General features: G+C 41.7%; 4 protein-coding genes, 1 non-coding gene and 1 pseudogene across 5 annotated transcripts; 3 read left to right on the forward strand and 3 right to left on the reverse strand.

Annotated features, from left to right (window-relative positions):
• Positions 1 to 23,771: 23,771 nt before the first annotated feature.
• On the forward strand, positions 23,772 to 23,843 carry TRNAG-GCC (transfer RNA glycine (anticodon GCC)). Its single transcript has one exon. It is a non-coding gene; the product is annotated as a tRNA-Gly (tRNA).
• Positions 23,844 to 27,220: 3,377 nt separating this feature from the next.
• Positions 27,221 to 29,263, forward strand: LOC140988361 (DNA polymerase-like). Its single transcript, XM_073457385.1, has one exon. The coding sequence runs from the start codon at positions 27,221 to 27,223 to the stop codon at positions 29,261 to 29,263; it is 2,043 nt and encodes a 680-aa protein (XP_073313486.1).
• A 2,684-nt stretch (positions 29,264 to 31,947) lies between these two features.
• On the reverse strand, positions 31,948 to 33,036 carry LOC140988362 (probable DNA-directed RNA polymerase). The gene has a single exon (XM_073457386.1). It carries the CDS (start codon positions 33,034 to 33,036, stop codon positions 31,948 to 31,950), a length of 1,089 nt encoding a protein of 362 aa, XP_073313487.1.
• Positions 33,037 to 33,119: 83 nt separating this feature from the next.
• Positions 33,120 to 34,718, reverse strand: LOC140988363 (probable DNA-directed RNA polymerase). The gene has a single exon (XM_073457387.1). It carries the CDS (start codon positions 34,716 to 34,718, stop codon positions 33,120 to 33,122), a length of 1,599 nt encoding a protein of 532 aa, XP_073313488.1.
• Positions 34,719 to 36,876: 2,158 nt separating this feature from the next.
• On the forward strand, positions 36,877 to 37,759 carry LOC140988932 (NADH-ubiquinone oxidoreductase chain 1). The gene has a single exon (XM_073458032.1). The coding sequence runs from the start codon at positions 36,942 to 36,944 to the stop codon at positions 37,239 to 37,241; it is 300 nt and encodes a 99-aa protein (XP_073314133.1). The 5' UTR covers positions 36,877 to 36,941; the 3' UTR covers positions 37,242 to 37,759.
• A 53-nt stretch (positions 37,760 to 37,812) lies between these two features.
• On the reverse strand, positions 37,813 to 40,008 carry LOC140988364 (uncharacterized; annotated as a pseudogene).
• Positions 40,009 to 72,089: the final 32,081 nt, after the last annotated feature.

The following is a 72,089-nucleotide window of genomic DNA, read 5'->3' on the forward strand; positions in this document are numbered from 1 at the left end:
CTGTAGTCTTGTCACACAGCTACCCGCCTAGAAGAGCCACTCGCTCTGTAGTGTCGTCACACAAGATAAGCACGCCGCCCGCATGCTGGCCGGGCGAATCGAAGTTCTCTTCCGGTCAACTTTCCACCCAGTCAAGTGCAAAAAACACAGTAGAATCACGCAACGCATGCTGCTGGTGTGCTTCCTGCTCGCAAGGAAAGAAGAGCGACAAGGTTCAGATTTTACTGTTTGCAGCATGGGAGCAGATTACCCAAAAAATCCCTGGGAACAATGAAAAAAAAAAAGATATCTCGGTAACAAAAACTATAGGGGGCTGTATTGGCGAGATCCAACGGTGAACAGCTGCCAAAAAGAAAAACCGCCTGGAAGTCCGAGGACCTTTAAGTACTATACTCTACCTCCGAACCAGCAGCCTTCGCGCCAAGCAGGACCGCCCTGTCCTTTTCCTTTCTCCATTTCGCCTCCTTCTTTGCTTTGTTCCAATAGAGTTTAAGGAAAAGTGGTTCGTATGCCTACTTTACCTACTTGAGGGAACGAACTTTGTTTCGTTTCCGTGTTTATGGATTGGAACGTTTCTGCCAACGAAATGAACGCGGAGCCCGTTCCGAATGCTTCTCCGATCTGGAAGTTCTCGCGAAGAGAATAAGATGCTGCTCCCCCTCCCTCTGTCTTTTATTTTCCGCCTTGCTAATCTTCCCCTATAACACGGGCCGGGAGGAAGAAACCTAAGAGAAGATGCTCTTCTCTAAGGTCCTTTTTGTCATCCCTTGGCCTATTGGGATAGCAGCCTTCGGGCTTTGCCTGTCCTTTACAAGATTCCGGCTCGGCCCGGGAAAGCGCTGGCAACAACAGAAAGGAAGGGGTCCATGTAGCTGCTGCGCCCGCCCCTTTCTTAGTCAATGGGACACAGCAGGTTCGGCATCTACTACAAAAGAAAGAGAGAATCCACTTCAGATAACCACGCCTCTGCTAGGCAGCGTGTGGAATGGCCTCGTCGTACCTTTTTTTTTGGATATATAATCCAAGTCGAGAGTAGAGTTACGGGAACAGCCGTCTGATGGAGAACTACTTTCACGTTCGGTTCAGAGAGCACTTTTTTTCGTGTGAATTCCCCAGCGAGGAATTAAAAACTTGTGGGGCCCTATCTATTCCATTTCTCGAGCCCCGAAGAAAACCCCCCTCCCCTTCGGACTCAATATCTCTTTTGATTCTATATATGTGGGCTCCTCATATCTATGAGGGTTCACCCACCCCGGTTACAGCATTCCTTTCTATTGCGCCTAAAATCTCGATTTCTGCTAATATTTCACGTGTTTCTATTTATAGTTCTTATGGAGCTACATTGCAACAAATCTTCTTTTTCTGCAGCATTGCTTCTATGATCTTAGGAGCACTGGCCGCCATGGCCCAAACGAAAGTAAAAAGACTTCTAGCTCATAGTTCAATTGGACATGTAGGTTATATTCGTACTGGTTTCTCATGTGGAACCATAGAAGGAATTCAATCACTACTAATTGGTATCTTTATTTATGCATCAATGACGATAGATGCATTCGCCATAGTTTCAGCATTACGGCAAACCCGTGTCAAATATATAGCTGATTTGGGCGCTCTAGCCAAAACGAATCCTATTTTGGCTATTACCTTCTCCATTACTATGTTCTCATACGCAGGAATACCCCCGTTAGCAGGCTTTTGTAGCAAATTCTATTTATTTTTGGCCGCTTTGGGTTGTGGGGCTTACTTCCTAGCCCTAGTGGGAGTAGTGACTAGCGTTATAGGTCGTTGGGCGGCCGGAAGGTTGCCACGAGTAAGTCAGTTTGGGGGACCGAAGGCAGTTCTCTGTGCACCGGACACGTAGCTTACCGAATCAGTTGCGACACGGATGGGAATGCATGCTACGAAAGATAGGTCCGAGTATGATACATCAACCGTCTACTCAATATCCTTGTACGAGTCCACAATCACTACACGAGATGAACCTTGGTTTTGTGAATTGAAGTTGGCCTTAAGTGTAATAGGACTCCCAGTTACTGCGCGCGATTGTATACTGAGGTGCTCCCCGCCGGTTGTTGGAACGACGCGAGCCGGGCCGGGTCGCGATTCAGAAAGATGAAGGGCCCGAAAGTCTAAATAGGGGGTTAGAAAATCCCCATCTCATTGGGGGCGGAAAACGAATCGACATCTCGAGGTTTATAACCTACCTTTTCTATTTTAGTTGGGAAAGAACGGCGAAGTCCATCTGAACCGTCCAATGAAGAATAAGAGGAGAGCAAAGCGCCAATTGCGCGCGAAGCGCATGCGGAACGGGCACGGAAAAAAAGAAGTGTGGAGGAGAAGCAGCCGAGCTCATTCCCTTCGCTTTCTGGGCCCAAAGCAGTCTTTCCTCGCCAAATCAAGGATTTGGGCCTTCTTGCTACTTAATAAAATAAATCCATTTTTTTTTAGTAATATAAATGAATAGAAAGATAGATCCATCTATCCTATCCGATTTCTATTTTGATATCTAAAAAAGAATCGATTTCATTCAACGTTTGATTCAAAGAAATGTGCTTAGCCCCCCTGCTCATGAAACGGCTCCGCTGCAATGGATGGCAGAGGGTCCGTAGTACCCGAAGCACTGGAGTAATCCAGTAGCCGGGAAGGGGCCTAGAAGTGCCTACTACTACACCACACTGCACTTGGCTCTACACATTTACAAAGCTAACCCCTGTCCAGTGCCTGGCAGAGCTAAGGGGGCTTCAATCCTTACTCTTTATCCCCATCTTCGCTCAGGCTAGCGGGGCCTTACTTATTCATGGAGGAGATTGGAGCCTCGAAAAGCACTGTTGAGAGGAAGATCCTTGGCCTCTCTTCATTCTCTATAGGGTTCCAAACCCAACATAGGTGACAACGAGCGAGGCAGAGATGGAAGAGATCAAACACGGGAATAAGAAGAAGAAATTCCTTTTTTATCATTTTGATAGAGGGGGATGGAGAAAGTGGACAAAACAGATTCGCATTTCTCATCGAACAAATACAGGAAAAAAATCATATTGAAAACTTTCCTAACCCACCTTCGTAGAGCCATGTATTGTAAGTGATCCGAACATGCCCGGAGCGCGCCTCCCATAAAGGCAAGTGAAGTTGGTGAGCCGTATGATGGGCAACTATCTCCTGCGGTTCGGAGAGGACTCAGCTGTTAGTTAGTATCCCCTTGCTTTCGGGGTGGACCCTTTCACTCTATTTTATTATATACGCTTCGCGAAAAGAATGTTTTTTGATACACCTAGGACATGGATTCTATATGAACCAATGGATCGTGACAAGTCGTTACTACTAGCAATGACTTCCTCTTTCATTACTTCATTCTTTCCATATCCCTCTCCTTTGTTCTCAGTTACTCATCAAATGGCACTCAGTTCATATCTTTAAGTTCGATCATTGACAAGGTTCAAAGAAAGGGTGGGCTATTGATAAAGAATCGATTCCAAACCACAATGCTAGCAGATGAAAAAAACCTGCTTTTCTTTTCTCCAGCACTCCCGTACAGTAACGGGATATTAGGGTAGCCACAGGTAATAGGAACTAGTCTCTAGTAGTGGAATAAAAACCTGTTTGTTTCGTTGCCTACCCAACTAGTTTAGGTAATGTGATATCTATCATCACATCACAAAACAATAGTGAAAAAGACACACTTTTTGAGTGCTTGAGCCTTAGTATCAAATAGGGTTCGTTCTCCTTCCCTCTTCTGACGGTAAGCAATCTTCATGTTCTGAGTGGAGAAGGTCGTAAGGCTTCAAGGAAGCCAGTGCTTTACCCGACCGGTCGCTTTGCTCACTCCTTTTGGATCGCCTTCGCTCTGTCAATCAACTTCCTGCTCTCAGTCAGTCCAGGCCAAGGGTAAGACAAACAGTGCAAAGGGAAATCTCGTTCAGCTTTCCAGTATAGTTCTTCGCTCGGTATGGTTCCACTCAGGGCATTCCTCGGATTCTACTGAGACTTGAATCGGGCTGCTCAAGCAGTTAAGTCAACTAAGGCGGTCTTAGGCATTCCAGAATAGATTTCACCTATCACTGACAAATATACACCAAACCTTTGAAAGATGAGGCTCAAGTTTGCCATTCCTATTATTTATAGGCTTTCAGTCTCCTCAGAAGTCCGCTCTTCTATCTTCGCAGAATTCACCTGGGTCTCTTACTCACCTTCGCGTCTAGGGCATGATGTCTTTATTTATGATGATTCAATCAATTGGTCAATCGTCTTGTTATTCTCAATCAATTCTTCCAGGCCTCTCTACGGGATTGGAAGAAGGGGCTTTCACCCAAATGAGTTAGAGTTTGTTCCTCCGAACCGTGTCATTCTCGAAGTATGGCACAATACTCTGTCGAAAACACGAGGCGGGAATGTGTCGAAGCATGAATTGACATAGCGACGTGAACCTTGGGGAAGGAAGAGGAGGAACTCTCGGGGCCAATTGTTGTTGGATCTGGCAAGATCAAGTGCACTTCGCCTTCACTCTTCTTTACTTCTCCTGTCCACTATGGCTGAAGTCAAACTAGACTTTGAGTTCCTCTTTTAATAAAATAAAAAAAAAAGCATTCCACAGTCGTAGGTACCGACACCGGTTTAGTTACCCTAGCCCTAGTCTTTTAGCGGACTCAAGGTGACTTCTAACCAGGAGTTCCTCAGAGCACACAATAAAGAGTGGCTCAAGCGGCCCGATTATGGTACTTCTAGTAGAAGTAGTAGTAGCAACAAACCTAGTTCTTCGACCCCGACTCTTCGTCCGAATGGTTGGCGGTGCTTTCCGAAGGCGCTGAAGGAGGATATTGCAAGTGATACGCTCTCTCATCTACAACAGTGGATCAACCCGTTGTCCAAACTTCAAAGTCTTTTACAAAATAAAGTGTGCTTGAAGGGCTTCGCCTCGCGGAAGAAAATTCAACTTCAAGCGCTTTCGCTCTGGAAACCTCTTTTTGCCGGGCTCGGCCAGTTTCCTTTAACGATTTCTTCGGCAATGGCTCCCAATCGGGGGTACACCGCCAAGCTGCTAAGATCACCGGAGCGGGTAATGGGACTGGGGGACGCGATGCGAGAAAGCTATGAATTGTCTCTTTTTACATTACAGCTTGGGTTCCCGTGCGTTCACCTGAATCAGACGCACGAAATGATTTCCGAAGCCTTCAGGCAACCTGACGTCTTTCATCCTCTCAAGCTCCAGCCCGCGAATCGAACAGTAGCTTTGGCAGTAATGGTTGGCGTTGTACTGTACAATCTCCTCTCTACCTACCAGCGACCTCAAAAATCCAATCTACAGCGGCCCAACCCAGAATCGAATTTATAACAACTGTTCAACATCACCTTAGCAACCATCATGCTATTGGCGGAAATCTTGGGTCTTGCTAGGACTGATCCTTCTGCGACATAATTTGCTTGAACAAGCTCGAATGCGTTCCACGCATTAGGGACTATGTCGTTCTCCACGTCTATGTAAGGAATTGCTGGGGATCGGAGGACTGTAAGGTCTTCTTATGCTTGAACTGTTACCAGATGATCCCGAACGATGTATTTGATTTTCTGATGAAGGCTTGAGGGGACCGCCCCTGCAGAATGAACCCACGGACGTCCTAGGAGAAAGTTGTATCTTTCGGGTCAGCACTTGAAATTACACCTCGAAAGTGTAAGGCCCTATTTCCACTGGTAAATCGTTGTCACCGAGAATCTGCCTCTTCAGCCCATCAAAGGCACGAATTGTAATGTCTCTGGAGCGGATGGTTGACTGATCAATTCCTAACTTCATAATAGTGACCCATGGACATACGTTGATGGCTGAGCCATTATTGATCAGCACTCTTTCTACCACCATTTCATTGCACATTACTTGGATATGTAAGGCCTTATTGTGTCCCGTACCCTCAGGTGGGAGCTCATCATCAGTAAATGCAATAGTGTTTGAAGCAAGGACCTGGCCTACCAGATGCTGAAATTTCTCAAAAGAGATCATTAGGAGATAGGAAGGGTTCTCGATCATCATCTTGGCGACCAGATAGCCGGAAATGCTCCATGTCTGGTACTTCCTCGCTTGCTTCCCAATGTAACGCCCTGATCTTTACATTAGTGGACGGACACCGCCCAATCCGTCAATCCCGTCGCTTTTCTGGATTTTGAATTGCTTCCTTATATTACGAACAAACCGATTATTAGGTGCGCTCTCTCTTACTAGCTCACTGCTTTAGCGCATTTCCCTTTCTTCGCGCTATTGCTTACTTCGCCATAGGGCGGTAGTAAGAAGCTTGATAACCATGTGTTACAGGCCGCGGAAAGGAGATAATGGTGATTGCTGAAACTCGGACTTCGGAAGCTCCGTTTGCACGATCATTGCATTTGTATTCATCCAGAAAGGAAAGAAGAGCTGGTGGTATTTGGCTTTGCTGGACTAAACAGGTAAAGATTTCTGAACCCCTTTTAATATTTAAGCAAGCCATTCATGTTCTTCTTTCTGAACCAAATCAAGATCAATGGTAACCCTTTGGGGTTTATGCAAGTCCCCAATATCTCCGACATCAATTTTTTTTGGGAAGAGTCAAAAAAGATTTCAGGTGAATGGAGGTAGATGGCTGTCGGCGTCAATTACTACTTAATCTAAAAAGTGCGGAGGTTCGCTCCCTCGCTTGCTTCAAATGAGAAAAAGGAGACTATGGCCCAATGCAACTTCTTTTACCTCGGCTTCTCTGGTTCAAACTTAACTTAAACCATTTTTTTTATTGTAGGACTATTCCAAACAATGGGAGGCAACATTCTACTATGCCTACGCTTCACTTCAGCCAGAAATTCCTCATCGTCCTCATTCTCACATTTAATAGAAAGCTTTGTATTCTTAGCCGCTTTGATACGCCAGAGTAAGCGCCACATTTCGTACTGGTGTATCCAGCCGGTCCAACAAAGTGGACACACGAACTACCGGTAAGGAATTATCCACAGAGTTGAACAAGATAGCAAGGGTATGGACCATGATAGCCTCTAGAGTATAGCTATCTAACTCATTAATCAACATCTTCTCATACTCAATTAGAAAACATTTATTCATTAAATGTTCCTTAGTTGTTATTTTATCTGGAGCACATAATAGTTTCTTTCATAATATCAGAACAACATTTAAAAAGATTATTTGTGTCCATTGTAAATGCAACAATATATCATCCGTTTTAGCCATACCCGCATACTAGTCCAATAATAGTTGAACCTTGGTATGCAATGGTATTACAGCTGTTATCCTTTATCATATGCTTAGATTTCAAACTCACGCATAGGTAGAAGTCTTATGGAAAACCTATTCAAAAGACCCCTATAAGTGAATAAGTATAGTGCCTATCATTTAGTTCATAAGTATGTATCCTATAATTTCAGTATGATTTTGATAGGGGACCTTTCGAAATTACATGAAATAATAGGCACTATAATACCACTTATTAACTTATAGGGTTCTTTCTAGGTTTTATATTCGAAGATATGTCTTTTCACGTTCAGGAAAAGGTTTAGCTCTTCTTTCTTTAGGAGAGGGAGCGGCTTTCATGTCCTTCAATGCCTTAAGTCCTTACTCGAGCTCGAGTTAAAGGCCATTCGGGTTTAAAAAGCGCAAACGCTGGGAATCAATATCCTCGTTGATGCATCCCCGGCTATGAAGTCAATTTACCAGATGCCAAAGATGACCTAGCAGCGCCCACAGGTGCCTGGGCCGGTACACGGCAGATTAAGAGCTTATCGCGAAGAAAAGACTGATGAGCTTTCGTTCAGTTATGCGATTTAGCAACAACAATCTTTTGTTCGAATTGGGGGACGTATGGTCCGGTCCCTCTTAGCTATTACTAAATGAGGAGACCAAAGAGGTGAAAACGCATTACTTGAAGTAGATTCTGGCCGAAAACGGGAAGATTTAGTCTTGCTCAGATTCACATCTTTTTTTTATAATAATGCCCGGAATAGACATCTAGTTTTGGGACGGAGACACGCATCCTTAACACGTCCATTTCGGTGAGACTATTTCACTCCTACTTCCTTCCGATCCACTAGTGGAATGGTACCCGGAAACACTAGCAATCAAGTACGGAATTGAGAAAGGATAGTCCTCGGTTACACCTTTTTGAAAGAAAAAGAAGGGATTTACATGAAGAACCATGTTCTCTCATTGAATCATCAGGTTTGAGACTTCTCTTTAATCAAAGACCCCTTGGCTTTCGGGTTGACGTGTGCCCTCTCATCCTAAGTATGATGCCACTACATCCACTATAAAAAGGCTAATCGTCGGATTTGCTCTTGCTTTTTTGATTCTTTCAATACATTGTGTTTTGCTAAACACACGCGATTTGGACAATCGAATTCCATTCGTGGTTCTGAATAGAACGACCGCACTCCATGAATAAACAGTTCGGATGAAATAGCTTAAAAAAGCTAAAGAGTAACTACTTCTTTTACTTACCACACATTCTTTCTAGAAGAAAGTCCCACTCATGGTTATGAGCGTAATCTTAGGGGGATACATCCCAATAACTAAAAAAAATAGGATAAGCGGATACCGTTAAAGGACGACTGGAAAAGGGGCTTCACCCAAAAACCTTCTTCAAAGCCCTTGGCAGTTCTTGCAAATGAGTTAGGGACCAAGGTCTATAGACTGGCGCCTTCTATTTGCAATAGCCGTTCATACTATATGGGCTTTACGAAATAAGGCGGAACATGAGCCCAGTTGGACCAGGCCATCCAAGCCCACTTTGGAAATCATGAGAAGGGCGAACGAAGCCCATAGCGCCAATCAGAAGCAAATATCTAACCACAGCAAAGAAAAAGTCCTGGTCCATTGGACTCCCCAACATGATGATTGGGTAACAATCCATCTTGATGGATCTGTTAGTGGCAACCCTAGTCCAGCTGGAGCCGGTTTTTAATGAATTGAATTAACATAAGGAAATCCAATATCAATAATACACTCAGCTTCACCTTCTAAAAAAAAGAAATGACTTTTTCAAGCAATAGCTAAGTGGAAATATATCCTTTTTATAATCCATTTACATTGCTCCAGCACGGGTTCCCTAGCAGGGGGTAAGCAAGTCTATCTGGGTGTTCGTTCCGGGGAAGAGCTTGAAGAAGGGTCATTTCCTAGTCTTATCTATTTGTTCAAGTTGAGAAAGAACTGGTTCTGAAATGACTACGGTGATAAGAGAAACTGAATACCGGTATGCTCTGGAGCCCGTTACCACTACCCCAAAGGTACACTAGAGAAATGTTGCACTAACGGCTCAGAGAGGGGTTCAGATAAGGTCTTAGTTGAGCACAATGATCGATTTTAGGCACTTGCAGTCTATTTCGCTTCTATAGTTCTCAGTCTAGCACTGGCGGAATCCGTTTCGCAAAACGGTTTAGTTTAAAACTCATTTCATTGTAAAACGAATGAACGGAAGATGGTCAAGGTGGATGAAGGCATATTAGCTGAGCTGGGGGGGAAGCTCCTAATGGAAAGAGTATTCCCATTTGCTAGCAGGAAGTACACTCATGGGGATTTTGCAGTTAATGAGATAGATCAAGCAGCAGCTAGGAAGTCACTTGTTGGCTTACATTCCGTTGGTATTCGGTCGCTGTCACAGTCAAAGACTTCTTCTTTTCTCAGTTGCTAGGCAACAAGAAGTAGCGATCCGGTGCAACTAATGAGATAGATAAATCATGCGGACTCAGGCTAGCAAAGAAGTAGTTCTGGACTCAAGCCAGCAAACAAAATATTATAGGTCGATCACGTAGTCAAGCTATAGCAAAGAAGACAACTAGTCGATCCGGGACTGAAGTGCAAAGCAAAGACAAAGGAATATGGAAGAAGGAGTACTACAAGCAATCAAAGGGTGCACAGCTAGACACCCCAAGCTCCCTTATAAAGCTAACCGAGAACAAGGTTGAGCGCCTATTAAATTGCTAAACCAAGAGCCCTTCTCTCACGGGCAATTTTTCTTCCGGAAATGACGAATGGAAGACGGAGCGCGTTCAACCCTTGCTCCAGAGATGAAGTAAAGTCCGCTATGCCAGTTTCATGATGCATGATATGACTACAGCTCATAGATTTTNTTCTTTAGTCAATGTCGCATTTCGAGTGCTTGGTTAGATCTCCTAAAGTAATGAACGAGAAGATGCGGTGAATCAATCAGTATTAGCTAAGGAATTAGAATTCTGGGGAAGGTTTAGAATCCTCTAGAGAAGATAAAATGGCTAGTGCTATCGAATTCGAAGCTGTTAGCATGTTAGCGCACTTTCCTGTGTGACTGGGACTTCATGCTTAGCAAGTCAGATGCTTCCTAATTATAGGATAGGACAAGTTTTCTACTTAAGCCAATGCTAGTAAGACTTTCATTAGAATCCGATTTTCGGCATCAAAGAGCACGTGGGACAGTTGAAGGAAGGAAAAAAGCTAGAGTCGAAACTAGGGCTTGTGCAATTGAATCAGAAAAGGCTGCACATGTAAGAATGGAAGGAGACAGCCAAAGCAGGGATTGATTGCCCAATTCCAAAACCACTAGGCAGGGACCTTTCCCTAAGCCATTTTCAGTATACAGACAGGGAAAAGGACTAAAAGCATTCTTCACAAGATGAGAGCAAGTATTATAGGTTATTGCATCAACAGGAAATCTAGTAAGAATGGTACTAATAATAGAACTTACGTCGTTCTATCAAAGAGCGGATACGCATTTAGTTAGCTTTCTTACAGCTGATAGGCTCACAGCAGATACGACAAGACCGATTATTCACTCAGCAACAAGAGCGCATTCAATAGAAGCATTTGATGCTTCTTCCCTATTCTATTTGTAAACAACCGAGTCGAGGGCTGACAGTCTTCTTTTATTAAGAAAACAAAGCCTTTTCAAAAGCAGAGGATTCTTGTCCATCTAAAGCAGCAAAGCATAAAGGTACGTCATCGATTTCCTTTTCAAATATTATGGGTATATAATATCTAAGTCAAAGTCAATTGTAGCATAAATAGCATTTAGCTATCTAGAACCAACGGTTCACTTCGCTATATTCACCTTTCTTACTGTTGGTGGTATAGTTGATCACGGTTGATTATAATACCCGGGAATCTCTCTCTCCGCGAAGAGATTTTCTATCTTTCATATGGACTGACTAAGTGCTTGAATTCTAATCAGTTTCTGCTTCTTTTTTTCCTGTACGGCTGAGGGGGAAAGTGGGAACTCCCTGAGACTCCTCTCCCTCTCTATTATTCACTTTCTTTTTGAATTTAAGTCAGGGTTCTGAGACCAGATTTTTTTTAGAGCCCGCTGGCTTTGCTTTCCTTATTCAAGAAATTAAAGTCGTAATGTTCCGGTTCCTTTATCGGACTCAGAAGTCTTCTCTGAAGGCTAAATTTGGTTAGCTAGATAAGAGTAATATGTGCTTACTCGGCCTGCTTAGTGACAGAGCCACCTTCTTTGACCGAGGCCTATCTATTAGTGTAGGGAGTGGGCTTGGAAGTCCAATTTCCAGGTTTCTTTCTTTGATTCTCGATCAACGTCTTCTTCTGCAGCATACAATCTTTCTTCATCCATCCTTGCTAATGTGAGCTAGCGGCGGTTATCCCACAAAAGAGCTCCATCTCTTATGTAGCATCAACAGGGGTAAGTCTGATAAGAGCAGATAAGGCGAAAAGAGCTACTTCTCTTGCCTTGATGAAGTAAGGCATTCTCGAAGAGTCACTTTCACATCTTGTATAATTCTTCCCTTCCTGAATTAAATGCTTGACATATTCATGCGTTCAAGGCTTGACACGTCCATTAAAACGAATCGGTGAATTGACTAAGTCTAACTTCATACTCTTATTATACTTCTATCAGCTCTAGGACGAGGGACTTTCTAAGCCAACAGGTGAATAGAGTGAGTAAGGCTAACTCAACTGCGACACCTTCTCTGAGGACACTGAAAGCTCTCTTCTAGGCGCTTAAGCTATTAGACAGTAGAGGCGTCGGAGATTTCTGGTGAAATAATGAGAGGCCTTTGCCCATGAGACCTCGCTCCTTCCTTTTTGCTTCAGAAATGATGATTCCTAGTGCGAATTGATGGATTTTTTTCACAGGAAAAAGGTTCGAAATCGAGTTCCAAAGAAAGCGGAATTTCTTATTAATAGCTGAAATCAGACTTTGATGATAGCTTCAAGTGAAGGGCATTCACTTTCCATTGAAGAGGCAAGCTTGGCTTGCAGTTCGAAGTTGCGATCCTGATTTAGCTGGACTCGTACCTGTCTCTTCCTTATCTGTCTGATGGGAGGTGGGTTCCTCAAGGAAGTCAACGGTTTCTGCTTAACCGGTCAGCTCGCCCTGGTTTTTCCCATCAACTAAAAAGACAGCTACTGGTACTGGAACATTTGCTTGCTAGCGACTGGCTGACTTCTATCTAACAACCATAAACTGAAATTCCTACTTGAACTAACGGAGTCAAATCATTTAATGGAAAGGAATGAAATTAGCACTAGACTGAATTTCAGCATACTCTGCTTTAGCTGCATTCTTCTTCTTTCCGTCCCATACCTCTTTCTTCGGCGCATCAGCATCTGTTGGAAACTCAGATGTAGAATATTCATATGGAATAGAATGAATTACCTGTTGTCCGGTGCCAGTTAAATTCCTTATTTATTGCTACCTCTAATCCAACAAGATAGACTGAGATCTGGACATAACCTACGCGCTGCTCGTGTGAGGGCAAAAGCAATTTCTTTCTTTTTTTATTCTGTTTTCACATTCAAGAAATTGAGTATGAACTTAAGTTCCATATGCTCATCGGTCTTTCACAACAAGCCAAAAAGGCAGGTTCATCACCCCTGCGAGGGTAAGTTGTTCGCTTCTAGAGCGCTCAGCCCTGTGTTAGAAAGAGAGTGAGGAATTTAGTTTGATCCCCCATAGTCNGCTTCAATTATTTCCGAAGGGGACACGAAGGTCCCAGACTACTGGGTAAAGTCTTCAATGGATCAAAAGTCTCTTTCAGTATAGTCCTTACTACTTCTTCCCGAAATACTTCTTGCAAAATGGCATCTGTCGAGCCCAGCTCTGTCATTTTTAAATTGTGCAAAACACGGGTCCCTATTATTTCTTATTTAGACGGATTTAACCATACTACTATTAAGACAATTCACATTGAAATGATCCATACCCGGTAAATAATTCCACCAAACAGTAAATCCTACCAATAAACAAAGAAGCAAGAGGAACCGAAAACAAATAGGAATAAGTAAGACTCTCTTTTAAGGTAAACGTTTTTATTCTTTGCGTAGTTTTCATTGCATCGGTCAACCCTACTTCGTTTTCAGGTGAATTCCGAATCCTTTTTTTACCCATTCTGAAATGCTCCCGATTTTCTATTAAATGTTTCAGTTTATCGGGGAGCTGAGAAAGAGGCATTAAGATAGGCAACCGCATTTTAGCTTTAGCAACTAGCTTATTCCAAAAACCTCCTCCAAGAATATTGTGGTCCCCTTCTGCTTGTAAAAGTGGGTTTCGCCACACCATTGAGCGGATTCTAGCTACTTCAGCATTCGACCTTAGCCTTTCTAAAGCTTCAAACAGATGGTCTTTGTTTTCATCCGTAATAGGAGGACGGAAGGCTGGGGGAACAGCACTGGTGGGCCGAACACTCTCTTCATCAGAGCAACGAGATACAAATCTGTCTATACCTATATAAGGTCTCGGATCCTCATAAGGTGCAGGAACTCTACTCTCAGGATTACGAAACACAGCTTTCTTAGAAGAAGCACAAACAAGATCTAAAGAAAATCGGATGCATGTTTTAACATTATTAATAAGCACTAGATTAAAAAATTTTATCTTAGAAAAAATAGGGCTAATAAAAGATCAAAGTTTTGGATGGCTCTCACAATCCGCCGATAGGGAACGCTTTGTCGGGTGCCCCGTTCCCTTATCTGGGTCACGTATGACTCATAGGTTCTATTGCTTAAAAGCTCCCCTTGCGGAGAATGGAGAATGCCGCGAATCTCCGTATACCTGGCCATAATGGACTCCCTTCTAAAACCGTCTTCTACTAATGCTGCTTCGACAGATCGTTCCACTACGACTTGGTTGTCAATAATGGAAACCATGCGCCCTAAGTCATCATTACCCCCTAAATTAAGGAGGGAGTATCGGGTATAAAGAATGTTCCTTCGGGCGTCATCCGAAAGAAGAGGGTGGTCTAATTGGGGGATAACGACTGGTTGCGGTACCGGCGGAGCCTCGGGGGGAGTAACCGGTTCCCCCGGCAATGGCACCGGACTAGGTGGGGGCAATAAGGCGTTTTTCTCATCGCAATAGGCGATTTCAGGATATGGAACGCTTAAGGGAATAACCAAGACCACTCCTAAAAACCCCAATAACACAAAAGATTTGTCAGTTTCTAAAGAGTCCGCAGGGGAGAAGTCGCAAACAAGGCTTCCAGAACTCTTCTTCATGGAGACGGAGAAGTTGAGAAGAGGACGGAGTCCCCTCTTCGGGATAGATTCCTCTCCGTGCCTCATCGTTAATGAGGAACTCTTCCGAACATATTTTATCCATAACTTCTGTTCGGGAATATGGGTTTTGCAGGATTGGATATGCTATTTTTCTCTTTGGAATTCCTCCTCCGAAAAGGAACTTCTTTTTTTGTTTTTGAATAGAGTTGTTTTCTTTAAAGAGTCGGTCCTTCAGCTGCTGCTGAATAGCGTCCGCTGAGCAGAATGTGGATGATCCTGCTTCCTCTCTCGAGTGTTCCCCGCAAGGGTCTTTCGTTTCGCTCGGAGAGGTTTCCCCCAAGGCTGATTGGGGATTCACATAGAGAATGGGCCAGGCCAAAAAAAGAACGCAAATAAATAAGGAACTACAAAACCCTTGTATAACACCTGGATATAAAGATAGGTTATTAAATACACTAAGTAGAATAATAAGATTACTACAAAATTTTCTTTTATTATTCTTCTACTCGGCCTTTTTTCGCTGTGTGAACAAGGTTTTAGTATGTATTGGCATTCTGGGCAGGTCGCAATAAGTCGCTAGTCGAAGGTTTAGACCAATCGCAATTCATCACCATCTTGCCCGCTTCCAATTGATGACTGGCTATTATATAAGTGACAGGTGCACGATCGACTTTGCACGTTCCATTCTTCGGTCCTTCGTCTATCGCCTTGGTATAAAAGCCTTGATCCGTCTTCGGCTTCGATTCGTTATGCTCAGAAGCTCCAACAAGCCCTAAAATCTCTTGCCGCCTAAAACTCTGCCAAGAGAGCGCTGCTTTACGTTTGATCCTATGTGTCCAGAGAATGCTATGCGTTCTCCACTTTCGGATCTCGCAAAGAGAGAACGTGTTTTTTCCTCTTACTTTATCTCTCATTCGAAAAACGAAGAAAGCGGGCTTTGCCCCAGCTACCGCTATCCTTGGGAAACCAAAAGAGCTACCGAAGGAAAGGGATGCAGTCTCTCCCTTGGCCTTTGGAGAGGAGAAGGCAGAGACGAAAACGTCCTTCGCGCAAGTTTTTTTGCTTCCTGCGCCCTTACTAGTAAAGTGGCTCTTCGACCAAGAAGGCATTCTGGTAGGAAGGCCGACCACTACATAAACCGCCATCAGTCCAGGAGAGAGAAAGAGATGGTTGAAAGGCCCTGGCATAGGAATCAAGAATTGGTGGACTCGCTTCCCCATTGGTGAAGAGCAATGAGAAGGAGATGGCGCCTGCTCATTCGCTTCCATCCGGTTCAGGGAGAACTCATTGTCAACGGAATGGATGGGTAGTTCGGGTCTGGGGAGGCGTAATCGAGAGATCGATATGAAAAGCTTTCACAAATTAATACATATGTAACAGCGATTGGAATCCGGTCATCGGCTGCTCATCCCTTTGATTACTTCCTTACTCATAAGAAAATTTGAAATACAACAGGACTCTCAAGTCAGGAATAGCGATCTGGCTTAGCTCATTCACTCTTAAACTCATGAAAGAAGGAAGACCCGAACTCGGAAAGACCTTAACTCACTTCAACAACTGGCTTAGAGCGATTAGACAGCTTTCCTTGCTTAACTTCTGAAGTCATGAACTCAGGAACTGGCTTTCAGAAAGACCTGAACTTACTAAAGGAATTCTAATTCAAAAAGCTAGTCTCCTAAACGAACCCGCGGGAACAATTATCATTGCCTTACTTGACTCTTTTAGCTTATAGGATTCCTAGCTCTAGTCAATAGGTAAAATGGGGATTAGAGCCTTGCTCCTTCTATCTCCTTAGGGTGATCGTAGATCATAAGGACTCACTCCAGGAAAGGATTCATACCCACCCTACCCCTGCTTCTAATGCTCGAACTCTTGTTGGAGTCCGAGCGATAAGGACTAGGCTTGCAGACACTTCCTACTCCCCAAGAAGAGTCCTTAGGAAAGGTATTATTATAGCTTATCGCTTGTGCTGAGGATCATCTTTGGTTTTCATTTGGTAAAAGAAATATTCGTTCACAGAGAAAAGTATGCTTTGCTTAGAGAAGAAAGACGCAGGGTCTTTCCTTTCCTACCGATTGGCAATGATATCTCTTTCTTCTGCCATTGCGAGACATTACAGCGCTTACATATGTTGATGGGCTTCCTCTCCTATTACTGGAAAATCAACTTCCGCTAGGACTAGGGATCAAAAGACGTTTTCAGACTAACGGAAAGAAGCGCAGCGGAAGGTAGGATCGAGGAACTAACGATCAGACTGTCCTAGTGGTACAAGCCGTCAGACACCTAGTAATTGACTTTCGTCAGATACTAGTTCTCTCTGTCATTGTGTGGAGTAGAGGCTAGTTCGGGCATGTTGCTCTCTTATGTCATTCAACCAAGCAAAAAGACTATTAATTCGGCAATAAAACCACTCATACCTGGTAATGCAAGGGAGGCCATCGAAAAGCTACTGAACATCGTGAATATTTTTGGCATTGGGATAGCTATTCCACCCATTTCGTCAAGATACACAAGACGTATTCTATCATAAGTAGTTCCGGCCAAGAAAAAGAGTGCAGCACCAATAAATCCATGAGAGATTATTTGTAAAAGGGCTCCGTTGAGCCCCATATAAGTAATAGAATGAATTCCTATAATTATGAAACCCATATGTGATACAGAGGAATAAGCTATTCTTTTTTTTTTAATTCCGTAACCCAGAGATGTTGAAGCTGCATAGATTATTTGCATTGCACCTACTATCATCAACCAAGGAGAAAATATAGAATGAGCATGAGGAAATAATTCCATATTGATTCGAACTAATCCATACGCTCCCATTTTTAATAAGATTCCGGCTAGAAGCATACAAGTACTATAATGTGCTTCTCCATGGGTATCTGGTAACCATGTATGTAGGGGTATGATTGGCAATTTGACAGCAAAAGCAATAAAAAATCCAATATATAATAGTATTTCCAAGCCCACAGGATAGGGCTGATTAGCTAATATTTCAAAATTAAGTGTTGGTTCATTAGAACCATATAAACCGATACCCAGAACTCCCATTAAAAGAAAAACGGAACCACCCGCTGTATACAAAATAAATTTTGTAGCTGAGTACAGACGTTTTTTTCCTCCCCACATGGATACAAGTAGATAAACGGGAATTAATTCTAACTCCCACATCAGGAAAAAAAGTAAAAGGTCCCGAGAAGAAAATAATCCTATTTGCCCACTGTACATTGCTAACATCAGAAAATGAAATAATCGACAATCTCGAGTAACAGGCCGAGCCGCTAAAGTAGCTAAAGTCGTGATGAATCCCGTCAGTAAAATAGGTCCTCTAGAAAGTCCATCTATTCCTAATCTCCAATGAAAATCAAAAAAAGCGATCCATTGGAAATCCTCCACTAGTTGGATTAATGGATCATCCAATTGAAAATGATAACAGAATGCATAAGTCGTTAGAAGAAGTTCTAAAATACATATGCATATAGTATACCAACGGATTAGTCGATTTCCTATAAGTGAAAGAAAGAAAATTAATGAACCTGCAGATATTGGCAAAACTACACAATGAGTGATCAGAATCAATCTACTTCCGAATTGATTTAGGAGCTAGGGCCAAAATACTTTTATTTCTTCTTTTTTTGCAACCATGATCATACTTGACCTATCAAACCTGCTAATTTGAATTAATTTATGACTATTCGAATTTTGATTTATATGATTAATACTATTTTTTCAACAAATTTGATTGGTTAATACGAGTTGATTTTCTGTTACGATAAATTGATGAAATAATAGCAGGTCCAATAGCTGCTTCAGCGGCTGCAATAGCTATAACAAAAATTGAGAAAATGTCTCCTCTTAATTGACGATTATCAAAAATATCAGAAAATATTACAAAATTTATATTAACTGAATTTAATATAAGTTCAAGACACATAAGGGCTGTAACCATATTCCGACTTGTGATCAATCCATAAATACCAATAGAAAATAAATAGGCACTCAAAACAAGTACATGTTCCAGCATCATTAACCAACTCCTTATCAATCTTGATTCCTTTCAATCTGAACAATAATTCAATCGATTCGATTCTAACAAGTAGGAAACAAGGGAATATATTAGTAATAGATCGATAGAAAAAAGGATTTCTATTTTAGATAGGAACTAAAGGTATTATAACATTCCTTTTTCGTTGATTCTATTTGAATTCTTCGTTTTAAAGATTTATTATTGACGAGGTATAACAATTGCACCTATTAAAGCAACTAAAAGAATTATTGAAATGAGTTCAAATGGAAGAAAAAAGTCTGTTGATAAACGAATTCCAATTTGTTGACTATTACTTATCAAATCTTGCTCTAGAATCTTTTTGTAGTCCAAATGATCCTATACCACGACGTATCTGGAATAGTAGTAATTAGTGAAATAAAAAGATTTGTACAAACCATTGAAGTAACTCCATCCCCATCGGTCCAAAGAGAAAAATCTTTGTAATATTCTGACCCATTCATGAACATCACAGCAAAAATGATTAAAACATTTATAGCTCCTACATAAATAAGAAGCTGCGCAGCAGCTACAAAATACGAATTCTATAGAATATAGAATAAGGATATACAAAAAAGAACCAATCCCAATGAAAAGGCCGAATAAATTGGATTCGGAAGTAATTCTACTCCCAGACTTCCTAATATAAGACCCGATCCCAAAACGACTAAAATAAAATCATGTATTGGTGCAGGTAAATCCATTTTATTTTATATAAAAAAAAGAAAGAGAAATATTTCATGACTTTATTGACCTGACCAGGAAAGAGGAGGTTATCAGGATACTTCTTAATCTTAATTGACTTAAATTTTAATGGGGGTGGTGTGGGTTGATGTAGATACAGTTATGGGGCTACTATATTATCGAAACCAGAATTTCAAACTATTGAAATCATATTCGAATATAAATTGACTTTCAATTCAAATTAAACCAAAATTATCGCCAAGTAATCGCTCATTTGTATTGACCAAGCAAAAACCTCATTCCCTAATTCAAGAAAAAATCACTTTTGAATCTAAAGGAATGTTTTTTGAATAACGATTTTATACATTTTTGATTTGAGGTGAATTCGAAGAAATTGTTCGAATTGTATATCAGTCAATTATTGACACCGGTAACCGACCTAAAGCAATTTGATTATAATTCAATTCATGACGATCGTAAGTGGAAAGCTCATATTCTTCAGTCATTGATAAACAATTTGTTGGACAATACTCAACGCAATTACCACAAAATATACAGATTCCAAAATCAATACTGTAATTAAGTAATCGTTTCTTTCGAATATCAGATTCCAATTTCCAATCAACAACAGGTAAATCTATAGGACATACGCGAACACATACTTCACAAGCAATGCATTTATCAAATTCAAAGTGGATTCGGCCTCGGAAACGTTCTGATGTGATCAATTTTTCGTAGGGGTATTGAATAGTTACAGGTAAACGATTCGCGTGGGACAAGGTAATCATGAAACCTTGACCAATGTACCTGGCAGCTCGTAGTGTTTGTTGACTAGAATTTAAGAACTCAATTAACATAGGGAACATATCGAATATCTATAACTAAATTTATAGTTGTTTCTTTCTCTTGTTTCAGATAATTTGTGAATAGGGAATTCTTTTACAGTGAAAGAAGTTGGGACGAAGTTGTTAATAATAAATTACCTAGCAAAATAGGTAAAAGCAATTTCCATCCAAGATTTAAAAGTTGGTCTATTCTCAGTCTCGGTAAAGTCCATCTTGTTGCAATAGAAATGAACAAGAACAAATAAGTTTTAGCTAATGTAATAAAGATATAGATTATTGTTACAAAAACCTTACTTTTTTTTTTAATGTCAAAAAGCTCAGGAACGAATATGTATTGAATAGAAAGATTCCAACCCCCAAATTAAAGAACTGTTACAAATAATGAAGAAACAAGTAGATTTAGATATGAAGTAACGTAAAATAAACCAAAATTTATACCTGAATATTCGGTTTGATAACCTGCTACTAATTCTTCTTCTTCTTCTGGTAAATCAAAGGGTAATCTCTCACACTCGGCTAGAGAAGAAATTATATAAACTATAAACCCTATAGGTTGTCGCCACAAATTCCTCCCCCAAAAACCATATTTTGACTGCGCTTCAACTATATCAACTGTACTTGAACTATTAGATCATCATAGTCGACGCTAACATCACTGCTCCTGTCGCTATTACAGAATCGTACATGAGATTTTCACCTCATACGGCTCCTCGTTCAATTCTTTCGAATTCATTGGATCCTTTTCTGTGTTCGAGAATCCCCTCCCTTCTTCCACTCTAACTAGGACCAATTTAGTCACGTTTTCATGTTCCAATTGAACACTTTCCATTTTTGATTATTCTCAAAGGAGAAGATTATTCTCTTTACCAAACATATGCGGATCCAACCACGATCCTATAATAAGAACAAGAGATCTTTCTCGATCAATCCCCTTGCCCCTCATTCTTCGCGAATCAGAAAGGTACTTTTCAAGTTTGAATTTGTTCATTTGGAATCTGGGTTCTTCTACTTCATTTTTGTTTAATATGAATTTATTTTTCTCTCTCTCTTTTTATATCATTCCTTAAGTCCCATAGGTTTGATCCTGTAGAATTTGACCATTGAACGAAGGGTACGAAATCAATCAGATTTCTTTTTCGATCAAAAGTACTATGTGAAATCTTCGGTTTTTTCCTCTTCCTCTATCCCTATCCCCTAGGTACAGTGTTTGAATCAATAGAGAACCTTTTCTTCTGTATGAATCGATCTTATTCCATTCCAATTCCTTCCCGATACCTCCCAAGGAAAATATCGAATTGGATCCCAAATTGACGGGTTAGTGTGAGCTTATCCATGTGGTTATGCACTCTTTCGAATAGGAATCCGTTTTCTGAAAGATCCTGGCTTTCGTACTTTGGTGGGTCTCCGAGATCCTTTCGATGACCTATGTTGTGTTGAAGGGATATCTATCTAATCCGATCGATTGCGTAAAGCCCGCGATAGCAACGGAACCGGGGAAAGTATACAGAAAAGGCAGTTGTTTTCTATNCGTAGGAAAATCTTTGCCTGCTAAGCAAGAGGATAGCAAGTTACAAATTCTGTCTCGGTAGGACATGTATTTCTATTACTATGAAATTCATAAATGAAGTAGTTAATGGTGGGGTTACCATTATCCTTTTTGTAGTGACGAATCTTGTATGTGTTCTTAAGAAAAGGAATTTTTCCATTTTTCGGGCAGTTTGCTCTCTTATGTCATTCAACCAAGCAAGAGAAAGGGCGGGTCGAGAAAAAATAGATAGGAATATGGTCCACTGTCCTGTAACTGAGGGGAAAGAGTTGTCCTCAGATCCCCTTTAGCTACTCTGTCAAATAGCTCAACTGATGCCCACCCCACGCTGCGCACCCCGGGGCTGTTCGCAATGGCGCTGTCGGGATTCACGCTTCGAGAGATCAATAGTGCACTCTAAGAAATCCTTTCAAAATCTTCGCCGGGAAGCGAAGCGGACCTAACCTCGGTCTTCGACATAACTGAAACCTCCTGCTTTTGCTTGTCGGAGACCATAACGTAAATCGCTTTCTTGAGCTTGCATACCAAGTTAGGATTCCTAGGAGAAGAGAAGCCTGGATTTGGAGGAGGCTGAATAGAAATTATTGTGGATCCCTCCTTCCCTTATGTTGTTGAAAGGCATTCTTCACGTCAAATTGAAATAAGGCCACCTTTTGATTGCAGCCAAGGCAAGAATGCCACGAATTGTGTTTAGCAATCTGGAGCAAATGTTTTCCCTATCTCTTAAAGGGTTCGACTCAATATTCTTGAAGGAATCCTTTAGCTACTAATCTAGCTTTTCTCTACCAAGCCATCTGCTTTATGCTTAATCTTGTAAATCCACTTGCAGACAATGGCTTCTTTCCCTGCAGGCAATGAGACTAAGTCTTATTCTTTTTTTTTCCTGGGCATTTCTTTCTTCCTGTATAGGATCTCTCCAGCAAGAATGATTGGAGGCTTCAGCAAATGATTCAGGTTCATGAGAAGATTGAACTGAAATGAGGTAAGCTTGATCTTTTTGGGAAAACGATATATAAGATAAAAATCCTTCAACAGGATAAGAAACTTGAGAGGATCGACGAACCTGAGAGAGGGATCCAGAATCTGAGGAGACGACTGGAAGGGAAGCAACTGGGCTAGGTTGCTGATCTTCTGGAGTAGCCTGACCTGGGAAAGAGACTGTAATCGCCGCCCAGAAGAAAGATGCTGTGCCGGGTGACTGGAATCCTCTGAGGTCAGCTGAACAGGCTGACAATCGACAGAAAATGCTGAGCAAAGCTGCTGGCCTGAAGAGTGAGGTACGAAGTCAACTGCAGAAGAATGAGGAAAAAGTTTATGAACAGGAGAAGGCCGCAATACATCTCCATCATCATTCTCCCCCGGGGCTGATTAATTAGGTTAAGGAAAATATGAGGCGACTTCATTTCCATTAAAGAGAGCATTAAGGATACATCGAGTCTCTTGGATTTCATCACGTCATAGCATCTATACCCGGACTTAGCATATCCAATAAATACAAAAGTGGTTGCCTTGGGGACAATTTTTCTATTAACTGCACAGGAATATGAACAAAACACGTGCATCCAAACAATCGAAAATGCCTATAGTACTGCCCTTGTAATAAGTTCGTCAGGCTGGATGGAATGAAGCTTCTTCCCCTAGAGAGAGATGTCCCGTCCCTTCTTTATGCACATCTACATAGCCAGAGACAAAGGTGTACAATCCGGTCAAAATCTGTGGTTCTTGTTGTTCATTCACTTTAGGTTCTCTTACTTGTAGTGGCTGGCAAAGGCCAACCGAGAGGGGAGAACGAATGGCTTATGAATCGACCGGTTTTGAGCAGACTCGTGGAGCTGCAGCTTGGATTATCGTAGAATAAGAGGGGCCGTCTTAGGAAATGACTTAGTTGACCTTAAAAGACAGATGCCACCGCTGCGAAGCGAGGGAGCAACTTGTCTGATTTTTCGGTGCACTCATTCCCCTGTAGAGAATGAAATGAGGCCCCAGCTTGACTCGAGACCAAGAATCCTTACAACTCGCACCAATAGCGGCACTGAGCGGCCGGAGATTGATGGAAAAGGCAGCCCTTAGCCCCTCTCCCCCCTAGCCGCCTACCTACTCGTGTTCGTAGCTCGATCGGAGGTCAAGATTGTGGTCCGGCGGAAAAACAGAAGTCATCCTTATGTTGTGATACGTGAATTGCTCAGTAGTGCTTCGCCACTACCGTAGCTGGCGGAAATAGCTTAATGGTAGAGCATAGCCTTGCCAAGGCTGAGGTTGAGGGTTCAAGTCCCTCCTTCCGCTCCTGGCTTCGTCGTTTAGTGGTAACGAGTGGAGTACATAAGCCCCTTTAGAGATAGGGGGGGCAGCAAGGCAGCCACTTGTATAGGGTTCAAAATCTATCAACCTAATAAGAAGAAAGGGTCAAGCTAAAACCTACTCCTAACAAGTTAGTTGCTGGCTTTTCATCAGCCGTTGCGCGCTAGCATTTTCCCTTACTAGTAAAGGGGCTGCTTGCTAGTTGTAGTGCGCAGTGTACTTGTGAATAATAAAAGCGAATTGATATTACTAATGACGGATGGAGGTTGAGGATAGACTGATCTATTCCCACTCTTCACCTCTTGGCTCACCTGGGATACGTACACCCTCGCCCTTGTCTCATTCGCCGGAGACTAAAAATGATGGGAATCCTATCAATAAAGAAGAGGCATAAGCATCACCTCTCGATCCAATCCGTCTTCCCTGGCCTCCCCAACACACACACTCTTGATATGAAAAGAAACCTCCCGCCATAGAGAAGAGATCTAAAGTCTGGGTCCCCTCGATCACCCTCCCTTGAACCTGAACTGGTCGAGAGAGATGAACCCGCACCACAAAATAGTTCCTTCGAATCGAAACCCCCAAGTAGAGATGAAATTCCAGAACCTAAACAACTCAGTTGAGAGCTCCGTGACTGGAAAAAGGGAAGGTCCACCAATGATTGATATAAAATTCCCCCCTATCCGTCTCTTGATCCCTCATTCCACTAATCCGTTGTTACTGATTCATTCAAGGCATAGACTCCCCATTTCTTTGTCTTATCTTATTAGCGCAGGTGTTCGTCAACGATGAAAGTCGCTGAACTTAAGACTCGAGTTGAGAAAGAGGGCTAGGCCCCGGGAGGGCTTTCAGGGACTGTGGAAGACGGGTGGATTACAGAGCTAGAGGCAAATCGAGGGTTTGTCCATCAGGAACGAAGTCACTCGACTGGGCATGAAAAAATGACAAAAAAAACTTATCCCATCGCATCATTAACGGGTGTAGGATTAAAGATCAGGTCCAGGATTCGAGTCAAATCGACCTTCCCTCTCATCTCAGGTGAGGCAAGGAATTGTTTCAAATGTTCCTTGTTGAATATCTCGGCTGCTTAAGAAGTTGGACTAGTTGCTCCCGACCCGGAGTGGATTCTAGGGGAGAAGAGCAGAGCCTCACCTAGAAGTAGGAAAGTGTTCGTTCTTGGGATGGGTTCAAACTGGACTGAAGGGAGGATGAATTGTTTACTCCTATCTTCTTGGGGATTCATCATTGGCTAGGGCTTTCGAATCAAAGCATGGGCATCTGCTATTAAGAGGGAGTAGTAGATCGTCGATTGAAGAGCCAGGTCAGTAAACTTCTATTGATGATTGATTCTCCTTTCCTAGCAGCAAACTTGTATTGTATAAAGGGGCCCCATAGATAAGCAGGAGATGCCAGCCGGATCGACCAACAAATGATAGGCCAGAGAGATGGGTTCATTCGACTAATTAGTGATCCCTGGGCCTACCTAACACAGATGTCCTTGAAATAGGGGAGTGGTTGATCGGAAAGCTCAGGCAGGAGTAGGACATTCCATACCCATACAAATATTTCTGATCTGCTAGCAGGTGGTCCTGTCAAATCCAATTTTTTCATCGACAGGTAGGGTGAATTCTAAGGTTCCTTATTCCGGTTGTAAAGCGGAAGAAGAGGGAGAATAGGCACAGCCCTTCCGACCTGAAAAGAATTTCAAATGAAAGAAGAATCTGTGTGCACTATCTATGGAGTGGAGTGACTATCCTTAATCTCCTCTTCCCTATCTCTCCCTTTTTAGCCTTCGGCTATTACCGGCTGGCAACGCTTGGCCCAAGATTGGATTTGTTTGAAAACAACCAACGTTCATTCAATCAAATCTTTTATCCCTAATTACTCTTTTTGGAAAGGAAGGAGGAACAACTCTTTCCACTGGTTCTTGAAAGCTATCAATCCCCGCTTCCCCCATATTTATTCTCCCTCTCGCATCGGTTCTGCATCAGATGATGAGCCCATGCGAAAACTTTCTATTTTATTGGCTTGGCGCCCGATAGGTAGGCTAAACGATTGGGTCGAAAGCTCCACTGTTCTGAATAGTGATAAATACTCTTCAAAATTCGATCAACGAGAATCTCATTATTGATCGAATCGGGGCGGATCCAATTCATTGGCAAATGAAAAATCTATCGTATTAACACTCAGAAAAGAACCTAGAAAAGAGGAAGAGTCACTAAGACAAGAGCTAGGTAAGCAAGAAGGAGAGGCTAGAAATGGAGAGCCCCGTGCCTCGCCATTTCTAGGAAGATTGTGTCCAGGATCTGGTAATCTAAGCCTTGCTTCTTCTGGTCGGCTCGTATTAGCTTGTGCTTTATTATAGGTAGTCATTCCCCCGTTCCTTTAGTCTTTTCAAGGGTACTTGAATCTTCATTCTTATTATAGATTATATTATGTCTTTCTTTCTGAAGGGCTTGCGGTTCATTACACCAAATTCAGTGAACTATTGAAGCTATCGAAAGAGTACCAAATGCTGACGAAGGTTACCGACTTTCGGTGGACTCGGAGCCAACGAGTTCAGTCGAACAGCATAACGATTCTAAGGTTACAAAAGCCTTCGCTTCGCCAACTTTGATAGGCATAGCATTGCAAGCAAATAGAGCAGAGAGCTTACCGTTTCTTTCTATTAGAGTCGCGAGCTTGTTTTAGTCGGTCCTAAAGGGAGAACCTTGCTGCTTACTTGCTATATCCCCGCGTCCTTGCACGGCTCAGCTCGTTCTTCGAGCCCTGCTTATCCCTTCCCCCTATCCCGTTCCTACCATCCAAAACAGGCCTATGGAGTATAGCCAAGTGGTAAGGCATTGGTTTTTGGTACCGGCATGCAAAGGTTCAAATCCTTTTACTCCAGATTATGAACACCCGATCGGATCTATCAAGAACGAGCTGACGACTACAGGGGAACCGGCTGACTGCAGTCCCTGAGCCCAGCTTGTAGCAAGCCAAAAGTTTGACTTGAACCTACTTCTCATGCAAAGAAAAGTGTCCATGCATTAAATGAGATGGAATACACCTATACATCCCAGCACCCTTTAGAGAAATAATAAAACCCTAGTTATGAGCGAGGCCTCGAACCTAGATTAGATTTTTAAGACTATAGAAATGATAGGTACTATATTAGGAACAACGATGATTCATTATAATATATTTATAGAACCTTCTGTCTTTAGAGTATACTCCTGAGATTAGATGATAGGTACTATAGTTTATGTCTTTCTTGTACATAGTGGATGAAATTTACAATCATGATGTGTCTATTCGATTATAGGAATCGGTACCTCCTTCAACGGACCGCTAGAGTGAATTACTGGTCCTCCTATGTTATGGTTCTTAATGGGATATGTTTGAGGAATTCTAATGCCACTGATAAAGAACGAAGAGTCTTATATTATAGTCAACAGAGGTGTTCTACCTCCTCAGCTGAAACGTATAATGGTTCTTGGTATAGTTTACAAAGTAATATATCTTCTGTTGGATCGAAAACTGTGTATCCAGGATCTATCTATGCTTCTACTAGTTTTAAAGAACCATACTATCGAGCTATTGATTTTGAAGTTCTAACATTAGCCTTCATACAATTGATCGAGATGTATGCTTACAATTTAGAATGTGACTATTTGAAAATAACTATTGGTTATACTATGATATTACCATCATCTAGCGATTTGTCATTTACTTTAGGTAAGGCTATTCCATTGTGTGATCCTTTAGGTTCTAGTATCCCCAAAAAGAGGATCTATGATATGATTGAACAACTAGTGATGTTATACGGTGAACAATATCAAGAAGCTATGGTTAAAGCTGTCTTTATTCGTATCTATTATGAATCTAAGGAAAAGTTGATCCCTAAATCAATAGAATTACCTAATATAAATATAGAAGATATTCTAAATGTTATAGATTCTGAAATAGATAGTGGTAAACTACCAGATGTCAAATCACTTATTTCTGTAAAGAATCGTACTCCCATTAAAGTAACCACAATCAAAGGTGTGAGACCAGAATGTTATCCTTTCATAGTAGCCGATTTAGAGACTATACTAGTCAATAATGTTCATGTTCCTTACGCTGCAGGTTACTTAGTGGTGAAATCAGGTGACGATCTTACTTCCAAACCTTCGATACACACCTTTTTCAGTGAAGATCACATACCTTTCTATCATACCTTCGAAGAAAGGAGTGAAAGAATATTACATGATTTTTTCTATAATTTGGAAGTCTCAGTTCTAAACATATATAGTACTCGTCTTCGAACAATTTATTTCCATAATTTCTCCCGATTTGATATTATTATAAATCTTAGGTATTTTGCTGATCGTCATAAGTATAAAATCAGAACCTTGTTTAGAAATCATAAGCTTTACGAGTTGAAAATCTATCTTGGCGATAAGTTACTCTTCCGTTTCAGAGATTCATTCACATTACTCCCTAGCTCTCTTGCAACATTGGGAAAGACATTATGTCCTGAATTAGGTTCTAAAGGCTCCATCCCACATGAGGATTTGAAAGTATCTAATCTTCAGGTTTCTAGAGAGGAATTGATAAACTATCTTCGACAAGACATCATTCTATTAGGTGGTGTGATGTTGAAGGCTCAAGAGGTTAATTGGTCTAAGTATCATAGTGATATCGAGGAGGTGATGACATTGTCATCGCTTTCACTTAAAATATTTCGTATGCATTATTTGGATGATAAGACCATTCCTATCCATATACCTTCTCAAAACCAAGATACTTTCATAAGGCGTGCCTATTATGGGGGTCATGTTGATGTCTATAAGCCCTATGGTGAGAATCTTTACTATTATGATGTGAACTCATTATATCCATATATTATGAAATCTTACCCTATGCCTTGTGGTGTACCAGTATGGCGGCATAATTTGGAAAGCGTTGAATTAGATAGCTTGTTTGGCTTTATTGAGGCTTATGTAGTATGTCCTACTAATATATCACGTCCGTTCTTGCCTTATAAGGATCAATATGGTACTTTAATATTTCCTACAGGTAAATTCATTGGAGTCTTTTATAGCGAAGAGTTGAAGTTTGCATGTGATTTAGGTTACGAGATTATCCCTCTTAGGGGATATTTGTTTGAGAAGAAGTCAAGTCCTTTCGAAAGCTTTATATCACACTTCTTTGAAAGTAGACTAGATGCTAAGAAAGGAGGTGATGAAACTATAACATTTATATATAAGATTCTCATGAACTCTCTCTATGGTAGATTTGGTATGAATCCTGAGAGTACAGTACCAGAGATCTGCGATCAAAAGAGATATGAAGAATTGAGGAAGAAGGATACTTTTCAATCAGCAGAGAAGCTTACCGATCATTACTATATTGTGAATTACATTACCAAATTTTAGTGGCTCTGATGACGACTGGAAACCTCCTAGGATGTCAGCTGTTCAATTGTCAGCAGCTATAACTGCTTGTGCTCGCATTCATATGTACCCACACATTTCCAGACCTGACTGTTACTACACGGATACTGACTCTATAGTTCTAGGAAGTCCTCTACCTGAGTTTTGGAAGAGTTTACACAGAGCTATGGGTACACGGTTAGCATTTAGTACAGCATATCACCCCAGAGCGATGGTCAATCAGAGAGAGTTATTCAAACTTTAGAGGATATGCTCAGAGCTTGTACTATAGATTATCCTGGTAGCTGGGATTCCAAATTGCCTCTTGTTGAGTTCACGTATAATAATAGCTACCAAGCGACAATTGGCATGGCACCGTATGAAGCACTTTATGGTAGGAAGTGTAGATCTCCCTTGTATTGGGATGAGATTGGTGAGAGGAAGATGCTGGGTCCAGAGTTAGTCCAACAGACTGCTGATGTTGTTGCTGTTATCCGAGAGAGAATGAAGACAGCGCAGTCGAGACAGAAGAGTTATGCCGATGTGCGTCGTAGGCCATTGCAGTTTGAGGTTGGCGATCATGTGTTCTTGAAGATAGCACCTCTTAAGGGTGTGATGCGGTTTGGCAAGAAGGGAAAGTTGAGTCCGAGATTTATTGGCCCATTTGAGATCTTGGATAGAGTTGGTGATCGAGCTTACAGGTTAGCCCTACCGCCAGATCTTGACAGAGTTCATAATGTTTTTCACGTCTCTATGCTCAGGAAATATATTGCGAATCCTTCCCATGTTCTTCGCCACGAGCCATTGGATTTGACGCCGAATTTGACGTACCAAGAGATTCCGGTCCAGATTCTGGATCGCAAAGTTAAAGTGTTGAGGAACAAAGAGATCGGCATTGTTAAAGTCCTTTGGAGGAATCATCTGATTGAAGAAGCCACGTGGGAACCAGAGGATGAGATGAAAGAGAAGTATCCTGAGTTGTTTGTGCAGTGACGTCAATTTCGAGGACGAAATTTCCTCTAAGGAGGGGAGATTGTAATATCCAAGCCTGGTGAACGGTACAGTTTAAGATTTCGTATGTTTATGGATTATTTGGTTAAGATTAAGTTTGATTTAGATGTTAAGAGTTGTGATTATGGGTCATAGTATTGTTGGTTATTATTGTTTTGTGGTATTGTTGATATTAGTTGATGGGTAGTTGTGTTGTATCAGCGTTGCGATTCGATTTTTGTTGCATAGAGTTGTTTTGGCCGAGAGCAGACCGCACCCGCGGTGATTTGTGCAGCGCACCCGCGGTCTTTATTGCAGAATTTGTGGAATTGCCGAAGAGACACCGCACCCGCGGTGGGATAGGTACCGCACCCGCGGTCGTCGATTTCAGAAATTTGGTTGAGGTGCCGAAGGCACACCGCACCCGCGGTGAGGTATGTAGCGCACCCGCGGTGCATGAACAGTAGAAGCGTGTTTTCGAGATTTAAGTGATATAATGCAAGAGTTGGTTCATTTTTCTCATTTCTTCTCCCATTTTCTCGGTTCTTTCTCTCAAGGGGAGGTTAGGGTTTCATTTCCTTTCTTTGATTCAAGCTACTTGTTGGATTATTGAAGTGTGATCAAGGTTCTTGTGGGTTCAAGGAGCTAAGGTAAGCTTGTGGTATAGTTTATTCTTGGTTTTGGTGTTGGGAGAAATCATGGGTTTGTTGATGGTGTTGGTTTTATGAATTTAATGGTATGAGTTTGTGATTATTGGGTTATTGATGGTGCAAATTATGGTTTATTGTTGTAGGTTGTGTACCAAGGGTATAGATTCAAGGTTCCAAGTGTTGTAAGTGGAATTCATTTCCTTGTGCTCACATGATAATATATGTATTGTGTTTCAATGGTTTTAAAGTGTTATTCCCTTCCATTTGATTCATGCTATGTATTAATACACCTTGTTGTATATTAGAGGCATTTTATGTCTCAACCATGTCAAAGGGAATACAAGAGAAAAGATAGTCTTCAAAGTGTTTGTTTTAATGCCAAAGAGAGAATTCAAATGTTTTATTGGATTGATAGATACATAGTCAGAGATTGCATGCAATAAGTTGATCAACGACCATAGGCTTATATCCCTCAGAGTTATCGATTCATATCGATGGGATAGAGGCACAGAGACAGAGATACTATATAGATATCAATCCAACAGAGAAAAGAGAAATACCATCGTTATTGTTATTCATTCTATGATATTCGTGTTTCAGAGTTGATGGTATTTTAATGTTTTCAAAGCCACGTTTTACAGAGTATGGTATATGTACATTGCTATGTAAGAGTTCCACTTGCTGAGTTTCATACTCATTTCAGTTATTCATGTGATGCAGATAAGAGTGACGGGCCGGGACGTTGATCGGAGCCGGGGTCATATGCATAAGAGAGGGAAGGAAGAAGACTATTTTGCAAATATTTTGACATGATCACAAAAATGATGTTTTGTATTTTGTTGCTTCATTTGATTGATCATGTATTAACTTTTGTTTATATATATATTGAAAATGTATTTTAAATCCTTCCTTCCTCCCTTCAAAGAAAATTTTAATTTCCGCTGCTATTTTATTGAAAACGGATCAGAGCGTTACATATGGGCACCGTGACACTAAAGGAGGACCATAATGAACTCGACTCACATTTATAGACTTTATATAAGATATTTAATAATGTACGCTGTAATTATAACTTATGTTCTCTAGAAGTTTCTTAAAATTCAACCACTTCCCTTCATAAAGGTAATCACAAGACACCCCTGAATCATTTAATTGAGGTTTTCTATCGCACACAGCATCTACATAGTTGTTGTAATACTTAACCAAGTCTGAAACCTTTTTCTCCCATATTTGTTTTTTAGTTTTAGTTCTATAATTCTCAGGCCAATGTGAATTCAATAAATCTATAAGAAAATCAGATGGAATAGGTTCTTCATAATCCATGGACAAGTATAAGGGTGATGGAATGTTATTTTGGTTGTATGGAGAAATAAGATTACTCTTAATAAAAGCATTGATGATTTTAAGTGGAAAACCCATATTAATAAAGACCTGGGTATATATATCAGGAACTATTCTTACGTAAGGCGGAGTTGTTATAAAATTATCATATACCGTGTATATAGGTGCACGTAGACTCAATAATGATTCTACTACTTTCATGGCAATGTAAGCATCCTTCGGATGAATAAAGTTAGCGCATGCTGAGGATTGAGTCTTTCGCATATCCCTCTCCATAGAAGGTACATAGATAGTTACCCGTCTTTTCTTTTTGCTATTCCTTTCATAAACATATATCTTTTCTTTTATGAAAGACATATAATCCTGTCTTGTAGTGAAATAGGTTATACTATAGACAACTGCTCTATCCATTACAGAACTAAACCAACTTATGATGGAAATCAACTTCATAAAATTGACTATGTCTGGATATTTATTGTTCAAATAAGCAATGCCAAGTTTAGCGAGGTTATAGCTATCTTTTCGGCTTAGCAATAGACCATATTTCTCCCTAATATCCATATCCATGCTGATAACTGTCTTACCATAGATCAACGGCATGAATAGACTTTTGATGAGCTTTCTATCTAGTTTAGATTCTATGATTTCCATTTTACACTTATCATTGATTTGATGATGCAAAAACTCCTTAAACTCATAGAGCATGTACATGTATACATCTTGTATTTTATTATCAGGGTGTTGAATAAGATTCGTTTTCCTAGCTAGATCTTCGTTAAGCAATAAATAACTCATGATCTGATAAGCACTCGAAGCTGCATCTTGAGTTATTGGAAGTCTATTATATTCATCCTCACTATAGTGAGACAGGACCTTTGCTATGAACTGAAATGGATCACTGGCACTCTTATTAAACTCTCCTCAGAAGCTTGAATCACACTCTGGTTATCCTTATACCATTGAAGAGCCTCATCATAAAGAGAGAATTTCTTATACTTAAAGGCAGCAGAAGATGCAACTATGTCATTTTCCAACAGGTTGTTTACTTCTTGATGATTATAAGCAAAGACTATGAGACTTTTAGCTAAATCACGCTCATGAAAATGCAAGATACCAGAGCGGTAGATTCTACCACGGAAGTCCATAAATGCAGGCAAATAAAAGATATAATCGTCGTATGCGGACGCAAGCCTGATTATTGAATCTTCATACCTAGCAGCCTGCAACCGCGTAGCTAAGTCCTTAAAGAGAAAACTAAGGCCACATACTTTTTGTATAGCATTATTCTTGAAATATGAGATCCTTAGATAATCGTAGGCTTCTTTCAGATTAACGTGTATTAGTTTTCTAGACATAAGATAACCTAATTTTTCTAAAGTAGCACGATTTCTTTTAATGAACTCCAACATTATTTTATTAATCTTAAATCCTTGATTCTGAAGTCCATTCAATATAAAGCACAATTCCTTATACTTTGAATCATGTAATTCTATATTAAAATTGCTTAGGTTACGGGATGATATAAGACTCAACCTATTATATATATCTAACGTAGGATCGCTTAAGTAACCACCTCTCATATCCGATAACATCATAGGTTTTGTTTTATCAACATCCGATTTGAGTTCCCAATCTTTCGGCTTGCAAACCATTGGAAGATTGAGTTTCAACGGGAGAAGACTTAATTTAAAATTACATACAGCGAATAAATTGGATTCTAAATACCCCTTTCCTTTCTCTTTCACAACAGCTTTCTTACCATCAGCGATAAAGGTCTCAATATAGATCAATTGTCTTTCTATCATGAACTCGAGCAATCTTATACCTATCTCATATTTATTACCCCTTTTTCGCTTTATACCACCTTCCTTACTACTTGTTGCAGTTTTACTAACAAGATTTTTCTTATTTATTATATTAGCTTGTGTTCGAACAGTGCTATCTAGCTTCTCTATCAATGTAACTACCCTCACAACCGAAGACTCTTGAATACAGTTGTACAACAACCCTAGGACATATACAATGATAGCCTCCAGCGTATATTGACCAAACTGCGCAATAGTACTATTATAAACACTTAGAGGAAGATATTTATACAAATAAGATTTAGCGCATATAAGATCATTTCCAACCAATATCTTAATTATGTTATGACTCTCTTTAAATATACTATATTCATCGAATTGCATGGTTAGATCTTCAATATTCATTTGTAACTTATGTAACTCTATTTCCGTTAGGTATATTCTACCATCTTTCTTTTTATCATTCAATAAGTTAATAACTTGAGACTTAAACATATGACCATCATCATATTCTATACCCCCGTGTAAATCATGTAAAAAAGATTCTCTATCCTCTAGATCCCTGTAAAATGTATTCAAAAACTCATTAATGGTAGTATTATTATTTAGACTATCAATGCTTAGAAACCTCCTATTAAAGGGCAAGGAGCCGGCCCATATTGTGCACCTCATTTTTATCATTTTAAATATATATATCCATCTGTCTCTATTGTTCGTACGCTCTTTAAACCTAAAGGTTATAAAAATATATTATATAATATATTATGATGAATCATTATCATCGTTGTTCCTAATATAGGTGTATCGAAGCTTCCCTATAAAGAAAAAAAGGAAGAATTCAGTTTGCGTACGTCTTATTCCGTATCCTATACTCGCCTACTTGAAAGCGAATTGCTACTGTACTGATTTGCTTTGGTTTTCCCACTTACTAGCTATACTAGCTTTGGTAGGCTCCTCTCGTGCTAGATGAGAAAACAGGATAGAATAAGATGAGAGAAGTACCTAATTCACCGAATGAGCAGCTGATAGGGGGACATACCGTAGGGAGGCATTAGAATTCGGCTAGAAAAGATACAGAGGGAATACGGAACTCCTCCCGATTTCCTGTGTTCACTTGGACTATCAGCTATCAATTCCTTTTGTTTTGCAGTTAGCCTTGCTATACACCTCTCCTGCTCATATCACTGCTTCTTGGCTCCTACTTGTGCTTGACTTCTTTCACCAGCATTGCTTTCAACCAGCTCCATCACCACCGTCGTCCTCAGAAGCAGGAGCCCACAAAGCAGCCTAGGCAGGAGAAAGCTCCTTTATTATCAGCATCAGCAGCGGCGCGAGGACAGGCTCACAGCCCTATCCCTAACTAAGCTGCAGACAAGAAACTCCTCGAGCACTCGGAAGCTATGCCAATCGAGCCATGTTCACAAACTTCCAGGTCAAAATCAATAAGGAAATTCAGAAGGTTTTCCTATATAAACTTGCAACCTTATAGGGCGAATACCAATTGAAGGGATTCTTTTATTGTTCNGGGTTGCCTACTTTACTACTTACACTCGGGGAACTAGCACTTGCTGTCTGGAAGGGCTGCTTACGATTATGCAATGACTGCTAGAAAAAGGACTCAGTGCCTTGGACTGGCATGCTAGACGGATTTGACTAACCTACATACTATAAGACTTTCCTACGAGACGTAAAAGAAAACTCCAGCAAAAGCGGAGTTCAAAGCATCATAAGAGCAAACCGAACAAGCAAGAGACAAGAGCTTCTTCTCGGCATCCTTAATAAGTTCTTTCTCTAGCCTTGAGGCGGTGAAATTACGTTACTATTCAGGAGTCTCCTCTTTCTAATAGAACCTGCTTGAGTCTCTCCGCTAGAGTGGCTTGGAACGGTTTCATGTGTTGGACATCCTAAAAGATGTTCCTTAGAAGGAACTAAGACTTTTCAAATATTCCAATTTTTTCCTTTTCACCTTTCAAGCTTATTTAGAATAGTCTTTAGTTAAGATATAGGGACAACCCTATACCTTCTCTTCCTAATAAAAGTTTGCAGCTTTCATGAATTGGTTACATTCTATCGGCCTTTTATTCGAAATTGTTGCACCATCCATCATGGCGCTGATAACTGAGTGTATTAAATCAGGTCCATTTGTTTGGACCAAGGCTGCAAGTCAATTTGAAGAGATCAAGTGACGAATGGTGAAAGCTCCAGTTCTACGCTTACAGGAAAATGTTTTGAAGTGGCCTGCGACCCGTCTCACCCGTGCTCAAGAATATCTTTCTTCATCAACTTGATAGGAAAATATCTTCCTTTGTGCAAAAAAGAAAGGAGCTTACGGTGTGTGCGGTACTAAGATTCCATAGAAGATGGCAAGCTCAAGCCTTTCTTTGCTCACGGTGTAGTTAAATCTTCCTTACATGCAATTATAGACTTGTAAAAAGTGCTTTCTTTTTCATATATCTGCAGCTAGTTAATAAAAAAGATTATTATAATTTCTTATCAATGGACATGGACCTTTCATGACTGGACTCTTGCTAACTTAAGAGGGAGCTTTGGCTTGTTTGAAGAATTTCAGTGGCCAGTTCGGGCTAGCGAGTTGGATGATCTGGAATTGGCAAAACAAGTATCTATTTGAGGATGGGTTTCGGGTAGAAGGTGACCTTGTTGTGAGCATTCTTCACGGGGCACGAGAGATCATAGTACATATGTGGGAAGTGGTGTTAGAGTAGGTAAAGATTTTCAAATATTTTTTATCACTCGGATGGTTCAATTCAGTCTTAGGTGGGGTTAGCAGGAGCTTGGTGTTCTGGGTTGGAGTTAGCTGTTCCAGCTGAAATACTTGGAATAATTCTACCACTTCTACTAGGAGTAGCCTTTTTAGTGCTAGCTGAACGTAAAGTAATGGCTTTTGTGCAACGTCGAAAGGGTCCTGATGTAGTGGGATCGTTTGGATTATTACAACCTCTAGCAGATGGTTTGAAATTGATTCTAAAAGAACCTATTTCACCAAGTAGTGCTAATTTCTCCCTTTTTAGAATGGCTCCAGTGGCTACATTTATGTTAAGTCTGGTCGCTCGGGCCGTTGTACCTTTTGATTATGGTATGGTATTGTCAGATCCGAACATAGGGCTACTTTATTTGTTTGCCATATCTTCGCTAGGTGTTTATGGAATTATTATAGCAGGTCGGTCTAGTAATTAGGGGGCGGCCGTTCGGTCGCCTATGATACTAGGACCAATAGGTCAAAAATAGGTTTGTGCCGCAGGTGTTGAACGATCTACTCTACACAGGTGTGGGCTTACAGGGCTAGGGCTCATAAACCCTTTCTTTCATTCATCAATAGGGCCCTGGTCGGTCACTTTTCTGGGCCGGGATTTCTAAGTAGAAGTCATAAAAAAGAGATCTTTTTCTTCGCACCTCAGATCAAGAGGAAGGGTTTCTTGTCAAGCTGGCCTATAAATATATAAATAATATCTTTCTATTATAAATATATTTATAAAAGGATTCGCTGTCTTTTAACCGGCTCTTTTCTTCTTTGTCAACGCTACTAAGGACCTATAGGTTTTCCTACTTGACTTATGAAAGATAATGAGAATGGGTTATTCAAAAAGGAAAGGGCGCCACTTAGTTTCGCAAGCCTTTGTCATTGTCAGTCAACTAAGTAGGGCCTGAGGCCCCCTGCGAATCCGTAAATCTGAGGAGCATGCCGCAACAAAAGGATGGTCCACTATGCATTTCATTCTTTCCGGAAAGGAAAAAAAGAGTACCCCCATCATAGTGAACCTCTCCTTGTGATCGGGATGAGGTAGATGCCTCCCCGGCGGGAGGCGGATCGAATCGGAGTTTCCTTAGGTAGCCACCGACCTACAGTTATCCTTAAACTTCCGTGCTTGGTGGAGAAGAAGCAAACAAAGGTACGCTCGCTTGCTGTCTTGTTCTCTGTCGTGAACTGGGATCGCTCGCCAGCTAGGTCAGATTGGAGCAAGAATGGTCAAGAACATATTACCCAATATAGGGGACAAGGGGCGGAACGACCTCTCGATCTACTTACTGCTGCCCAGGAAGAAAAATGTCGTCTAGGCGTTCCCTCTTGCTCCGATCTCCCCTACGCCTAGGTCGTTGTCTGGGCCAAGAGCCATAGTTAGTTGCTGTTTCTATTTGGTTGTTTCTTTCTCGTTGTTGATACGGGCAAGACCCAGCCAGATGATGTCTGCTGGTTGGTAGTGCGAGGACTCTTAGTACCTGCATACCCAAAAGGGGGCGCTGGTTAAAAAACAATAATTGGATTTTCTTTTTTGCTCGCCCTTAGCTTAGCAAAGGGAAAGGAGTCTATCTATCTGCCTAGTTTTGGTAGATTTCCCCCAACGCAATCCATAGAAATTCCACGAATCCCTTGGTGGATAAGTCCGACGACTCAGCAGCAGTGCGGAATTTAAGTTTCTCCGTCTGGTGGATCTGATCTATAGTTAGGGGGCAATACATACCAAAAGGTTCAAAGAAGGAAAGCGCGGAACTCTTAACGAAAGAATGGTTACTGGACAAGAATAGGCCGGCCAAGAGAGAGGGACGGGACCCCGCTTAACAGACCTTCGGACGAAGAAAAGAAAGTTGGATACCAAGCGAGTTAACCAATGAGTGTTGAGTTCTGGGAGGAAGGGAATGGATGCATTGGCAGTCTTCTGATGGGAAAGATGAGAAGGGTTTGGACAGGATTTGAACCCAAAAGAGATACCCCGTAGTAAGTAACCGCTTTTTCAGCTGTAGTGGACCTAAGGTAGGATGCGGCGAGTGACTCTGTAAGGTTTTCAAGTAAGGAAAGAAGAAAGGGGTCTCGAAGTAAGACCTATGGAATTCTAGCTGTTCCGTAAGGGCCCAGTACGTTCGGTCTCCGTGTGAGTGAAAAGGTAGCTGCTATGTTCGGAATTGACAGTAAGTAGAGCAAGAAAGGGAATCCGCTTGAAAGAAGAGCAGTCTGCTAATCCGAATCGTGCCGCTAAGAAGTCTTTGCTTAAGAGCTATAGACTATAAAGTAAGGGAATGGGACCCCCACGGGAATGTAGCCCAGGAGTAAGTTCACTCTTTGGTAAGCTTAGGCGCCTAAATGTCTGAGTTCAGAAAGCAGAGTAAGCGGCGATCAACGCAGGAACTATACCTCTACCCGGAATAAAACACCTTTGAAGAATGTATGTTCATGTGCTGACTATAAAGAAAGCCACAAAGTAAGACTCTGGATGGGCCAAGTAGGAAGGATCGAAGGGAGAACGGTGACACCTATCACCTATTAGCTCGAACAAGAATGACTAGAGTGCTTTCGTAAGGAAAACCCCAAAGTAACAGCTTTTATCCCCAAACCATACTTCTTCTAGTAGGTAGGGTCCCAGGGAATAGATCCGTCTTTGTTGGGGCCCCTTAAAGGCTATCTCTTAGTTCTGTAAGGGAGATACCACATGTAGCGGTATACCTTTGAGCGGGCCCAAGCCCTGTAGTTAGCGATAGAGTAGGCCGCTTTAGTTGGAAAGGTTATATGGTCTATAATTCTGCCACCTGCGAAAGAAAGGGAGCGAAAGATGTTAAGAATGGCATTCCCCCCGATAGGGGCAAGCAAGCGTAGCGAATCACATAGATAAGCCCCTACCCGCCAGCGCACGGATAGATAGGGCGTGCGAAGGGGATGGATGTCTGAGCGGTTGAAACAGTCGGTCTTGAAAACCGAAGTATTGATAGAAATACCGGGGGTTCGAATCCCTCTCCATCCGCGAGGTCATAAGTTATCTCTTGCCTTATCTATGGAATGGTAGTTTGTGTTATGATTTAGTTAGGACTTTGTCTCTCTTTCGTTATCTTCTGCTCCCCTTGTATAGGTTGGGAAAGGGCCGGGTGGATTACCTTTGGGAGCTAAGTCAAAGATCTCGGTGATCTTGTGAGTGGTTGATAAACTGCGATTGCAGTTTTCTTTAGGAAGTCCCATAGCTGTGAGGCTTAAGAGACAAAGAAAACGGTGGATACTTTTCTGGGTGGAAGGTGACGACCCTAATGAATCGACTATGAAGGGGGCTGTTAGCTACATCAGCACTAAAATTCCTTCCCCTGAAGCAAGCAGGCAATCTCACATCAGGAAGAGCCTCTCTCTACGGTACCCTTCTGTGATCACTAAATGTTCTGGACTTTTCCAAACTAGCCTATTCAATTTTATTTTTCCGTGTGGAGCTTTGCCTTTGAATTAAATAAATAAATAAGGTGCGTCAAGGGATGCTTCTTTTCTAAGATAAGAATAAAAAGGGTTCCACGGCACCGATTACCGGATTCGTTCGACAGTCAACGAAAGGAGTTCAACCCCAGGGCCCCCCGTCTTCCCTCTGACAGAGGCTTAATCAACTACTTCTAACTACTCTGGCAGTCCCCTTTCCGGGAGAACTTTACTGACTTGTCTGTCGATGATTGCAAAAGTACCAACCCTTATGACTCTTCTGTCTTTGCTTTGGTGACGGGGAGCTTTTAAGGGAAGCGTTGGAGCTATATTAGTTAAATAAAGGGAAGTCACGAAAATCTCATAACAATCAGACAGGTGGGATCTTGCATTTTTCAGCCACCAGGCAAATCGGGAGAAGATGGCCGGGCTCTGTAAGCTCAACCTTATCGTGTCCTATGGAGGAAGGGAGGTTGTTCCATGCCAGAGCCATCCTATAATGCTGCGGTCGGGCGCTAGTCATTCAATATTTTCTATAAGAAATGCTTCCAATCTCATATTTCGGTATATTCAGTTTCCGCTCTTTAAGTTCAGTGGGACAGCACGGGTATGTGGGCTGGTCGTCTTTTCTTAGCTGGTCTTACTGGTCCAGTCGTCGTTCAATGAGCTCAGCTATGAACTTCGAAATGGAGAACAATTTGAAGAAATGATCTTCAATTTTTGTGTACTGACCCCTAATCGAATTGTTTGGGATTCAGAAGTGAAAGAAAGAATTTTATCTACTAATAGCGGTCAAATTGGCGTATTACCCAACATGCTCCTTGCTGTAGATATAAGGATTTTGAGAATACAATACACCTTAATAACCAATGGTTAACGATATTTCTCGATGTCCCTACCTCGCTGCAAACGCTTCCCCAAGATCAAAGATGAAGATGGGATAGGAATGCTGGTTCACCTCGTCCAGCCTTACCCGGTAACTATAGAGTTCCCCCACTAACACAACATCCTGTTGTGACACCTTGACAGAGGGAGTTCCCACTCCTCACTCTACTACTTTGAGTACATGTCTCATTTCATGTAGTGAGCTCTATTCGGAGACCTCTACGCGGTGGTGAACAGACTTAGCTTAGGGATATACTCATTTTGGACGGAGGCTACTTACCCATAAAGTAAAGAGGGTAATCTAGGGTAGAGTACTTTCACAGTCTCACGGGGTAAAGGGCTTACTTTCAAACTGCTATTGGAGAACTGATAGTTCTCTCACGGAGAGCCACCATATGAAGGCCTTAAGGGTAGTATATATATATATATAATTGATATGCGCCGATCGGAGTTGCGCTGTTCACTACAAACCAGTTATCTAGTTTCCCTTTTTTTGCTCTCCCTACTAGAATATGCTAAAAGAATAGACTGTTTTCATCACTAGTATTGTTAAAACACACTGTCTTTCTCCGAAGATAGATTCAATGTTGAAGCAAGCGCGCATCCGGGGCTAATAAGCTTAAGTAAGGCCTCAGTTACGATATTTTCCTTCTGCATTCGATCCAGTAGAAGTTGGAATTGCAGTGAAAGATGTAGTTTCTTTTCAGCCATTTAAAGTACTTATTTCAGGCCCTGGGCTTTGACTGTCCCAGCCTTCTAGTGATACATCCTGTATATTTTTAGTAAGCACTTTCAAAAGCTAGCATGTAGCAAGTAAAATCAAAGGAAAGGAGGAAAGAAAGGTGCTTGGGAAAGGGGATTTGTGCTCTTCATTAGCTGTTCTGTTGCTAAGGCCTAAAGCTTCCTGCTTGGGGAATAGGTTCGAAAGAACTCAACTCGCATACCGTTCTTCTATCTAAATCTAAGTGAGCGCTTTCAGGCATATGCTCCTACTGGGATATGGATTGAAACCAGTGAAACTATCAGGCTGAGGAAACTTCCTACTTGTGCATATCCGTCTGCTCTGAGCGAGAAAACGGACACATATTGATCATTGACCTCCGCCAAGCATTAGTGGAGCGGTAAACTTGGCATCATAAGATGTTTGAAAGGTTGGAGGAATGAATGCCAATCTCATGTCGTTTTCATTTTCTGCGAGATCATCTTTGGGAAGACAGGGCACCAATATCAGATATGGAAAATGCACTCTTCCACCAATGTAATGCCAGGGTGTTTCAACTCATGGTAGGCTCGTCTCTCTGGCTAGAAGGAAATGTTTGGAATGTTATCTTAGTCCCTTGCTGCCGCCTTGCTCAAGCAATAAAAAGATGAACTCGCCTGGGCTGATGAGACCGGTTGTAGAGAGATTTTTGAAGCCCGCCCATTAAGATTAAGGGAGGCAATCAAGGAAAGGCAGGCGACCAAAGCGAGACTGTCAGAGTCCTGAAAGGAGAGCGACAGTGGGCGTGGTTCAGGTTTTGAGTTTAGGCAATGTACAATTGTATTCGTTCACGTTTTCCAATGAAATGATTAAGATAAGCTAGCTCTTTCATCTGCGCATTAAGAACTACCCGGTGGTGGAGAACTCTTTGACCCGGTCAGTACCAGATGAAAGGCTTCTATCTCACCTCCACTCCTTGTGTACAATGAATGGTCGATCGTGTACCTTTCTTATTATCCCGATCAGATCACCCTCCTGGAAAAAGAAACTCTTATTCACATCGATCGCTCACATATAGCATGGCAGCACTTGCGCCTTTAGTTGCTAGTGGCTAGTACGCATAAGTTATTTCCAAGGGCGGGATAGATAAGGTGTGTAGGGCTGGGCCTAAGAATGTACATCTAGGTGCTTGTCTAGTTACCGGTGATACCGTTTACTTTGCAAGGGCCCCGCCTTCTTTGCTTGAAGCTCAGGTATTCTTTCTTCGCCCACTTATGAAATTAAAGCATGCCCCGGGAGCAAACTCTTGCTCTTTTTTACCATAGGATGAATCAATTACCAATTAAAGTCTCCAATTAGGATGTGTTAAGGCATGGCGATAGGTAGACAATCGAGGTCAAAAATGTTGATTAATCGGTATTTCGACAAGCAAGCCAAATAGAACCTGTAGTAAGCATGAATTGTTTGATGTTTTTCCGCTGTTGAATCAAAAATAGATGTTGACATCTTTAAATAACAACTAATAAAGGAGTACCCAACAGGGCATGCTCTCCAATTCGCATGATGAGTATCAATTCAAGTACCACCAAATCCGCATTCTCCCTATATCTTTATTCTATTTTTTTTCTTTTTTGCATTACTGCCAATCAGTATAGTTCCAAGCCTTCTCATTCTATTCTGACCTAGGATTCATTCGTATCTCACTTGGAATTCGCCAGAGCGATAGTTCTTCGAAAGACGTGAACCACGAGTGGTGATGGTGGCTGGTTCATCCTCAAGGCAGGTGAGAAGGCATAAAGAATCAGCCCACCATTCCATATCGAGGACCAGCTCTTCCACACCGAGATACCATCATGTTAGTCAAGTTATCATATTCTTTGTTCCTCAAGAGTTGCTATGTGGTGTAATGCTTCTAGCTCAGGTGCTTCTTATGCCCTGGTTGTTCTTTACCCACGATGACTTGGTCAGTCACCGGGGCCATGATGAAGTCAGTTCCCTTTGCCCCTCCGAATATCCAGCCTGGAAAAGAAATAATGGTATATGTCCCCAATACTGGAGGACAGTACCCTTCACTCCATTTTCCAGCTCCCTTATCATAGCACTTCCAGATGAGACCATACCGAATGAACTAAATGTCATCGGCAGGTTTCTTCCAAGAAGTTGCACAGATTGGGGCTTCAAAGAAACTGGATAATTGAGGATCTGGAGTTAGTAGGATGGAGTTATACCAGGACAACCACTGGAGCCACATTTTAACCCCCTTTTTTATTAATGTTCGCTCAAGTATCTCCCGTTCTCCATCAAACAGAATTTCTTCAGGAACCAGCCTAATCTCTTTTCTTTTGGCTTAAGTTCCTTCCGAAGCAAATCGACTATTATTCCCTTTAGATAGGGATTGATGGGTTTACCCCTACCAATCCACCACTCTAAAGGTAATCGACTGCTATGGTGCGGTTTTGTAGAAACGACCCATAGTCTCTCCCACCTCTTTGAACGACGAGAGGAATAGAGCCGTGACCGAGCTCTAAAACCGGCTCCAGCTAGACGGAATAACGTGTTAGGATTTTCCACACGATATAACTGTGCAAGCTGGACCAGTCCTTAAGTTGATCGAACTGTTAGGAGAGCCTTTAAATAAATTGGAGTGAAGGAAACCTATTTAACCAAATACTTTTGAGTTTGCAAACTCAAGACAACCCAGTCTCAGAGATAAGAGACTTATCTTTAGAGATGGAAACTCCCAGTTTTCCTAACAGTTCCTCATACTTTGCCGCAACTTGGGGATGAGCTATAACAACATCATCACCCAAGACCGCATACTCCTTAAAACACTACCTTTTAAGGCCCATTGTTCTGCCGCTAACCACACTATATAGTGATGGGATAAGGCAAATAGGGCCCAGGAGGAGTAATAACCAAGTGGTTGCCGGGCAATGAACGACACTAGGCGTGGTTTCCGAACCAACGGTTTCCACAACCAAAATGAGTTCAAGCCCAAAGAACTATTTAGAACTACAGATGCGAAAGACGGTCCAAATAAAAACTAAAAAAGAGTATATATAACGGACAACGGCCATCGATCTGTAGCCGACTTCAGATCAAATGAATAAACATTATTTGGTCTGTATAATGCTTCTAGCTGGTATTACCCATGATTCTTTAGTTCCGATAGAACTAACGTCTTGGCATACCTTACCTTAGAGGATCATTCAAGAATCAATTAGGGTATAAATACCTCAGACATAATCTAATAAGCCCTTCTTCCTTATAAAAAATCCTCCTTGGAAGAATACAAAGATTCCTTGTATGGCTATGTCCAGAAAGAACAGGCATTAGTCAGTCACCCTACAAAAATACTTCCCCGAGGAGATTAGGAGGGTCCTTCAGAAACCAAACTATGAAGAAGTCGTTTTGTCCACCTTAAGACACATTGAAGCATCACTTCTGCGAAAGTACTTTCAGCTCAGGGTCCTAGCGTAAAAAGTAGACATTCTGACGGAAATTCCCTTTTTATGGAACAGCGATTCGAAACATTCGGAATGAAGCTGTCAACCATAAACCAGAAGATTATCAAAAACATTCCAAAGAATCTCCTAAAACCAAGGTCCGATGAGAAAGGCAAAACCTGTTCCCAACAGGCTTGCAAGTTAGATGACCAAACCAAGATCAAAGGAAAAGCTCCCCTTTCTTCACAAATCTGAACCATCTGGCATGATAAGACTCTACCTTCAAAAAATTCATCAACTTCAGAGGTCCTGTCGTCAGGTGCTGCACTCCCCATATCCCCTGAGACTGAATATGAGAACCATCAGTGTTGTTCAGATTGGAAGTCCCAATCATCATCGGAGTCACTCCATTCATGATTTGGAATATTCCATCCTTTAGGGGGCTTTCTTGCTCCGAACTCTTGGAGAAAAGCTACCACCATAGCTCCCTATGTCGGTATGGATCTTGAACTTTTTCTAAATTCAATAGCTTTCAATCTGTTTTGTACGGGGAATAACCCCTATAATAGGATAACGAAAGAGATCTGTAAATGCTAAACTCTAGTCTTTGTATAGGTCTACTAGTCATAGGTTGATATAAAATGAACTCTACCGGAGCTACGTATTTGAAGAACTTTCCTTTTCTTGTTTACTTTCGTCTGCCTTTTCAGTAAAATCCGTACATTAAACCGGACACCCGAAAGCCTTACCAACTACGTTTACGTTACTTACTGGCTAGCCTAACAAGAGAAGTACTGGCCAATGGAAGTACTTACTTAGCCTACCGAGCCTATCAATAAAGGAGAAGCGGACAGAGCGCCAGCTAAGCCATATTTACCGAGTAGAATGAATGTATGTAGATTGGACGGCATATCAGAGCATTAAAATTTTAGGACTCCTACAACTTCAATCTTGGAGAAAGGTGAGTGGGCTATTGGATCGAGCAATGGCTGGCTCGGTGCTCCCCCCAATTCAGTTTGTTCAGAAGGGATTTCTAGAGCCGGGGGAACGCTCGAACTTGATGCGCTAGAAGCTCCTGCGGGGAACATCATATTTGCGATGGGGGTATTACTTCGGCATTGATGAGCGCATGTAGTCACGTTTTTTCTTTCTTATCAATGAAGAAGAGAGCATAATGGGTACAGGAGACTTCATTATGAGAGTGCTTGCTTGGATCAAGTCGCGTAGCCGCTTTCCTTGCAGATTTTAGGGATTCAAAGTTTATTATCTAAGATTCGATTAGCATGTGTTAAGAATATGATCCTTCCTTGCACGGTTGAGCAAGCCTAAAATCCCTGCTTTAAAAGTTCTAATAAAACAAGCATGAAGCATAACATAATTGTTCAAATGGAGTTACTGCTGACTCACTGCTTAAAGAGAATAAAAAAGGCGTTACAGTTCCTAATAAATAGAGTGCTTAATGAACAAAAGAAGGGATTGTTCGAAAGCCTTAGCTGTGGATGCTCAAAAAAGAACGAATAGAAGAAGGACTTGGACGAAAGAAAGCTCTTTACTTACCTACTGATCTTGCATGGTCTTTCTCAGCACGAGTCTTGCTCTTATAGAGAGAGTCTGCCGCACAGTTTCAACATGAAAGACTATTCAACAAGAAGGGGCAGTAAGAGACCAGTCTTGACTCTCTAGTCTCTGTCCCGTTGTAAGGAATCCTCAAGAAGTCCTCAACTTGATGACGACATGAGCTTCGGTGCTACTACTTATCATGATAGGAAGGTCCACTCAAAGTAAATATACAGATTCAATTTCAATCTATTTTGCCCTCTCACTCTTGTGTTCCTATAAAACGAATAGAAAATTTGGATCAGGCTATTCTCGCCTTCTTGTCTAACCTAATAAGAACTAAAATAAAAGAGTTTATCTTACTTTATGGAACGAAGCCTATTCAGGCGGATAGAATCATTTCGTATTGTGTGACAAAGAGACTTCCTTTTAAAATAAAGCAATAAAAGGCAACGTTTGAGTTCTGACTATAGCTGCAACCTATCTCATATTGGGGAGGAAGATCAGAATTAGAGAGTAATAAAAAAGCAAGAATATGGGCTCGCGTGAGTAGGAAACAAAAAATCTCTATTCTAGTTCTATCATCAGCTATGGGTTCGAATCTAAGAGAAATTCTAGACAATGTTTATTATCCTGAAATCTTTTTGTCTTTTCTGAATGATAAGGAGAGAAAAAAAATTGGATCAAAAGAGAATGCCATTTTAGAGTTTTATCAACAATTTGCTTGTGTAGGTGGGGATCCGGTATTTTATGAATCCGTATGTAAGGAATTACAAAAGAAGTTCTTTCAACAAAGATGTGAATTGGGAAGGATTGGTCGACGAAATATAAACCAAAGACTGAACCTTGATATATCCCAGAACAATACATTTTTGTTACCACGAGACATATTGGCAGCCGCTGATCATTTGATTGGACTGAAGTTTGGAATGGGTGCACTTGACGATATGAATCATTTGAAAAATAAACGTATTCATTCTGTAGCGGATCTTTTACAAGATCAATTTGGATTGCCTCTGGTTCGTTTAGAAAATGTGGTTCGCGGAACTATATGTGGAGCAATTCGGCATAAATTGATACCGACTCCTCAGAATTTGTTAACTTCAACTCCATTAACAACTACTTATGAATCTTTTTTTCGTTTACACCCCTTATCTCAAGTTTTAGATCGAACTAATCCATTGACAGAAATAGTTCATGGGCGAAAATTGAGTTATATAGGTCCTGGAGGACTATCAGGGCGAACTGCTAGTTTTCGGATACGAGATATCCACCCTAGTCACTATGGTCGTATTTGCCCAATTGACACATCCGAGGGAATCAATGATGGGCTTATTGGATCCTTAGCAATTCATGCGAGGATGGGTCATTGGGGATCTCTATAAAGTCCGTTTTATGAAATTTCGGAGAAGGGTTACGATTGCTTTATTTATCACCAGGTAGAGATGAATACTATATGTTAGCGGCAGGAAATACTTTAGCGTTGAATCGGGATATTCAAGAAGAACAGGTGGTTCCAGCTCGATATCGTCAAGAATTCCTGACTATTGCATGGGAACAGGTTCATCTTCGAAGTATTTTTCCCTTCGGAGCTTCCCTTTTTCCTTTTATTGAACATAATGATGCGAATAGGGTTTTAATGAGTTCTAATATGCAACGTCAGGCAGTTCAGCTTTCTCGGTCCGAGTAATGCATTGTTGGAACTGGGTTGGAACGACAAGCAGCTCTAGATTCAGGGGCTCTTGCTATAGCACAACGTGGGGGCAAGATCATTTATATCGATATTGACAGGATCCTTTTCTCAGGGAATGGAGATATTCTAAACATTCCATTAATTATGTATGAACGTTCCAACAAGAATACTTATCTTCATCAAAAACCCCAGGTTCGGCGGGGTAAATGCATTCAAAAAGGAAAAATTTCAGCAGATGGTGCTGCTATGGTTGATGGCGAACTTGCTTTGGGGAANAAGGCCCTGAAAGGATCACTAGCGAAATCCCGCATTTAGAAGCCCGTTTACTTCGCAATTTAGACAAAAATGGAATTGTGATGTTGGGATCTTGGGTAGAGACGGGTGATATTTTAGTAGGTAAATTAACGCCCCAAATGGTGAAAGAATCGTCGTATGCCCCCGAAGATAGATTGTTACGAGCCATACTTGGCATTCAGGTATCTACTTCAAAAGAAACTTGTTTAAAACTACCTATAGGTGGTAGGGGCCGGGTTATTGATGTGAGGTGGATCCAGAAAAGGGGAGGTTCTAGTTATAATCCAGAAACGATTCGTATATATATTTCACAGAAACGTGAAATCAAAGTAGGCGATAAAGTAGCTGGAAGACACGGAAATAAGGGCATCATTTCAAAGATTTTGCCTAGACAAGATATGCCTTATCTGCAAGATGGAAGACCTGTTGATATGGTCTTCAACCCATTAGGAGTACCTTCACGAATGAATGTAGGACAGATATTTGAATGTTCGCTGGGGTTCGCGGGGGGTCTACTAGACAGACATTATCGAATAGCACCTTTTGATGAGAGATATGAACAAGAAGCTTCGAGAAAACTAGTTTTTTCTGAATTATATGAAGCCAGTAAACAAACAGCAAATCCATGGGTATTTGAACCTGAGTATCCAGGAAAAAGTAGAATATTGGATGGAAGGACGGGGAATCCTTTTGAACAACCCGTTATAATAGGAAAGCCTTATATCTTGAAATTAATTCATCAAGTTGATGATAAAATCCATGGACGTTCCAGTGGACATTATGCGCTTGTTACACAACAACCCCTTAGGGGAAGGGCAAAACAGGGGGGACAACGAGTAGGTGAAATGGAGGTTTGGGCTCTAGAAGGATTTGGTGTTGCTCATATTTTACAAGAGATGCTTACTTATAAATCTGATCATATTAGAGCGCGTCAAGAAGTACTTGGTACTACGATCATTGGAGGAACAATACCGAATCCGGAAGATGCTCCAGAATCATTTCGATTGCTTGTTCGAGAACTACGATCTTTAGCTCTGGAACTGAATCATTTCCTTGTATCTGAGAAAAACTTACAGATGAATAGGAAGGAAGCTTAATCGGAATGAATCATAATTTTTCTTCTATGATCGATCGGTATAAACATCAACAACTACGAATTGGATTAGTTTCTCCTCAACAAATAAGCTCTTGGTCCACTAAAATCCTGCCTAATGGAGAGATAGTTGGAGAAGTGACAAGACCCTATACTTTACATTACAAAACCAATAAACCGGAAAAAGATGGATTATTTTGTGAAAGAATTTTTGGGACTATCAAAAGTGGAATTGATCTATAGTAAATTTTTGAACAAATAAATAAGAATTTCGATTTGTGTACCTCGTAAAAAAGACTTTTTTGTTTTGTTATCTCGGAAAAAGCAGATGATTCGCTTCCTGTCCCCTGTCTCCGCCCATCTCAGTTATGTAATGACAACAACTGAAAGCATAGATGGTATGGATTACAGTGTTGAATGAATTGGTAGCAGTGCATTATCTTAGTTTTCCAGTAGCATTCCGTTTCTCAATCCTCTTGTTGCGTCAAATACCAATAAAGGTTCAGTGTGCCTTCGTTCATTGAAACGAGCACGGGAAAGGAAAGACTTGATGCCAACTCCAGATCTTGATCTTGAAAGCAGAAAGGAAGATTTCCAGATAGAGAGAAAGATGAGCAGCCAATCCAGGTAAGCAAGAACCTATGCCTTGCCTAGTAGTTCTTATTGATGGAATCCCAGCTGTGAAAACTAGCTTATTGACAGAACACTCTATCTCATTACTAAACAAGTCCTATCGACTCATTATCCTAAAGATAGCTTCGCTAACAGTAGTGCTTATTGTTGAGTGGAACGACCGCCCTTGTTTAGTGAACGGAGAAAAAAGTTATCCTCGATTGACAGAGAAAGCCAGTTCTTATCCCTAGCTAGAGTAAGAAAGCATCTTTATGTTGATTAAGAAGGAATCTAACTTGGTGGGAAACTCTGAAAGGAAAGAGGGGCTGATAAAGATGGACAGTAACGATCGCGTAATATCAATTTTTCGGCCTCGTCATCGAAAAGCGGCTTCCAATTGTTCGGAAATTCTCAGCTATATGGGGGGCTTGGATGGTGAGCAAAAACAATTGATCAAGAATTTGGTCAACTTTCGCATGAAAGAAGGTAAAAGAACAAGAGTTCGTGCTATTGTTTATCAAACTTTTCATCGCCCAGCTCAAACTGAACGCGATGTAATCAAACTTATGGTTGACGCCGTAGAGAATATAAAGCCCATATGCGAAGTGGAAAAAGTAGGAGTCGCTGGTACTATTTATGATGTCCCTGGGATTGTAGCCAGGGATCGTCAACAAACCTTAGCTATTCGTTGGATCCTTGAAGNGGTCTTTCGAACTGCTAAAGTGGATAGTCTGCGATTCTCCTTTAGTTTGAAAGCTGCTTCAAGGATANAAAAGGGCGCCCTTTTCTATTATTTTGATAAGGCCTTCCTTGTTGACGAAAACCAACCCGCCAAAGAAAGAAATGGGGCAGCCCCCCGGAACTATGCCTATAACCCGCCCAACCAGATCAAACTCATTCAAGAGATCGAGAAGGTTGGGAACATTAAACTACTTGGATTGGCCACTTAATATAGGAACCAATGCCTCATAATCAAAGCGCGCATATTGAAAGGCTGGAAAGCGGACTTCGAAGCAGATAGGTCAAAAAGCAAGAGCAATTCTACGTTTCCCCAGCTAACAACTTTACTGCAGAAGTCCTTTCTACTCCTATCCCTCCGGTAGGAAAAAGAATTGGAATGAAAGATTTATTAATTATTAAATGAAAAGAGCGGTGGAGAAGCCCCCCAGAGACATAAGAACTAGCTCATCCATCCTCAGGCTCCACATAAATAGAAAAAGGATGATCAGGCAATCCAGGCGCCTCCACAAAAGCAAAGAACTTGTCTCGGAGAGGATCGTCTTTCTTCAAAACTACGATTCGAAACGGATAGAAAGTATAGGTTCCTGCTAAGACAGCTTTTTGAATGTCCAATACTTCGGTTTCTTCGAGTGCAGAATCCTCTTTTCGACTTAATTCATGAACTGCGTTACCAAAGCGACTCCTCTTGATGGAAGAGATGGAAATCTTGATCCGATTCCCCTATATGCTAGTTCGAGTCTGGCGAGTAGCCTTTTCGTTCGTGTGGGAAGTCTATCTCAATCCATTTACTCGGGATTTCTTTATTTATCTCGGTTGATTCGATGTGTCGTAGAGAATGGGGTCAGCTAACTTTCATTATTACTTTATCAACTGGATCTTCTCTGTTTTCAAAGGTTGTTGCCGCTAAGCCGGAGGCTGGGCTAGGGGGTAGGTAGTTCGATCATCCAAAGAATGCCACCTGAGACACTAAGCAATCCCACCGCCGGTGAACTAAAACGACACTGGGGCTGATCCTTTCCTGCTAAGAGATGGGAGACCTAGCGAGCAATCCATAAAGTCTATTTAGAAGTATAGATTCGGTTCGACAATGGCCGCTCAAGCAGAAAGGGGAGGAGTTTCGACCCAATACACGATTAGCAAGTTGACGTTAAGTATTGGCTCCAGCAAAGGGGGAGGAAGGCCCGGCAAGAGCTTGAAAGCAGCTTTCGATCTTTCTACTTGACTTGAGCCTTCCTTAAAGCCTTTTCCATCTCTTTTTCGTTCATAATGGACCGAGGCCGAGCCAATAGCTATATCTTTATAGCAAAAATTCCCCTAGGCATTCTCCCGGCATCTCATACCACACATGCTCCAACAGAAAGAAAGGCCAATGCCGCTACGGCTGCTGTGGGACCCAATCATAGTGCTACTACTACTGTGATATAAGCGCTTCAACCTCCCCCACTCTTCCTCTCCTGTCTCAGAAGTTTCTTCACCCAATTCGACCTCCTTCTCCCTTACCTCCGGATGGTCTTATCGCCCAATCTCCTTCAGTGCCTGATCGTGCCCCTACTGAAGTGGTTGACGACCCTTTAGTGCGAATTATAAAATGTGTTATCTTTGACCGGTACATAAGAGCATAGGAGCTTAGTTCACAAGATCGGTCCCATCCATCCTAATCCCGGTTGACGATGTGGTCTTTCTTCTACTTGCTTTAGTTTCATGTTGCCTTGCTTGCCATAGCCTTTATATGATATGATCGGGTTTGCCCACTGTTTCATCTGCAACGAAGATTATTCTTGCAACCGATAGATGACAAGTTCCTTGATTCTTACAAGAACAAGTTGTAATAAAGAAATTGAATCTTAAAATAAAAAGGCAAAGGTTCGTAGCCTGGGGAGTGCATTTTATTTTCTTTTCATTTCCCCTAAAGGGTGTCATGACAGTTAGGTGCATTTTCTCTTTCCTAGGAACAGCTTCTACGACGATAGATAGGGTCCTGTCATCATGGGGAGTGGATGGGGTTGGATGAAGCCGGGATCCGCGGGCATCAATACATCGATTCTACCACTGCTTTTGGTGCTTCTATCTCCATTTTATGACTATCGACGATGGGATCGGGGTCATTTATCGAGCATTACAGTGATCTCTGGCGGCCATAAAATGGCCTCATGGGAGAATATATAACCCCTTCATGCTATGAAGTAAAAGCGGAGATAAACCTTAATCTGATGTGTGCTTTTTCACTTCGGTATAATGGTAAAATCTCTCATTCCCTCCTTTTTAACTAACCTAATCTGATCATAAACTATTTCGCAACTACAGGTCTCGAATTGGAGCTTTGACTGACGACTGGAAGTTCCAAGTAAGTAAGCTCACAAACCTAGATGGAAACGGAAAAATAAAACACAAGCGCCTAAAGCCAAGCATTGATATTGATCAAGTTCGTTCTTGAGGACTTTCAAGCTACTCCCCAGCATCAGTTTAGGCTGAGGCCTCAGATTCTTTTTTTTCTTGATCTTTAGACCTTGGATTTAAACGCCTATGTTTTAGGAAGTTCTCAGGCCCCCTATCCCTATAGCTTAAGCTTAAGATGAAGTGAAGGTTGATCATACTGTGTAAATGCTCATAGAATCTATATGTTGCGGATCCTACTCCCTTGAACTCAAATCGTATATGGAATAAAGACTAAGAATTTCTTGCACGAGCTAGCCGATTCGGATTCTGCTTGAGCTAACTTCTTTTAAGTTAAGGTCGGAGAGCAGCAATGAATGCATCCCCATACCTACGCCCTAAACTGAGCAAGATAGCTTCCATTGAGAGAGATCGAGATGTGAGAAAAAGAAGTTATTCAGCTCTTCTCTGCCAATCCTGTTCTCGAGGGTGACCTTAAGTGGAGTGGCCAGGCTCTGATCTGATTCCTATTCGCTACTCTGAACGTAATGTTGTCGGCATTCAATCATACATATACGAAGTGCCGCGAGTCCCCTTAGAGAATAGTTGGATTGCTAGCAAAGGAAGGTCTTTAACATTCAAAGAAGAACATTCAATAAAGGAACATTCGGAAACCCTTAGTTAAGTCTTTTCCTCTTTCCTATAAGGAAGGTAGCCCGGGTTCCTTATTCATTTTCATTAAACCCGAAAAGCACGTTCAAATTGCCTCCTGGTAGTAGAAGTGCCAGAATTCGAGAAGTATAGCGGAACCACTTTAATCAGTACTGCATAGTCTAGCTCTTTTTTGAATCTGCTTTGGCAAAGAAAAAGAGATCATCACCAAACATAAGATGAGAAATGTATGGTCCCATTGAAACCTTGACAGGGTTCCATGTTTTCTACTTGAGTTGCTCGATTTCTTTATTTTCATTTCCGGGATTCAACTTATTTATGGATTCCTTTGCGGGTACGAAAAAGACGCTCTTGATTAGCATCTACTTAAGTCAGGTGCAAGAGAAAGAAAGGACTTTCCCATAGAAGTAGAAGAATCGAGTAGTTTACTTTTTTTTTTTTTTGTTTATGTCGGGTAAAGTAGCGGAAACTTGACGAATTGAGTGGAGCGAGGTTTTGAAACGGATACCTACATGGGAAAGACTACAATCCCAGTAACAGTTGAGTTCTTGGATACCACTGTGGCAATAGTAAAGTCCTGTGGAACTGTGTATTATCTTCCTGAAAATCCATCTTTTCGAGAGGGAGCTTTGAAGAATTTCTTGAGTAAGAAAAGAAAGCAAAAGCGGATTCAATCTAAACAATGGCATAAAGCGTACCAAACTGTCTTATTGAATATATTTCTCTTGAAGCCAAGTAGCCAGGAGTGAGAGTTCAATCCTTTTTTTTTGGTTCCCGAGTAATAAGTTTATCTCTTGGATACTGTACTACCCAAGCGTACAGGTATGGGTTTAAAGGTCTACCTTGACCATAAAAGAGATTATAGTCATGCGCCTCAATATGGTTCTATAAGATCTGATCAGAGATCCGATCATGGAGGTCTCCTGCAAGACTTTTATACCCTGCACCACCAAGACGGCATAAGAGAAGGGCTTTAGCGAAGAAAGAGATGCGGCGGGATAGAGATGGTAGGGAAGCCAATATCCATAAGTCAAAGGGAGGTGCGAATGCGAGCTTGCCTTGTCTATTCCTAACCAGTAGTCTACTATAGATAAGCTGTGGGTGGCTGCCCCCGTCTAGTGTGGATCCGTACCGCACTTCTTAGGCAATCCATCACCATCATCAATCAAATTTGAAGTTGGCAAAGGCTAGCCAGCAAAGTCACTCTTAGGAAAAAGCTTATATCTTTACCTCTCGAGCAAGTTAGAAAAAAAAACTCGTTTAGGAGCATTTTCATACTGTGAAAAAATCTAGTGTTAACCCATCCAATCATCTGCCTTTATAATCTATATAATGTTAAGGTAATTAAGAATAGGGAATGCTAATAGGTTTTGTAATTACTTCCCCTTTCTAAGATCCTAAGGCGTCCCAGGCAGTCTGGGGAGCATTCTCCATACTATTGTAACAGTATTTGTACCAGCCTAGTTGTAAGCAAAGAAGTTATCTTTAAGGCAAGTTGAAAGCCAGATATAGGATGTCTCAATGCGGAAAGGCAGCAATAGGGATAGCCTATTTTAGGGCAAAGGATACTTAGCAACTCCTCTACTTGAGAGTCCAATTAAAAGAACCCTCCTGGCTTAGCTTAGATATGAGAAAGACCTGCATCTGGCTTCGGAAAACACTAACCCGAAAGTTTTATTATCTGAGCTAGCCAATATTTATAGGGCAGGCAAGTAAGCTAGCTAACCTCGGGGGTAATACTTGCTTCTTGCTCCGATCAGTCCACAGTTCTTGGTGGAAATAAAGATCTATAGAAGGAAGTGAGGACGACAAGCAAGAAGAAAGAACCAGAAGACTAGACCCCAACTCAACCATGCCTCTCTTCCACTTAGAAAAAAGACGACAGAAAGACGAAAACGGAAACTTAACTGGAAAAGACTACCCGGGAGACATGCACCAGAGTGGGGTATCACGCCGCGAGAGCTCGTGAGAAAACGAAAGATTGATCGAGAAATAAGTAGGGGCGACCAAGACAGAGCTCTGTGGGAAGGATACCCTTTCCTATGCAAGAGGGTTTGACGGAATTGAATCTGCAACTGTCTCGCAAACTCTTCCTTCTTAGGGGTAGACCCTATGGCAACTCCCAATGTCAGGTCCAACTTCGACTGTAGAGGATTACCCATGGATTGAAACATTCTTTTTAGTTTACTTGATTAGTTGCTTAGCTGGCTTGCTTCTCCTAGCACCAGGCTAACTACTAAAAGGCATGGGCAAAGGGGAATGACTGACTATAGCGCCTGCACTTTCCTTATAATATCCTTCAACTAATTTAACCTTACTTCTATCCCCATCTTTTAGGACTTCTTTCAATTCCAATATCCTCACTCTCATTCCCAAGCTGCATACAGCCAGGCGAAATCCCCTTCTATTGGTCTGAGGGTGCGCCACATGGGAGGCCCCACCGTTCGGTCAGTCCACAAATCATTTTTTTATGTAAATGTATCGGAGCCAGCGAAGGACATGAACATCCCAAAAAACTGACTTTTTTAAAAGCGTAGAAACGCAATCAATGAAACTCACTATACTTCTTAAGTAAGACCAAGACCTTACATCCGGAATATATAATATGGCAAACATGGAAAGCACAATCAGTATCAGTATGAGTGGGGGGCCGAAAAGACGAAGAAGAGTACGATGTTCTTTCTTCATCTCATTAGGGACCACCACAAGACAACAGTGAAAACGGAAAGGAATTCCATGGGAAAATCATACTAAAGGGCTACTCTTTGGCAAATTGTGATCGAATACAACCTATGAATAAAAACCTACATAACCTATCTCCCAGACCAAGGAAGAAAGTATCAGATCTATGTAGTTCTCGACCCTTTTTGTTAAACCAGTTCCTGTACGTATGAATGAATGTTAGTAAAGTAATCTGGTGGGCTTAAATTAGAATAGGTTATTTGCTTATGTTAAATAGTTAGCCTCACACATTAAAAGAAATTTTCATAAGAGCTCTAACCAATCCCCTCCATATCCATCTTCATATTAGCTGATATGCACACTAGACAGGCTAAAATCAAACTCCCGGCTAGAAGTTTTAGACCATACTTTTGTTTCTCAACTTCCTCTTTAGACGAATCATCAATGCTTGTTGTGATAGTCTCTACACTGTCATAGAAGTGCTCTACTGGCGGAACATCGGGAAAAAGACCTCTCCTGAAGATGTCGACTAAATCACACCAAAAATGATCTAGGGGATAGTCACTGAACCAGAAGTTCTATTTTAGAGCAATGGGTATAGCCAATGAATACATTAGAAAATTCAGTTTATCATGAGTCATATTTGGATTACCAAAAAACAACCTAGGAGAAGATGGATATGACGAAGAAAGTGGTAAGTTGATTGAATATTTTTTTTTATCACCTGGTATGAAGGAAGCTAAGTATAGGCCTTGTCTGTAGGCGGAATAGAGTACGCCGTTAGGCAATACGGCAAGCAGTAAGTACTGAAGACTCATTATTGGACAGAAGGGTCCTTGGAAGGAAGGCGAGCAAGCCGGTACAGATACCTCCGGTTTCAGAGCTGGCACCGGAGAAAGCAGCAAGAGGAAGGCCAGTGAATAAATCAAGTACTGTTCTTGAAGTCTCAGAGCTGAGCAGTAGCATCGGAGCTAGCTTGGCAAGAGATGAGCTTCATCATTATCTGAGTCGAGCGAGAGCGTCTTTCTTCTTCTCGAGTGAAGTAGCTTACTATTGTTCTGCGCGCTAGCCCCTCTATGTCTTTGCTTCGTGCTAATGCCCTAAAGTTTGCGCTGAACTTTGGTTTTCTTTAGCGAGGAACCGTTTCACTCGGAATCGATCTAGAGATGCCGGTGCCATTCAACTAGCTGCCGTTATTCCTTACTTAAACAGAAGCAGACGGGATACAACAATAAGATAGACCACTGAAAGTAAGTACCACCACCGCTACTCAAAAGAGTACAGCTAGCGCCTCGAACTAATCACATGCTGCTCCCTGTCTTCCTTCCGTCTTTTATTTTACTACGTCTGATTCATTTCCTGCAAACCTTCCGCCAGCAGTTGATTCAATATCAAACGATATGCGGATCGGATAATAAACTATTGGTAGGTTACTTATTCCCACAACTGATGCAGCCGAGTCGTTACAACAGCTAAAAGCTGCTTTCGTTACCAACCCAAGGAGCTTTTAGACACTGTACCTTTAGGTGCGTGCAGGAGCAAGGGCCGCTGCTCTTTAGATTAGCAGAGCCGGGTATAAAGTTCGTGGCAGCCTTACCTCTCCATCATTGAACTCTAAGATTTGGACGAGGTTGAGAGTCTTTCTCTCTGCGCCATTACAGCGTTCACCTCTGGTCTTTGAGTTCTGGTTGGCGGGAGGCATCCCGTTAAACCCTTACTTAAAAGGTCAGTTATGGCAAACCCAATGGGATAGAATTCCTTGCGAATTATAGTTTTCAACTTCTTCCGTGACAACCCAGAAATGTCATGGTTCCTCATATATGCATTCCATCAAGTTAGTGCAAAATTTTACGATTTTTATTTTCTTTGTCCGATCCAGTCCGTTCTGTCTTCTTTCCGACGGATCGGCCCTATTAGAGAAGGGCTTCCGATTCTGTATGACAACAGAACGAGCATTCGCTGGACGGCCAAACATTGAATGAAATGTTGGCATGGGGTTTCGGCAATTTCAATTCCATTTGTTGTCTTTTTCAATTGAAATTTCTCTTGTATACGCCGGTTGAAGCACACGTTGGAGCATCCAAACAAACCAGCAGAGGCGCAGCTGTGGCAGAGACAACAGCAAAAAAAAAAAGCACTAGTCTACGTTGATCACCTATCAGCAGGGGAAGCAGCATAGGTGGCAGAAACTAACTAGGGTTTAGGTACCAATTCGTTTACCTCTCCTTAGGTGTCGAGATCCTTTGGAATCTTGTCCCTACCTCTCCTGGTCCGGGCATTGACTCATTGAGAGCAGACGAAAAATAATAAGACTTGATGATAGCACGTGAGATCAACTACTTAGAATACGCTACGATCTGTCTTCGATTATGCTCGTTTAACTTTGAGGGATAGATCGCTCCTTTAAGGAGACGGGATTCCACTATTCTATATGAATATGATCCCACCACTTTCAGCTGAGATGCAAGATCAGTTTCAAGAGGTCCAGCTAATCCCACATGATTTCGGGATGCCTATTTGATTCAATTCCAATCATGGTTTTAACTGCCCTTCCTGATCATTAGAGTAAGATTTTTTTACTTCTTATCGCCTCGTGTACATAGCTAGTACACCCTCAAAGTGCGCCTTTCTAGTATGGTCGAGTCTAGTCAACTGGCCTTTTTGGGCCCCTCCGATCCTCAGTTGAGAAAGGCTTCTTCGGATAGGTCATCTGTACAAACATCAGTCCATACGGATGATGGGAGTTCAAGAGATTACGGATTGAGATTGGACGAGAGGGAGTTTAAACAGCCGTGATAGGGCATCAAGCCAAAAAGGAATCTAAGTACCAGCACGAGAAGGATCAGCAGAAGGAGGAGCGTAACAAAAGGTCTGAGGCAACGAGTTCAGCCGCTTTACCATCGGGATAGTCTTCGGCTGACGTCTTAATTGACGAGGAATTCACGGAAGAAGCGGATCGCAACTCAATTCCTTGTGACATTGAGGTTGAGGAGCGTCACGGGATAGGCTTTGAGGCCAGCAGGTCATACTCTGACTTTGAAGCCAGGGCGAAAGCCAACCCAAGTCAAAGACAAAAGGGCCAGCTTCTTTGGTAGTTTCACCAGTTGTCTCCTCGCCGCAGTGAAAGACGGGAAAGAAGGATAGGATCGATAGCCACTCAACCCTATGGAGCCTACTCTACTAGCTTTTGCTTTGGCCAAGAGAAGCGATATCGATCGAAAAGAAAGAAAGCATCACATCACTGAAGCTATTTCTTTAGTAGCAAGCAAAGTGATAATAGGCCAGGAGATTCCCCTCTTAGGGGAAAGGAATTAACATCTAGCCTTTTGATTAGCTGCATCTCATTGCATTGAAACACCTGAGATTCTCTATTCTATTTCTGATAGTTCCGACTTCGATATGTCCTACTTCCACCAAAGCAGGCTTGGCATGACGCCCATTGTCACTTTCTTTTCAATTTATGCGCAAGGGGATCTCCGTTCCCCTTTCAAAAGAATCCGACGCGGAAAGGGTCACTCAAGCAAAAGAAAGGCCCACAGCCTATTCGAAATCAAAAGTAGCTGACGATGGGAATTCGTGTAGAGCAGATAGATTCTTCTTAAGAAAGTTTTCTCGATAGGCGCATTTCTTCCAACATGTTGAGTTAGAAGTTCTTGCCTCTCTAGCCTTTAGCATAGCAGTCGGAATTGTCTAATCTAAAGGTCTACCCGCTTTGAATCTCTTGGAGGTTGGGCAAGGGAATGAACGATAGGAATTAGTGCTTTAGAGAGGAAAGCGAAAGCATTGAATCATTCCCGAAGGGAACTTTCGCAAAACCAACGGTAGGCTTTGGAGCTAGTTAAGTTCCCCCTTCAGGCTAGGGAAACTGCACTCACTTTTGAATGTGCAACTTGGCACCGGGATGAGAATTAGCCCAACCTTCTTTCTAGAGAGCCGAATCACAGGATTCCTTGGGCGAAAGGAAAAGGGGCAGTGTAAGGAAAGTGAAATGATTTGAGCCTTTCGGGTTGAGACAGGAAAGCGAGTGAGCCTAGTTCTTTTGTTTTTATGACTCTGCATGCTAAGCTGCACCAAATCACTTACCAAGGCCGGGGAAAGTAAATAGAGCTACTTCTGTACTGTTAATGACACCATATATATTGATATAGAGAGTGAACCATAACTTTTTGGCTGCCGATTGACTGTGTGTTCCCTTCCCTAGAATCATAGCAAGCTTGTCGTAGAAGAGAAGCGGTGAAATCCTCTGATAGGGACAATGAGAGCCCTGGTCGGTAGGCTGTCGGAGTTCGAAACAGAAAGAATGAAAGTAAAGTAAGAATGAAGGAATTCTGTCTTCCGGGAGACAATGGGTGGAGGGCTATGAGCTCGTTCACTCAATCCCGGGGAAACAACTCCCTTAGCCTTAGTTGGAAGCTAAACCAAAGCTAAGCTTGTAGGCTCGTAGAGAAAGCGATTTTGCAGGTATACCCACAGATCCATGTTCCTGAACAGTCGCGGAGAAGGCCACAGCACCGTCTACTCATACTGTAACACCGGAAATTACTTGAACTTCCTAAATCGAAAGGAAGGGAATAGGTAACTCACCAACAGGAGGATATGAAATAGAATACCAACAACCGTTCCACTCGAGCGGAACTTATAACTGAAGTTGTTCACCTTTTTCTGCGGGGTCTGCTATTCCTAATGACTAAATGTAAAACCTACCGAAATGGCTCTTTAAAGAAGGGCTTTATTCACAGGAAAATTTGGAGAGGGTCGACCAGTCCATTTATCATCCCACCACTCACCCAAGCAAGCTCAAGAGTTCAGGTGCTACAGATTAGATTAGCTGCTTGAAGCCCGATCGTCAGTAACTTCCATCGAAGAGATATTGTTTTTGTCCTTCTCGGGTTCCAGTCCAACCTTCTGCTGCTGTCCCCGACCTCTACTTAATTTAATACTTTCTGGTCTAGGCCATCTCTCAGGCTTACACAAGTCTAATTCTTCCACTACCGATATTGGATCTGAGTCTTCCTTGAAAGAATAGCAAACAAAGAGTAAATTGCTTTGCTTATCGAGATCGCCGCTTCTTTGTTCGCTGCCGAGTAGAAATAGAAAGCCCAAATATGCGGCTATCACGAATAAGAAATTCAAGGAGGATGCCCTGCAAGACAAAGACTGCTGCATAAATAAACCAAAGGCACCACCTACTCCCCCACCACGCACTTTTGGTGTCGAGCCAGTGAATTCCCTCTTCCATTGCGAGATCTCCTTCCGTATTTGTAATGATCTAGATTTTAGGTGGATAAAATGAAATGATGAAGTGTTGCTTGAAGAATAGACCACACCCGCGCCCCAGTTTCTACCGCACCCGCGGTGTAAGGGCAGAAAGTAGAGTTTTGACTAAAAGAGAGACCGCACCAGCTGTCCAAGACATACAGCACCCGCGGTTGTAACTCATGAAATGTGGAGAATTACAGGAGGGGCACCGCACCCGCGGTCGTCGAGTCCAGAATTTTGGATGGAATGCCGTAGCCTGAGCGCACCCGCGGTGAAAAGCTACCGCACCCGCCGTGCGACGTGCAGAATGAAAAATAAGCCAAGTGTCCGTGCCATGCATATATAAGGTGTATTGTCTTCATTCCTTCCTTCTTCAGCAGCAAAGAACCGAGAGAAAAGTTTCAGAATTTCTTCAAAGTTTCATCCTAGCTTAGAATTGTGCTTGTGCAAGAGTTAGCTATCCAAATTTCGATCCGAATATAGATTCATGCTCGTCATGCCATAAGCTTCAAAAGGATGTAAGTTTCATTCATTTCTTGCATGATTTGCGATATTGGTGTTGGGGAAATTCTGATTTGAGGTAGATTATGTGTTCTTGAAATTATAAGCCACGTTTATTCGCAACCGGATCGAAGAACGGATACAGTATATGTTATTATCGGTTTTTGCAGCTATGTATGAGTTAGATTATTCAGATTTGTATAGATGTAATATGATCTTGCTTATGAGTTGTTGAGCTTGTTGTTGGCATTACCGGTATCGAAAGATTACGTCGTTATGCCATCGAAATGTACCGAGATTGAATATTGATCCATATATGTATTGCTTGAAGTTAGAGATTGATATGGTGCATTGTATATATGACATTTCAGATTGGATTTGACAGATTCGATATCAAGAATACGAGACTTCGACTTCGACGACGACAAATACTGTGCAACGAAAGGTATAATTCATGTTGATTCGGGAAGACATAACTCGAATTAGATCTGATTTGAGTTTCCCAAAATCACATACTAGATTGTTACCTGTTATATGTTGATACTTTGTTTATAAATTTATATTCAAGCATTTAAGATAGGAGAGTCATTGGCAGACTTGCCAAACTAGACGTTCGGAGATATCGACGCATCGGAGTAGATTTCCTCCGATTGTAGACACTCGATACAGACAAGACCGAAGTCTAGGAGTAAGACGTACCGCCACTACGATTGGGAGAGTAGGTGGGAGACTTGTTACGTCTTATTCACACCGGAATCCCTAGACTTAGATATGAGTCGAGTTAAAGAATAAGAGTCGAAGAGTTTTATCTGTATTCACTAGTGTGTCATAATTACCGAATTATGTATTATGATTTTGTATTTATTGCATGACATGCATGTATACATGGTTTATACTGGGATTCGTTCTCACCGGAGTTTCCGGCTGTTGTTGTGTCTGTATGTGTGCATACCAAGAGGTGGGGCAGGATCAGGGTCACGCAGAGGATGAGAGAGCGAGCTAGCGTGGAGATCACGGGTGTAGAAGATCACTAGTTGTTTTTTCTAGACATGTACTGAATTTCTAAACACTAGTATGTTAATTGTAGTTGAACATGGGAATGTTATTTGTAGTTAAATAAGATGACAGTATTTCCTATGATGTCTTGTGCTTGTTCATATACATTTGAATAAATGTTAAAAGCAAAATTTTGACCCACATTTTCTAGCAAAGATCCAATTAATCCCAAAAATAAGCGAGTTAGAGCCCGGGTCCCCACAACAGGTGGTATCAGAGCCATAGATCCTTCAGACTGAGATAGAATAGAATGAGCGGGGTAAATTGAGTCTCTTCCTTGCTTTTGTTGTGCTAGCATGGTTTATTGCTTTCCCTATTACATGTTGTCTTGTTATCTGAGTTGATTACAGCATGTAATTGCAAAGACTGAATCAGAACCGATTCTGGATCAGAGGTATATGATCAGAGGAGGGCTGAGACAGATTATATAGATTGTGTACTAATCCGTTTGATAATCAGATATGCCTCCTCGACGAGTACCGCAACCAGTAGCAGGTCGGGCACCAGAACAGGGCAGTACTTCAAATGATCGGATGGATGTGACCGCTACACCGATGGAGACTTTGTTAAAGCGGTTTCAGTCGTTCCGACCACATACACTGAAGGGCACAGAGAATTCAGTTGAATGTGAAAGCTGGTTAGATGACATCGAGATGTTATTTGACTCTCTTGACTACACCGATGAACGACGAGTTAAACTGATTGGGCATCAACTGCAAGAAGTTGCCAAGAATTGGTGGCTTACCACAAAGAGGGCCTTGGAGCATCGTGGTACAGAGGTCACTTGGAACGTGTTCAAGACAGAGTTCTATCAGCGATTCTTTCCCGTCTCCTATCGGAAGGACAAAGGTTCTGAATTTGCCAACCTGAGACAGGGACAGCTGAACATCGAAGAATATGTCGCTAAGTTCTTCACCTTGCTCCGATTTGCTCCCCACATTGCTGAGAATGACGAGGCCGTTGCAGATCAGTTTATCAATGGCCTGAATCCGGAGATATTCACCTTGGTGAACACGGGACGACCCAACAATTTTTCGGATGCCTTAAACAAGGCGAAGGGAGCAGAAGCCGGGTTGCCTTGGCACCAAAGCACTTCTTATACCACTCCGACTCCTAGACCACCCCAGCCCTCGGGTCAGTATCAGCAACCACCTCCCAGATTCGAGAGTGGTGGTAGCAGCAGTGGGAGGAAAGAGAGTTTGAAAGTGAAGGGGAAGCAGTTCAAGAAATCAGGGAGCAGCTCGTCGAGCTCCAGTGGGCCGAGACAGACAGGGTCGGGCCAGAGATCAGAGTATACAGGGGTTTACTGTAGTTCCTGTGGAGGTAGACATGCCACCGAACAGTGTCAGGGCGTGATGGGTCGCTGCAACATTTGCAGACAGCAGGGCCACTTCGCCAGGGTCTGTCCACAGAGAGGTACACAGCAGCCTCAGAGTGTAGGAGCATCTAGCTCTGTAGCTCAGCCTGAGAGGCAAGCTTCATCTGTTCATTCATTCCAGCCAGCCCCTACATCGACACAGCCTAGAGCTAGAGGTAGCCAGACAGTGAGCCAACCTCCTAGACAGCAGGTCGAGTATTTGCGCTGACAGAAGAGCAGGCTCAAGATGCACCAGATGATGTGATCGCAGGTAACTGTTTCCTTTGCGGTTATCCTGCTTATGTATTGATAGATACGGGTGCATCTCATACATTTATATCAGAACGTTTTGCATTGATGCATGCATTGCCTGTCGAGTCATTATCTTCAGTAGTGTCTGTTACTTCTCCGTTGGGAAGTGGTCTTATATCCGTGACTTCAGTTAGACAGTGTATGCTTCAGTTTGAGGGTCACGAGATTGAGTTAGATTGTATTGTACTTGGGTTATCTGATTTTGATTGTATTGTCGGTATCGATATGTTAACCAAGTACAGAGCCACTGTAGATTGTTTCCAGAAGATTGTCAGGTTCAGACCAGAAATGGCTGACGAATGGAAATTCTACGGAAAGAGTTCCAGATCTCGGATTCTCTTAGTATCTGTTTTGACGATGACACGGTTGTTACAGAGAGGAGCAGAAGGGTTCCTTGTCTATTCAGTAGATCTACTGAAATCGAGCCCGTCATTGGCAGATCTGCCAGTGGTACGTGAGTTTGCCGATGTATTCCCCGATGAAATTCCAGGGTTACCTCCAGCTCGAGAGGTAGATTTTAGCATCGACCTAGTACCAGGTACGGTTCCTATTTCTCGAGCTCCTTATAGAATGGCACCGATAGAGTTGAAAGAATTGAAAGAACATCTTGAAGATTTGCTGGCCAAGGGATATATCAGACCGAGTGTATCTCCTTGGGGAGCGTCAGTGCTATACGTGTGAAAGAAAGACGGTTCGATGAGATTGTGTATCGATTACCGGCAACTGAACAAAGCAACGGTAAAGAACAAATACCCATGGCCTCGTATCGATGATTTATTTGATCAGTTGCAGGGATCTTCTGTCTATTCCAAGATCGACTTGCGATCTGGATATCATCAGCTGCGAGTCAGAGATTCAGATATACCGTAGACTGCATTCCGAACCAGGTATGGACATTACGAGTTTATTGTCATGCCTTTCGGTTTAACGAATGCACCAGCTGTGTTTATGGGATTGATGAACCGTGTCTTTCAGAGGTATCTGGATGAGTTTGTGATTGTTTTTATAGATGATATTTTGGTTTACTCGAGAAATGAGACTGATCATGCTGAGCATTTGAGAATTGTGTTGCAGACGTTAAGAAATGAGCAACTGTATGCTAAACTGTCAAAATGTGAGTTTTGGCTGAGACAGGTTGTCTTCTTGGGTCATATCATATCTGGAGACGGTATTTCTGTTGATCCAAGTAAAGTTGAAGCTGTGATCAGTTGGCCGAGACCGACTTCTGTGCCAGAGATACTCAGTTTCATTGGTCTAGCAGGGTACTATCGACGATTTATTAAAGATTTCTCCAGTATTGCGAAACCGATTACCCAGTTGACACAGAAGAATACTCCATTTGTGTGGTCTGAAATTGTGAGTTTAGCTTCTTAGAGTTGAAGAGACGACTAACCAGTGCTCCAGTGTTGACGATACCTTCAGGTACAGGTGATTTCGTTGTATATTGTGATGCATCGCACAGATGGTTAGGATGTGTTCTTATGCAGCGACAGCATGTGATTGCCTATGCTTCGAGACAGTTGAAGCCACACGAGACTCGATACCCAATTCATGATCTTGAATTGGCGGCTATCGTATTTGCACTGAAGATAGGGCGACACTATTTGTATGGCGAGAAATTTGAGATCTACTCTGATCACAAAAGCTTGAAATATCTGTTTTCTCAGTCAGAGTTGAATATGAGACAACGTAGATGGCTTGACCTACTGAAAGATTTTGATTACGAGATCAAGTACTATCCAGGGAAGTCAAATGGAGCAGCGGATGCCTTGAGTCGAAAGGTATGTTCCCTATCATTATCGACGATAGGTGTTTCGAATTTAGTTGAAGATTGCTGTTTGTCTGGATTAGAATTTGATACTGATAGTAGGCCGTTGCGACTTGCCACTATTAAGTGTGTACCAGATTTGATTGTTCGCATCAAAGAGGCACAAAGAACCGATCAGAGTGTTCAGAAGTCGATTGATATGGTCAGATCAGGGCATTTGTCCGAGTATCAGGTACGTGATCATGTTCTATATGTGAATAACCGTCTTGTAGTGCCAGATGTTTCAGATTTAAAACAGCAGATATTATCAGAACGCACTGTAGTCGGTTCAGTATTCATCCTGGTGGCAGAAAGATGTACAACGATCTAAAAGCACAGTTTTGGTGGAAAAAGATGAAGTCCGACATTGCAGAGTTTGTGTCTAAGTGCTTGAATTGCCAACAGGTGAAGGCCGAGAGAAAGAAGCCCGGAGGTCTACTTCAGAGTTTAGCTATTCCTGAATGGAAATAGGATCAAATTTCCATGGATTTCGTGACGAAGTTACCTCGATCATCCCGGGGCTATGATGCGATTTGGGTCATTATTGATAGATTGACCAAATCAGCATGCTTTATTCCGTACAGAATGACGTACCGATATGATCAGATGGGAGAGATATATGTCAGAGAGGTTGTTAGATTACATAGTGTGCCGAAGTCGATCGTATCAGATCGTGATCCACGATTCACTTCACACTTTGGCACAGTTTGCAGCAGGCTTTGGGTACGACATTGCACCTGAGTACTGCATACCATCCCCAGACAGACGTACAGTCAGAGCGGACTATTCAGACTTTAGAAGATATGCTGAGGGCAGTAGTACTAGATTTTGGTACTAGTTGGCAAGATTCACTCCCTCTTTGTGAATTCTCGTACAACAACAGCTATCAAACGAGCATTGAGATGGCACCGTTTGAGGCATTATACGGGAAGAAATGCAGATCTCCGCTGTATTGGGATGACATCTCAGAGGTACCAGACTTAGGGCCAGATATGATTCGTGAGATGACTGAAAAAGTAAAGATAATTCAGAAGCGAATGAGGACGGCACAAGATAGACAGGCGAAGTACGCGAATATCAAACGTAGACCGTTAGTGTTTGAGCAGGGAGACAGAGTATTCTTAAAGATTTCTCCTTTCAGAGGCGTGGTCAGATTTGGCAAGCGTGGGAAATTGTCTCCTCGATACGTCGGTTCGTACGAGATTCTTGAAAAGATTGGCGATCGTGCGTATAGACTCGCTCTTCCTCCTTCTCTATCTGGATACATGACGTCTTCCATATATCGATGTTGCGTAGATATATGCCAGATAGTTCTCATGTCCTTCAGCCAGAAGAAGCCGAGTTAGATCAGACTTTGAGTTACATTGAGCAGCCGATTCAGATTCTTGATCGGAAAGAGAAACAGCTCAGAACGAAGACTATTCCATTAGTGAAAGTTCAGTGGAGTCGTCATGGCATTGAAGAAGCGACTTGGGAAATAGAATCAGAGATGAGACAGAGATATCCAGAACTATTTGCATGATGTGAGTTTTATTCGGCTTTTGATCATATTGCTTCTCTTATATACCATTACTTGATTTCCTGCGAGTTTGAGGACGAACTCATAATTAATAGGGGGAGAAATGTAATGCCCTAGATTTTAGGTGGATAAAATGAAATGATGAAGTGTTGCTTGAAGAATAGACCGCACCCGCGCCCCAGTTTCTACCGCACCCGCGGTGTAAGGGCAGAAAGTAGAGTTTTGACTAAAAGAGAGACCGCACCCGCGGTCCAAGACATACCGCACCCGCGGTTGTAACTCATGAAATGTGGAGAATTACTGTAACGTACCGTACTTTTCTACTATTTAAAATTTGCGGAAAAATTTAAAATTTTCTTAAATCAACTCAGTCCAAGCCAGCTCCTTGGTCCCCACCTCAAGCCTCCTCAACATACTCATCACCTGCATCGATCACGTCTAGTGAGTCTAAAGACTCAACACGTATAAACTGGAAGTAACGAATAATACGTAATAAAACCACATGCAACTTTAAAATAAGGAGTACATACATGAAACTTGAACTTGCATAACAAAACTTGAACATACGTATATACATACATAGACGTGCCATCAACATAAAACTTTTCTTAAAACATGCCTGCATACTTGAACATACTTGAACGTACATAACTCCATCGTTTTGCGTAGAGGCATTTTTCAAAGCAAGTGACCCATACATAATAAATGCCTGATCAGACAAACCACAGTACTGGGCTGACAGGGACGTATCCACTGCCACATACATGAGATCCTCGTTCATGCGTTAACGGGTGGATTGGTCCCTGTTCATGCTTTAACGCTTTCCAATCCTGATCTAAACCCGTTCATGTTTTAACGGGGTGGAGAGGTCCTCGGCCACGTTCACCGACTTCCAAACCCATTCATAATTTGGTCACAAGACATTTAGCATACCTCAAAAACTTGAGATATTTCCTTTTTGCACGTCAACATACTTACTTGGCGTTGAGGGATTCGTTGGATCTCGCTTGGGACCACTGCTGCATACTAACATGAGTTCAAACACTTATCTTTCATAGCTTAGACGTAGGTATTTGTGCTCACCACCGAAGTAAATAAATAGCTTATGACATTCTAAATCACTCGGTACTTGACCTCGTTTAATCATCATACTAAACCATGAAATAGAACCCCAAAACGAATCCTATATTTTATATTCATAACCACAAAACACTTCCTATACTTTATATTCATATTTTTTTTAAAAAAAAATATTTTTTTTTTTTAATTTATTAATTTATTTTTTTATTTAAATTTTTTTTTATATAGAGGTACACGGACCCCGTGTAGGGGTCTGGGTAGGGATCCGGGTAGGCTCTGGAAATTTGTATTTTTGAAGAAAAAAGGACATGGACTCCGTGTCGGGGTCCGGGTATCCTCTGGACTTGGACATTCACGAAAATTCGCTATCTCATTCATTCATTCTCTCAATCCAAGCCTAAGGACCATGAACCAACACCTCCAGACTCATCCTAGGATGCTATTTCATCGATTCAAACCCGTAAAAACACCCCAAACATCTCCAAGCATTGACAAGCAACTTCAATACAACAATAACCCGTAATCCGACATCGTTTCGCTTCCTACGGCTTATATTATATCCCAAGCCAATCCCGACCCAAACGAACACCCAAATAACATCTAAACTCATCCCATAACATATATAAATGCAGTAGCACAAGCCCGGTGGTGCCCAACAAAGCCTGCAACTCAAAAACTTCAAAACATGATGAACATCATTTTCATAAGATCGCAGGTTTGAGCAGTCACACGAAAACATCCATAACTCACTCGTTTCTATTCCAAAAATTACGAATTTTATATCAAATCGAAAGTATCAAAGAGTACTACGTTTTATATGTTGAAAGTTTTTCCAGAAACTCGACCAAACAATCGCAGTTTTTAAAATGACAGCAAAAACGTGATTTGTGATCCAAAACCCCTTTCAAACTTGATCCAAACATCATTGCTCAAACTTCCACAAATCACACGTGTATTTTTACACATAAATAACAACAAAACGCATAATATGACAAGATCGATGCATAAACGAAAGAATATACGTGCCTTTTGATATTTAAAAATACCGAAACAACGATACCGACGCGGAGACGGAGCGAAGGTTGATCCGGGACGATGGTGGCTCGATTTTCTTTGAAGAAAATCAACGAAATTTGCTGAAAAATATAGGGGAGAGGGGCGGCTGCACTTGGTGCTCTAGGAACCCTAGTATTTTGCTCTCAAGGAATTGAAAGAAGATAGAATGACATGTGTGTGCTGATGGTGTGTGTAAAAACGTGTAGGTGTGTGTGAGTGTGTGTAACGTGTGTGTGTGATTAATTAGGTGTAATTAGGGGCTAATTAGCTTAATTAAATAAATAATAAGCAATTTTCATGATAATTAAAATACTCATTCTCCACTAAATTACTAGCATTCCTACATTTGAAATAAAATACATATGCTTCAAACTTTAAAAATTTTAAACTCTTCAATCACTAAATAAATGAATTAGATTTTAAAATACTAAAACTTATAAGTCATTTAAAATGCCCCAATCCTAATTTAAAATAAAATACCACGTAAAAATATTTGCCAACATCGTTACCGGTCTCTGTTCCTCGATCCCGCATCGAATAATCGACTGAAACATGAAACTCGAAAATTACATTTTAACGTGCATCACATAAACGTAAATAATTTAGAATAATGCATTTAAATAAATCATGCATCACTAAGACTCATTTTAAAAATTAAATAAATGCTTTAATAATTAAATAAATGCATGGTTTATACGTGTACTGAATTTGGGCTCTACAATTACAGTAGGGTCACCGCACCCGCGGTTAGAAGTGAGCGCACCCGCGGTCGTCGAGTCCAGAATTCTGGATGGAATGCCGTAGCCTGAGCGCACCCGCGGTGAAAAGCTACCGCACCCGCGGTGCGACGTGCAGAATGAAAAATAAGCCAAGTGTCCTTGCCATGCATATATAAGTTGTATTGTCTTCATTCCTTCCTTCTTCAGCAGCAAAGAACCGAGAGAAAAGTTTCAGAATTTCTTCAAAGTTTCATCCTAGCTTAGAATTGAGCTTGTGCAAGAGTTAGCTATCCAAATTTCGATCCGAATATAGATTCATGCTCGTCATGCCTTAAGCTTCAAAAGGATGTAAGTTTCATTCATTTCTTGCATGATTTGCGATATTGGTGTTGGGGAAATTTTGATTTGAGGTAGATTATGTGTTCTTGAAATTATAAGCCACGTTCGC

The sequence above is a fragment of the Primulina huaijiensis genome, chromosome 11 (assembly GCF_012295235.1).
Source record: "Primulina huaijiensis isolate GDHJ02 chromosome 11, ASM1229523v2, whole genome shotgun sequence".
Taxonomy (NCBI): Eukaryota; Viridiplantae; Streptophyta; class Magnoliopsida; order Lamiales; family Gesneriaceae; genus Primulina; species Primulina huaijiensis.

Coding starts and splice junctions, on each gene's coding strand:
- LOC140988362 (XM_073457386.1), bottom strand. CDS start 33,036: ATGAGTTATTTATTGCTTAACGAAGATCTAGCTAGGAAAACGAATCTT.
- LOC140988361 (XM_073457385.1), top strand. CDS start 27,221: ATGGTTCTTAATGGGATATGTTTGAGGAATTCTAATGCCACTGATAAA.
- LOC140988932 (XM_073458032.1), top strand. CDS start 36,942: ATGGCTTTTGTGCAACGTCGAAAGGGTCCTGATGTAGTGGGATCGTTT.
- LOC140988363 (XM_073457387.1), bottom strand. CDS start 34,718: ATGAGGTGCACAATATGGGCCGGCTCCTTGCCCTTTAATAGGAGGTTT.